Source organism: Vicugna pacos, chromosome 19, assembly GCF_048564905.1.
Source record: "Vicugna pacos chromosome 19, VicPac4, whole genome shotgun sequence".
Taxonomy (NCBI): Eukaryota; Metazoa; Chordata; class Mammalia; order Artiodactyla; family Camelidae; genus Vicugna; species Vicugna pacos.
In genome coordinates, this window is record NC_133005.1 from 42,960,206 (window position 1) to 43,018,590 (window position 58,385).

A 58,385-nucleotide genomic window follows, 5' to 3' on the forward strand; every position below is an offset into this window, starting at 1 on the left:
ACCCCGCGCGCGCCTCAAACTTCGGTTCTGCTGGAGCCCAAATTTGCCTGCCGCTCGACTCCACTCTAATAAGCGCGACAAGGCCCTTGGCAGTTGTTTGCAACGTGGGGGCCACGCTCTCGAGGCTCAGGCCTGCCCGATGGCCCACTCCCGGTGTCTGGGCCCAGTTTGGGAAGGGGAAACCGAACGTCCCGGGAGCACCCCGGGATAGGGCGGAGCGCTCTCGTGCCCCGGGGCAGGGTGGGGGGGTAGGGATCTCCCGCGCCCGGAACGTTGCGAGCAAGGCTTGCGAACGTCGCAGGGGGGCACTCGCGAGAGACGGACAGGAAGAGGGCCAGGGGGGAACGCCAGAACCCGGGACCACAGCACGGAAACGGCCCGGGGCTGAGCAGAAGTCAGATCCGGGGATGGAGGGAGCCGGAGAAGAGGAGTGAGGAGGCCGGGGAGGCAGGCCTTGCTGCCCTCTTGAAGGCCGGCAACCTGCTGTGGCAGTGGAGCTCCAGGCCGCCCAGAAAGGGAAGGGGTCAGGAGGTCGGGCCCCGGCCTTTGCAAGCTCAAACAAGGCCCAAGAAGGGAGCAGCAGGAGTTCTGGGCCCAGGCCTCGCTCGGGTTGTCCAAAGGGGGCCTACACCAGGCCTCTGGTGGAGAAACCGAGTCAGAGTTAGGCCTCAGGCCCGGCCCAGACGCGTGTGAGCCAAGTTAGGGGTAGGGAACAAGGACCCTGGGGGGTCTCAGAGACTAATGTGGTAGGGGGCTTCAGAGCTTCCCAGTCCAGAGCCGGATTGGCGAGTTAGACGCTTGTAGATCCGAGGTTGGATTGGGGAGGGGTCTCTGGGAAGTTGGCTAGCTACACAAGGATTGGGGGGATTTAAGTGCTTAGAGATCGAAGGCAGGTCTTGGGGAGGGGGAGTCAGACAATTGAAAAGCCTGGGTGGTTATTTGGGGAGGGGTCTTTGCGCCTGGACGAAGCTCAGAGCAGCACCTGCTTGGCTTGAGGCCTGAGGCCTTGTCAGGAGAAGCTTCAGTGAAGGGTGGGCCGACTAGGCCAAGCCAAGAGAAAGAAAGTGAATAAACCTGGACTATAAGTGGGCGGGGGTCTCCTGAGCGGGGGTCACAAAGGGTGAGCCATGGCCACCAGGCGTTTAACCGACGCTTTCTTGTTGTTGCGGAATAATTCCATCCAAAACCGGCAGCTGTTAGCCGAGCAAGTGAGTAGTCACACCACCTCCAGCCCTCTGCATTCACGTAGCATTGCTGCGGTGAGTCTCCAGGCGGCCTCTCCGACACACGCACCGTGTGCACTGCGGCTCTGCCTGTCTGTCTGTCTCTGTCTGTCTCTGTTTTAAAAAGATAAGAATAGGAAATGCGAGGTCTCTTGGCCAGGGTCCGAGAGCTTCGGTACCCTGCATGGGGAAAAAGCAGTTTTAGGCCCCCGCTCCACCTCTGCCTTGCACGCTCTCCTCACTTCCGCATCCCTCCTGATTCCCCCCCTTCCCGCCCCCCCAGGCGTCACTGCACGGCCGGCCGCCTCCAATTTACATATGTTTTAGCGCTAAGATTTGGAAGCTTTGGGCCTTTACGAAGCCTTTGTGTTTTGTTTTAAGCTCCCCCCTCCGCCCCCGCATACTGAGCCTCACTTTGGTTCTCTGAGTGCCGGCTTGCCGGATCGAAGACCCAAATTCTTGCAAATGAACGATTCCCTCCCCCAGACGAGGAAGGAGTTGTTTGATTTTTTTTTTTTTTTTTTTTGGTCCTCTTTCTTTTAATGGCCTCGAAGCCCTCTGTGTGGCCGTGTTCCCTGTGAATAATTGCCTCACTGTTTTTCCTGGGGGCTCTTGTTTGTGAGACTGTAAGGTGCTAGCTTCTTCGTTTTCCATTTCCCACACAGGAAATTAAGCTTCTCCCTCCATTCTAACTTAAAAAAAAAACAAAAACAAAAAAAACATGGTGTATATGTGAAAATTAACTCCCTAAGTAGCACCTGTTTTGATTTAATTAACCTGAACGTTTCTTCAGACCAGCAATAGACTCTTACTGGGAAGGCCTGGAAAGATTACTGTTGCCTTTTTGTTTGTTTTTGATGAGGGCTACTCTGAACCTGCTTTCTGCTGTGTAGAATATGCGAATGGGGGTTACATGATTGTAGCTGGGGATGATGATTAGCCCTGTGGTATCTTTAATTGAAAAGTGGAGTTAGGATACTGGTTTGTGTTGGGGAGGCCCCTGGCTGTGGACAGGCTAGGTTGGAATAGAAGCAACATTGGAGAGCGAGGGAATAAAATAAAGTCATGCCGAGACCAGATTCCTGGGGGTTGTGGTTGAGACATACCGTTTTGGGAATCTCACACTCATCTACCTCTTAGGGACTGTCCTCCCTTTTAATTTCTTTTCTTTATGACTTGATCTAAAATGCTTCAGAAAAATTAATGCCATCTGTCTTGATTATTGACAGAGCATCTACAAAGACAGTTTTTCCTTTCTGTAAATCACAAGTGGAAAATGTCTTTGGCTATTTGAAGCTGTGTGAGCAGTTGTAGGAATAAAATCACTGTAAACTTAGGTCAAAAAGCATACAAGACAGAGGGACGGAGTGTGTTTAGGTTTTCATTCACTTAAGAATGTGGAGGTTTTTTACATTTGTAAACTGAGAGAAATTGTGTGATATAGAGGTGCAAGATGGAAATGGGCTGATTCCTGCGCTAATTTTGAAAAGAATGTTCTGAAATAAGCCAAGAAATAGAGAGTAGAAATTGAATGAATAAATTCCTCAATGCAACTTTAGTTTTGTTAAATAAGGTGTAAAAATTGCATGTTCCTTAAATTTTATGCTACCTTGTGGGGGGAAAAAAACCCAGAACTAAAATTCTTACTAATGTTTCTAAGGTATCAGTTTTAATTGATTTTAAACTATAATGTTTGCTTTAAAATTTTTCATTATATAAGGTTCAAAATACACTGAACTATTGGATAACATGAGACTTTTTTTTTTTTGATTGTTTAGTCTGACGGTTTAGAAACCTGATGTTTGAGACAAGCAGCTTTTTGAAAGTGCATCTCTAAGTCAAACCTATTTTTTAAATGGTTTTCTAAGGCAATTTAAAATATATATATATATATAAATTAAGTCAAATAATTTAAAATATATAGCTAAAGTATACAATTTGGAAAAATGCATGTCAGAAAATGTACAGATATATTTAGCTAACTCGGATATTTTCTTGAAAATAGATTTCTAAGTCAAACTGAAAATACATGTCGAAGTCAGAACACTAAAGAAATATTTTCTGTATGTTACACCATTTAAAATGTTACATATGTTAGTTGGCTATTTAAAATCTTTAAAATGTTGACTATTTAAAATCTTTCTTAGATCATTTAAAATATCCTTGTAGTCAGTTCAGACTATCTAAAAAATAGATTGTGCAATTAAATAAAAATGGTTTGCCTAAGTTAGAATTTTGTTTTAAAATCATACATTTATATATTTTAATTGTGTGCATTAAAAAACACATAACATAAATTTCTGAAGTGTTTTGGTTTGATTTTCAGTTATATTTTCAGCTTGCTTACAGTTGATTCTACAGAAACCATTTTACACACACACACACACACAAAATCAAATATGGCAAGATGTTAACCTGACTAAGTAGAGGGTACAATATTTTCAACTTTTCTGGAAGTTGAAAAAATGTTATAAACATTTTGGGGAAAAAGCCATATCTAACAGTTTTTAAAAGCTCTATTAAATAACTGATGTAATGTTTTTCACTGCATATCTACCTCATAAAATTTTTAAAACCTCATTTCTGACTTGTAAATTTCAAAATCATGTAGCAAATCAAACAAAATTTAAACTGTCAAATTTGAATATGGTCTGGATTTTAGGTGATATTAAGAAATTATTAATTAAAGTAATTATAATTAAATACACTTTTTAGTTTTATTAAAGAAGCCTACTGAAATGTTTAGTATTTGAAATGTCAAAATATCACTTATTTCATATACTTAACCTTCTCCCCCATAATGGAAACAAATAAGGCAAAGTGTTACTAATTATTAAGTCTACTGATGAATATGTGGGTAGGTGCTATACCATGTTACATATTCTTCTGTATGTTTGAAAAATTGTAAGTAAAAACTTAAAACATAAATACCTGTCATGTTAAAAACACAAGTAAAACAATTAACAGACACTTTATATGTATTTATCTAAAACTCAGGTAATTAAAAAAGGAAATAATTCTAGAGCTTAACTTAATTAAAAAATCATGAATTACAATTTCTATTTCCCTAGTTAGAAGAAAATGCTGTAGAAGTTGATTTTGGAGTATGCATTTGTTATCTCACAATTATAAATCACATCCAAAATAATGTTTTTTTTGTTTTTGTTTTTGTTTTAGTTTTAAATCTCAATTTTCACATCCTTATTTTAGGTGAAAATTGATTGTAAAATGTGTGTGTGTGCTTTTGTGTGTGTATTACACACCTCAAAACAAATCACACCTAAAGCCATATCATTCAAAAAATTAATCAGGCATTTTTTGCATACTAGTTTGAGAAAAAACTAGAAGTTGGTGGTTGGCAGTGGTGGGGTTATTGTGCATACCTATACTGCATACCAAAACAGGTTTGTGCAGCATTCAGGCAGATATGTCACAGCTAAGCAGGAATTTAAGGAGAATGTACAGTGACAAAACAAACAAAAAGTCCCAAGGGCCAGAGGGGACCTAAAGGTCGTTTGACCCAATATCCCCTGTGAGATAACCCCTCTGCCTGCCTTCCTTGAGCACGTTCTGTGATGGCGATAGGAAATTCCAGCAGCCAGTCCCTCCACCTCTTTTACTACCCAAAACGTCTTTGCCCACATTAACCCCACGTCAGCCTGTATCTTGCATCCTGTGGTCCTACCTCGGGTTCTGGCTCCAGGGTCTCTGACACGGGAAGCCTCTTCCTTCTGCGTGATAGATAAACCTGCAGCTGGCTCGGCTTTCCCGGCGCGGGCAGCAAGGGGGCCTAGGAATGAAGTCTAGTTTTCCTGTGTGCTTTTTGAAGTTCAGCACCCAGAACTGAGAAAAATTCTGCTTAATTGTGTTCTTGGTTGTGTTGATTTTAGTAAAACTAATTGTTAAAAACGGGGCTAGGGGCAGTTGATTCTTTTAGACTATCAGCAAAATAACAGCTGTGGGCATTTCTCATTCATTCTGTTTTGGCCTCAGTTTTGGATGCCCCATCACGGTCATGCCTCAGGGCAGTAGGAAATACAGGCAGGCGTGCTGGACTCTTAAGTCTGGGAATTTAGGGCCAGGTCTCACTGTGAGGCTGTCTGAAAATTAGGCCTTCAGGCAAGCTTTTAATCTCTTCTGACATCTTTTGCCTTACTTGTAAATTGAGGGTTTGAGTTAGGTGATACCTAGTGGCCTTGTGGGTTCCATGATGCTTTCTTAAATTCTGTTTTAATACGTTGTTTCTCCTGACCAAGGAGGCAGCCTTAGCTTTATTCTGAAAAGGAGAAAAACATAGTCAGCAACATCGCCCGGCCTGTCTGTCCCATGTTACCGCAGAAATCCTTAGGAGTAGGTCCAATAACTGTGGAGAAATAACTTTGACATTATATCTGCCAAATGCAGATTTAAAGCAGTTCTTCATTCAGGCAGTTTCAGGCAGCTTAGCTTTGAGAAGCTGAAATGAAATTACAGCGTTAAATAATCATTCCAAAAAAATGTGTAAAGTCTTAAACGAATGAATGAAAAGTAGATGTTAAGTTGCTGTTCTGATCTGATGAGGTGCTGCTGTGTGACTTGTTGTGATTCCCTTTGATCTCCTGGAATAGATCTTATAGAGGGATCTGAGCTGCTTTGTTAGTGTTTACAGTCTAATCTGTTCTCTGCTTTAAAATAATGCACAATCTATAAATGGAAGCTGGAGTTAATTGGTCTTAGATTAGTTTGAAAGTAGCACATTATTTTTAATAAAACATGGTGTTCTTTAGGGGGGAAGAAACAACTGAGGATTAACTACTGTTATAAGAAACCCGAGGTCCTTCTTCAGTCTTGACTATAATATTAGCTAAGATTTATTGAGAGCTTACTACATCCCTGGCGCTGGGCTTTGCCCTTCCTGTGTGCAACCTCATTTCATCCTCACAGAGCTGTATCTAAAAAGGAACTGCTTTCTTTCATGATACAGATCCGGAGACTGAGGTTTCGAGGAGTCAGGAAATTTGCCCAGTGTTGCCCACCTAGCGTGTCGGGGAGCTGGGATGGGACCTCGGGCCCCAGAACCCTGGCTACCTGCTGGCCCCGTAGCGCTGCCTCCTTTCCGGGACTTGCGCTGCAGTCCTGAAGAATGAAGAACCCATGAAACATCTTTTTTCTTACAGTAGGATTGCGCTTTCTTTATTTCACTTTACAACCATACGTAGTCAGTTTTAACTTACATATTGAACATTCTAAGTTTTAGTCCATGCTGAGTCTGTTGGAAAATTAGTTCTCTGTCTTTAGAATCCAAGTATGAAATCATTGTATATTTCTCTTTAGATCTATTTGCTTTTCTGCTTCTAAAGATTCCATTTGAGCAGAGAGGCTTACTTGAGAATAAGGGTACTTTGTTGGATAAAAGTGAAGCAAACTTTTATTTTGGCAGTAATGCAAATAAAGTAAATATCACTATAGCATAGACCTGTATTTCCAACTCATTTTGCTCAACTTTTCCAGACTTCCTGAGTAAACACAGATGGGTTTCCACTTATTTTTCAGTTTTATGTAGAAAGTTCTGTAGACTATAAATTCCACTTGCTACTTGGAGTTTTCAGTATTTGCTTGATTGTATGCCATTGGCAGGTCACAATCCTCGATTGAGACGGTAGTGATGTGCAGTACCGTGTTTGCGTTCAGCTGTAGTTTGGTTTTTCCTGATGGTAACCCTAAATGTTTTAATTCAGGTCTTGACAACATTTTCTGGTAATTTGGTGGCAGGGGGAGTTTTGAAAGCCTTTTGTTTTTAAGTAGCAAAATGGGGGTGGGGAGATGCTCTTCAAAAAGATGACTTTCTGAATTTAGTTCCCGGTGTGTTGTGAGTAGCTTCCTATCACTGGTAACTCCCTAAGTTGTTACTAAAATTAGGGAGACTGAAGGTGGGGTGGAAAGAGGCTTGAACACCTGGGTCTGTGCCCGTCAGCCGTTGACAAGCTCTGGGGCTTCAGGGAAAGGGATCCATATATTCTGAAGTGTGGTCTCCCTATTTGTGGAAAAAAAAAAAAGAGTCATATCTAGCCTATGGTTCTGATTTCCCCTCTTATCAACTAATAATTGCAGAAACCAAAAGATCAGGCTGTGTGCTGAGTTAATAACCCGAGAGGACAGGCTCATGTGTAGCAGAGATCTTAACCATGGTTTGCAGTGACACTTTGTCCAAGGGTGAGATGTCAAGGAGCCTCTGTAGAACAGGCAGATGTGCAGACTGAGACAATGAATTAGGAGTTTTGCTTTGTGTCTTGTTTCATAAATAAAAACACTTCAGTGTGGAAATGTTAAGCTTCTAAAAAAGTAAGGTTTTCTTTTTTTTTTTCTTTTTAAAGTAAAAGGTGATAACTCAGATTTCCATTTGACACCATCTTCTCTATTAATATCTTCCAGTACTACTGTTATGTCTGGGTGTGTATATAAATATAGTTCTCTTGCTCTCAGAGCAATTTGTAGAAGGAACGGAGAGTCTTTTTAGCTTTCTGTAATGTCAGATAATTAAATTTTTACGTGGAGGAATGTTGTGTGATTACACTGTTATTGCTGTCATTATTTAATAATATTTTGGCCCTGATAGACCAGTTGCATTTGCACTATTAATTTTTAAATAAGGAAGTTATTTTTTTACTTTCTAAATTTACTGCTAAGCAGGAAAAAAGCCAACACAATTGATTATTGAAATTCACCACTAATTATTTCAGTGATCAATATTGTTTAAAAAAAAGAAAAAAAACCTACTTGTTCAGATTATCTCTCCTTAGTAAATGTCTGTTCAGAAGATAGAGTTCCACGTTGATCGAAAAAAGAGCCTTTAGCTTTAAATTGAAACTTAATCCTCTTCCTGTCGGTGCTTCTTCCTTCCTACTCTCCCTTAAAAAAAAAACAAAAACAAAACCCTCTCCTTACCTTTGGTTTTGTTTTGTTTTGTTTGTTTACTTTTTTATAATAGCCTTATAAATAATTCTGTGCCTTCTAGACCAGTAATAACACATGCCAAGCAAATGGAAAGAGTTTTTCTTTTCTTTGACCACCTGTGTCTCTCTCCGGGGAAGAGTGGTTTCTCGGCTTGCATATTACCACGGAGAATGCCGGTGTCTGCGGGATTTAATTTGTAGAGACCTTACATATGTGGTCACTCAAATATTATCTGAATACAACCATAGACAGTTTTTGTGGGTTGTTCATTTGCTAATTCTGCCGCATTTGCAGGGCTGATTTGCATGTTCAAATGTGCATTTGACATGGTAAAACTACATTTTAGCTTTGCTCTTATTTTATCTTCCTAAGGAAAATTTAGAATGTTGTATATAGTATTTGATGTTTATGAAACAGATTAGCATTATATTTTAGTGGAACTAAAGCAAGTGTGTTATTTGTTTCTATTGTATTTTAATTTTTACAACTATTTATTGTTTCCTATCTCATTTACCAAAACAATAATCATAGTAAATAAAAATAAAAACCACATATTACTATAGTTTTTTTTTTAAAGGAATAATCAGAAGGGGGAGTTTTTTTAAATGCCTTGGTTAGTGGATCTTTATTTTTAGTCAACTTTAGAGTCGCTTAAAATCCCAGTGTTTTCTCAACTGACCATACCTTATCTTGTCTGTCTGTCCCCACCCTCTTTCTCTTTGCTCTCCCTAACTGCATGGGACTGATGGAAACATCTCTCTTCAGGAGCTGGATGAGGTATTGTGTTTTGAATATTTTTGTATGTTAGCTTATAAAGTTATGCCTGTTTTTCTGAAGTTTTTGGTCCTATGGAAAATGCCAACAGAGTTTACACATGTTTTAGCGTTTGTTTGGATTGTTTATAATTGTCACATTTAACAATTTTAACTTAGGCTTTATTTAACGTGTTTTCACACGAGAGGAACTGATGATTTAGAGGAGGCTTGGGAACGTTGTTTACTACTCTTGGGAAAATGTGTCAACTTTGGAAATAGTAAAGGTTGAACATTTACTTGAACTTAAAGTAAGCCAGATTTTTTTTAGGATTATGCATATAGCTCCCTTGAAGTATGTGAAAAGACATGATGTCTGGTGAAAGCACTAAGGAAGTAGGACTTGGAGCCAGCCGACCTGTGGAGGTGCCACTGGGACGCCCAGGTGACCCTCTGTTAGTGCTGACTGACTGGTGGTACGTGGCCCCCTTCCTAGCAGCTCACCTTGGCGTTTTCATTACTTATTAGCACTTCTCCCAGAAGATGGAGAGAGTACATGTTCACGTCACTTTATTGAGCAGCACTGATACCGGGCTGGCAAAAAAAAGGAGATTGCACTGTGATGGGCAGTTTTGTGTTTCTGTTATCTGTTTCAGCCATGAAGGGTTTGAAAATATTTTTCCTTAGGGTAGACCCTTTTTTAAAAGCCCTTTTTAAAAACTTGGGGGCTGGGAGGATGTCATTTGTTTTTACTCTAATTTAAAAGTAGGAACAGTGAGGTGGGATGAGGGTCACTGTCTTTAAAACCTGTGGGATTCCTAACTAGTTGATAATACAGAGGGGGAACACCTAAACATCCTTCACTGAGAACTGGTTAAGTAACTTCTATAGCATCTCAAATTCTCTGTGCCTGTTAGAAAGAGTGCAGTCTGTCTCTGGGCTGCAGTAGAATGAGTGACACCTTCCAGGAAGGGTCTGGGATGGAAGGGAAACTTTGTCTTGCAAACCCTTTTCTTAGTTTGGTTATGTATGTTTTTAAACCATGGGCATCTATTACTTGTGTCATTAAAAAACAATTCGTGTTCAGAAACAAACCCTTAGCCAGTGGCCGCTGGAGCCAGGTGCCGCGGCGTGCCTGACTAAGACCCCTCGGTCCTGCGCCGGCCGGACCCCTCGTCACGCCCCTGCTGTGTGCGTGGGGCTCAGCGAGCAGGCCTCACTTGGGCATCACCGTCACTCCTTACTGAACAGTTTGGAAGCACATGGCTTGTGGCCCCAGAAAGGAAGTGTCCACGGGAGAGCCAGCAGCAGAGCAGCTTAGGGTGAGGAAGGATTTCGGATGCTTCCCCCACTGGGGGCCTGTCGGGGGTCATCGGTACTGAGGGGCCTGCCATCTGAACCAGCTTCCTATCTTGCCTCCTTCCTCCTCAGGCAGCAAGTTCCAGAAACTGGCTCCCCACGGAAGTTTACAGTGTGGTGTCTCAGCTTGGAGGGGTCTCCAGGTTCTGTTAGCAGAGACCCCGAGGGGAGAGCCCCTCTCTGCCACACACACTCCCATGCTGGGAGAGCTCTCTGAGCCCCGCATCCAACCTCTCCGTCCTGCGTCCATGCGGCCACCTCACCCCCTCGAGCACTTCACTTGTCCCTTCTTGTCCTTTGTCCGGAACCAGTCTATCTTCTATGACGTGAATGGTACATGACATGTGTTATATTTACTTCATTCATTTATGCATTCATTCATTGCATCCTTTTACTGTTGACTTGGCCAGCTGATTACAGCTGCATATTTATTACTGCTAAGTGCCAGGTGCTGAGTTAGAAGCTGGGCCTGTGTTGGGAATGGTGTCCAGAGCCATGCTTTGTCAAGGCTGCAGCAGGGCTTCAACGCAGTGTCTTCTGGGAGTGGTAGACGTGACCTCAGCTCCCAGCGTGGGTCACATGGATGCCTACCCCTTCACAGGTGAGGCCTGAGCAGATTTTGCTGACGGCATCACTGGGGCCTCTCAGAGTAAAACAGCTGGTGGCTTCCTGCAGCATGGCCACGTTAGCTTGTTATTCTCCTTCTCAGACCAGCTCACAAATCCGCACCCTGGGGATACCAGTCTCTATTCTTCTCCAGAAATAAGAAGTAAGGTGTCCCCAAAGAGGAACCCCCGACCACTCACTCTCTGGTGCAGCGTCTGGCCCTCTCCTTTGTTCTCTGCTCCAGTCTACTCCCCACCGAGGACAAAGTCATCTCCCACGTGGTTAGGGTTTTAAATTCATAATAGGAAGTATTAAAAAAATTACAAGCTATAAATGTCAAGCTCCCAAAGCACATAACTTGGGGAGGGCAGGGCGCAACAGCAGGGCCCCGAGGGCCGCAAGCTGGCTTACCTCGCTGAGGGCAGCCTCGAGAAAGCCTCTGGACCTCTCAGTGTCCCTGTTTCTAAAACAGGGAGCAGTCCTCTCTGAAGGTTTGTCGTGGGGCTAACATGATCGTGGTGCGGAAGTGTAGTACCAACGGGACCATTAATTTGTGTTTTAAGGGTGTGTGTAAGAACTGAGAAAAAAAAGAAACCAGTGAAACTAGCAACCTTTATATCTAGGCAGTCTGATTGTCGGGTTTTATATTTCTATCTTTTTACACATTTAAAAAGTGTCTATTTTGAACATTTATTGTTTCATAATCAAAAAGTAAACCCTATTTTTCAGCTATCATGGATTTAAAAAAAAACAGACCTGTAGTGCTGACAGCCCCTGATTCCCTCTTATTGCAACATTCTCATCTACTCCCTGGAAGAGCAGATTTCTTGAGCCTAATTGTCTGTTAGTGAAGTCGACGAGCCTTGTGAGCCCACCGAGTTATGCTGTGGCCCGACTTCATCATCCACCCTCCACAGTGTCTCAGGTGGAAGCCAGAGCTGCCAGGCTGTAATTCTCAATGTCCCTTCTGGACTTTTTTAAATGTTCACAGCCACAGACAATCCAGAATTGTCAGGATTGTTTCTTATTATTAGCAATGCATTATGGCTGAAGTTAGTTTATTTTTTTTAGATGGGGTGTGTGTGTACTCCTGACTTCTCTAATCTGTACAGAGGCTTTGCCATTTCCTTAATCTTATGGTACACTAAATCAGCCTTCTCGTAAATGCAGGGTTTTATAAGAGTAGGAAGGCGTACGTTTGGAACAGCAAGATTTATGAGGCTGTGTTCGTGTGTGTGTGTTCCGTCCATAGAACAGCACTTGTCTGTACTGACTGGTTCTCTTTAAAAGGACAAATGTCAGTGTCTAACGTGGATCAAGGGCAAAAGATAACTTTAGTGAGACGAACGAGAAGCCTTTGTGTGTGCTGCTTTGAGCATCCGTTGGCAGTCTCCCGCATTGATGCATCTGAGCTGGCTGAGCTGGGTGAGGGTAGCATCCCTCTAGTTCTTGGGCGACAAGGGCTACCAATCAGAGAGACAAGAACCCTTACATTCTTAATTCTCATGAGTGCAGTTTTATAAAATAGTTTTTGTCTTACTTGAAAAATATGGAAAGATTTTTTTACTTTAGAGGCACAAGTTCATTTAAGAAAAGCTTTGATGACCAGCATCATATATTCAGAGAGGGGAACTCAGTTGAAATCGAGCAAGAACGAGTAGAGAGAATTAAAAATCTGGCAGTTTTTTCAGGTCTGTATTGCCTTGGGTGGCAACTTCAAAACCGATTTATTTTGGATCTTAAAAATAAAACATGTTGAAATGGGAAGTGAGGTTTCTAAAGTTGAAAGGGTGATTGTTTTGCCCTTTAAATGTATTATTTATGTTTATATTTGTTCCCATTTCAGATAATTGACTTTAATCTTCAGTTATGTTTTTCCTTCCCAAAACATACAGTCTTTAAAAAAAAAAAAGTGCATACTGTGATACGTACCAGAACTCCACACTGATAAAGTAAATGACACCTTTCTTCTGAGTGAGGCCGCGTTTCTTTATCATGTTGAGCTGTTGCTATAGATGATGTCCTAATGAGGACAAATTACGCCCTGTTTAAGAGTTTTCAGTCCTAAAGAATCAGCTGTTCTATCTCATTGGCAAAATGCTAATACAGTGTGCGGGAAAGCTGGGGCCGGCTGGAGGAGCTGGCATCTGTCCCCTTCACGTGGGGACCTCCTAGTTAGCAAGCTTCCTTGGTGTGTTCGCACACTCTTTACATGCTTTTTGTGGGGCGGGACCTGTCTATTGTGTAAAATTAAGTACTGCTTAAAGAGTTGAATCCACCTCAACTGACTTTTTGTATGTTATTCATAATTTCCCATTTGTTTCAGATAAATTGATACTAATTACTATGCAGATAAATTTAGGTAAATACCATCTCTGTATCTTTTTTAGTGTAATGTATGTTGGTAAACCAAAAAAACTACAAAATAAGATCATGAATTTAAAAACTATAAATAAAACAAGTTACTGTTACTACTTTATTGAAGTTGGTGTAATAATAAAATGTAGTAGATTAGAGAATAAGCTGGCAGAGCAGAGACTCTGTGACCCACAGGTCTTGCTTTGTATGAGCAGCTGGAGACTGAAGCTCAGGCTCTGCTCCACTCAGGCAGCAGCTCTGCGTCCAGGGCCTGCTGCACGGCCGGCCTGGAGGTGCTGGGAGCTGGGCATGTGGCTTGTCCCTTCTGGTTCAGGCATCATCCCCTCCTCAGAGCTGCTGCCTCCGGGTGACTTTGGAGCAGGAGTTCCCAGGAACACACAGCCATGCCTGTTCCTGCCGTGCGGGGTGAGGGCTGCGCCTGCAGCTGGTCCTCAGAGGCCGCTGTGTTGCTGGCCTGTGTGTGTGCTCAGCCCCAGCCAGCCCTGGGGTCCTGGGGGCAGTTGGAGGGGAGTGGGTCAGAGGGCTCCGTTTCGTGTGGTGGTTTTAATCTCAGAGCTTGTTGTCCTGATTTGTTTCCGTAGCAAATTGCAGTTATATTTCACAGGCCTGCCAAAGTGATTGGCAGCTAGTGCAGTGGACGGGGCTCCTGGCGCCAGCTGCCCCAGGTTTTAATCTGTCACGTAATAGCTTTGTGACCTTGGGCAAGCTACTTAACTTTTCTGGGTTTCAGTTTCCTCATGTATAGATTGGAATACGAATTCCTAGCTCCCTTAGTTTTTGTGAGGATTAAAATAATAACAAGAAGGTAAAATTCCTGTTAGTGAACTCTTAAAAACAAACAGGGTGGCGCTGGTTGAGAAGGAGCAGGTCACTGATGCAGAGCCCCCGATAGCACAGGTTGGATGACGCACCATTTGTCCAAGCCCTGAAATGACACGGGGCCTGCAGGGTCCACGCGGCGCTGGAGCGCGCTGGCCTGTCACGACTCCCCGCCGCTCTGGGAGCAGTTGCATGGCTGCTGGTCCCACCAGCGTGGTCCTTGTGTAGGATGCGCTGGCTGGGTGCGCAGCGCCCCGAGCCAGTAGGGGCAGCACCGCCCCGGGCGTGATGCCAGTGCGTGTGCAGGACTCCAGGCTGCTTTTAGCAACTGTGCTGTCCTCTCTGCTCAGGATTTCAGGCTTATTACTGGAAGAAATCTTTCAATTTAGGTTTTTCCTTATGTGATAGTTCTCCCCCTTCGTCTGAGGGTTTTTTACAAATTTTGCCTTGTTCCTTGTTTGTTAGGAAAGCAAACAAGTCTTTGCTGAATGCGTGAAAAAAATAAATTTAGGGAAATGCAGGGAGTAGGGAAGAAAAGCAATATAAATTCTTCACCAATTCTGTGGGGTGACTTAGAAAATGTGCAAAGTATTGCCTATAAAGGACTTTTATATGCTGTTTTCCATTATTTTTTGATCATCATTTGGATCTTTTGAAACTGGCATTTATAAATTCTGAGCTCGGGAGGGTACCTCCAGATTCTTTCAACCATTCACTGCCTCCAGGCCAGAGAACAGTTTAATGAAGCCAAACCCATGATTTCCCTCCCCTTCTTAAGAGCTTACTAAGGCAGTGTATTATATAGGTAAAATAAACAAGAACTGTTGATATCAGTTCAGAATAAGTGAGAATGTTGCCTGTGGACATTTAACCAAAAAAAGGAAACGACAGTGTGAATTTAAGATTGTAGTGAGATTTTAATGCTTGCTTTTGCCAAGTGGTGGATAGTTTCCCGACTGTTTTAGGCACTTCTTCGATACATTTTAGCACATGGTTAATGATCCTGTGACTTAGATAACTGGATCAGCCCTATTTACAAAATAAGTTAAATGTGTATAGAGGAAACCTTGAAATTTTTGTATTGGTTGCATTTACCGCCTAGAATTTTTTTTAACTTGTGTCTGTCTGGTCATATTAATCACTGAGGTCCATGCCATTCTATCATAGCACTAGTACTAAGAGGGTTTTCTTTTAAGGATCTTTTGTTGACTCTTTCATTACATTGCCATGGCCAGATCAAGTCACATTCATGTTCACAAGTTTGTCCAAGGAAATTAAGAAGTGGTGCATGAAAATATAGGAAAATAGTTCCCAATCCTAGCAGTGTCAAAAGCAAGTTTATGATACAGGCAAGTGCGCGCACTCCTCCGTTTCTGTGTCTTCTCAGGGAGCGATGTTTAAAAGGGAGTGAGAGTGCGTGTATCTGAATTGACTGAGTAATTTTTTTAATGTCCCTTTATTTTCCTGTAGCTCGCTGATGATCGCATGGCTCTGGTGTCAGGCATTAGCTTAGACCCAGAAGCAGCAATTGGTGTGACAAAGCGCTCACCTCCTAAATGGGTGGACGGCGTGGATGAAGTAAGTTGAATGTTAGTTTCACACTCTTATTTATTGACGTAATTATGACAGTAGCATATTTTAAGACGTCTGCATAAAGACTGATTTGGCTATACCTGGATGCGTGTCCCTGGAAGTGCTTTAGCGTTAGGGTTGTTCAGTACACAGCACAAGAAGCGGGGGAGGGGTGCCTGTGTGTGCGTGCTAGTGGTTTTTGGCTTTAGCAGTAACTATGTGAAATTTAGAAAGCAATCAGAGAACTGTGTGACAAGGAGGAGTGGTGCTGGAATTGCTGGTTGTTTGAATTAAAAGTTGCTCAGGCATGGACGACCCTACATGTTGGCTGAAGACTGAAGTGTGTACTCTGAGTGCAGCTGATTGTCCCAGAGGCAGACAGACCCCTGGCAGACATCAGTGGAGTTCTGTGATTTCATTTGTTTAGATACAGTACGATGTTGGCCGGATTAAACAGAAAATGAAGGAATTAGCCAGCCTTCATGACCAGCATCTAAACAGACCCACCCTGGATGACAGCAGCGAGCAGGAGCATGCCATTGAAATAACCACGCAAGAGATCACTCAGGTGAGGACAGAAGTGGATCCCCTGGCAGGAACCCACATTTCCCCGCCTTCTCACGACCTTGTCGTTGGAAGCCCCAGGGTGGTACAAGTCTGAGTCAGATTGCCAATCAGTCCTGGAGTGTCACTGCCCAGCCTGAAGTTCACAGAGGGATTCCAGGAGGCCCTGAGCTCCCCTACATTTCAGTCTTGGAGGAGTGGGGACGGTTTTTCAACTGTCTGTATTGACTACTGTGAATTGATTTAAAAATTACGTTAGGAACATTACTGAGTTCAGTCATTTGATTTTAAAATATATAACGTCCATTGCATACTAGTGCTCACAATTTTTTCATGTTAAAAAATAGTACTTGTCATTAAAAAGATGGAGCTGTTGCCCTAGACAGAGTAGATTAGAGTCCTAGAGAAGCTCAGCGTCCTAGAAATATTTCTTGTAAAATGTTAAATTTGAATAATTTAAAAATAATACTAGCAAACTAGCACTTACAGTCTTCGTTTGTTAAGCTCTCCCAGGTGGCTGATGAACAGAAGGGGTGTGGGGGGCGGGAGGGCCCTGAGATGTGGGGTGTTTGCATCCTGGCTTTTATCGATGGACTACAGCAGGCTTCTCATTTAACTGCTCTGACTCCAGTGTCCTGGTCTGTAAAACGGGATACTTCTCGGGGCGCTCGCAGGGGTCAGATGAGAATGCGGCCGCGGGGAGTGATACTGGTTCCGTAGCACAGCGACACGTGTGCACAGTGCGCACCTATTCCAGGTTTACTCAGTCTCGGGTCGCGTCGCCGTTGTCAGCGCCGCCCAGCTGGACAGGGCCCTTTGCCGTCCCGCTCAGACTGGCGAGCACAGAGGCAGGGCCGGGTGCGGGACGTCCTCCCCGGCCTGCCGTGAGCCGCGCCCCTTCTCCCAGCTCTTCCACAGGTGCCAGCGTGCAGTGCAGGCTCTGCCCAGCCGGGCCCGCAGGGCCTGCTCGGAGCAGGAGGAGCGGCTCCTTCGCAACGTGGTGGCCTCCCTGGCGCAGGCTCTGCAGGAGCTGTCCACCGGCTTCCGGCTCGCGCAGTCCGGCTACCTCAAACGTGAGTGCGGGAGTTCCAGCGCTCGAACTGCAGAACCATTTTTTGTGTTTTTATCTTTTCCTGCTCCCAGTTGTCCATTTCGTCCTGTACCTTTCGCTGTCAGCTTTTGAGCACGTCCGTGGCTCATAGAACAAGAGAAGCTCCCTTCCACCCCCAGTGTGAAACCCGGCCAGACTGAAGCCGAGGACAGGCTGTCAAAGCAGTTCACATCTGAAAAAACAAAACAAAAACTTCCTCTGTGTCAGGCGTAAGGAATTTGAAAATCCATCTAGCACATTTAAAAAATGTGTCGCTTTCTAGGTTGGGGTTTGGGGGAGCTGGTGATAAATAGGTAAAAAGCTGTAATCACACGAAGGCTTCATATTTGGTGATAAGGGAGGATTCTGAGAGCGCCTGAACTTCGTGCTGGGGGAGTCTGAGCATCCCTACTGGCACTAGTGACTTCTCAGCCGACTTTTCCTCCCTGAAGAGCGCAGAGGCTGCTTTCAGCCACACCCTTGTTCTGGTTTCCCTGTATACGGGGCTTTTCTTTCTTGCCATGGTAATCAGTAAAATCCTCCACATACTTCACAGAAAAGCTAGTTCTCCCTCCTTCTGACAACTGGCATATTTGTATTTTAATTTTATTACTTGTAAAATTTGATTAAGGCCATTTGGAATTCTTACTGGAGGTGCTTCTAGAGAGGTATATTGATTTCTTTTAATGTTTTGTAACAGCAGTTAGATCAGATATTTCTGCTTCACTTAGACTCTCAGATCGTTGTGTCATTTTGCCATTCACTCGGCATCCAGTGAACTGTGCACATTTACCGTGTGACTGTGTCTTGAATGCCCCCACGCATTCGCAGACTGCTGCATGTCTACAGTCCTTCACTCTCCACCCCCACCTCTGTTGGAGATGAGATTGGGCTTCTTTTTAAAGCTGCTAAGAATATCTCCATTTTGACTGTTGAGTTTTACTCTAGATTTCCCCCTTTTAATGGTGGAACAGTAACCAGGATGGTTTACGTATTCGAGTAAAGTGCACTCCTATCCATGATAGGCATGAAGAACCGAGAGGAGAGATCCCAGCACTTTTTTGCCACATCAGTACCACTGATGGATGATGGAGATGATAATACTCTCTATGATCGGGTACGTGGAGGGGCCGCCGGGCCTTGTGCTCCATTCTGTTTCCTTCTCCTCGTGGACCTTTCGCTTCCGTGCAGTGCAGACGGCCCGGCGCTGCGTGACTTGTGCGTCGGTCGAGGGGCTTTTGCAGCAGGTGGAAGAGCGGTCATGGGGCCCATACTGTTTCTTCCTTTCCAGAGGCTACAGGGAGACCTTGTAATCTGCCTTCCAGAACCTTCCGGAAAGCAGTCTGCACACGCCACTCCTGGGAAGAACCCAGAGACATGCAGGCTTCTCCCCAGTGGCTCTCATGTAGCTGCAGATGTGGGGTTCTCTGTGTCCCTGTGTCCCCTGCTTTGGTCCATTCTGCTCGAGAGCCCGCTTGTTTGGGGAATTTGAATCTTTCCTGTTAGGGGAAAATAAGTGCTTTTATGTTGTTTATGTGCTTTATAGAAATATTTTCAGAATTCATTTTCTTTGAATTGTAACTAAAATGGTATGCCGCAGCTTTCTTGAGGGGGAAGGAACTCTTAACATGTACATTTTGTACTTTTTGTCTCGCTAGGGTTTCACTGACGACCAGTTAGTGCTGGTGGAGCAGAACACACTGATGGTGGAGGAGAGGGAGCGGGAGATCCGCCAGATCGTGCAGTCCATTTCCGACCTGAATGAGATATTCCGGGACCTGGGGGCGATGATTGTAGAGCAGGTGTGTGCGCGCACCTGCCTCGGCAGCGCGTTTTCCTGCCAGAATAGCTGGTCCTTCTCCAAAATGTTTAATTCTGCACTTTTGTCAGGGAAAACTGTGATTCTGCTCCTCCAGTGCCAGTGTGTGTGTACAAATGACACGCATGCAGTGTTGTCGCTCCCTGTCAGAGCGCTAATAAGCCTCTATTCAGGTAAGAAGTCACTGGCGTGGAGGTTCTTCTGTCCCTGCTCTGCCCCAGGCGTGTTCGGGGTGGGGGCGCCCTGCCCCGCCTGCCCACGCGCAGCGCTGTCTCTGGCGCTAGATAAGGCTTCCCTTCTGATTTTGGCAGGTTATTGTGTGACGACAACTGGAAACACTAGCTTTCAAGTAGAATTAAATTGTTTGTTCACTGTTACAATCTGATTAGGGTGTTTTATTATCTTGCCGGCAGGGATTTGGGTCCTGATCCCCCTGAAACCAGCCGCAGAACAGAGTGTCGAGGCCGTGGAAGATCTAGTTACAATAATTACCGGCGCGCAGCTCCCAGGGAAGCGCTCTCGCCATCTCTGCTGACACAGCGCGTTTTCACGCAGAGCCCCACTCTTCCACGCAACCCCGTGTTCCATTCTTTCTCTTTGAACCAAGAGATTAAACAAGAACAAAATTCTCCCTGAGGTAGAAGTGTAGTTTCACACGGTGGTTTGGAGCATACTGTCATGGCTGTGACCTGTGGAGACCTGTGTTGACGTTTACAGATGTGACAGTCAACTTCCAGGCCTAACCGCAGCTGGGCCAAGCTTAACCGGCCTCCTCTGCTTACTTGAGTCCGAGTGTTTAAGCAACAGACGGGCGCAGAAGCCAGCCCTTGGCTGCTCAGAGCCTGTTCCCACCGAACTGTGTATTTTTAGAGCCCCAATAAGTCTGAGTATGGCATATCCTATAGTAGCTAAATCCAGAATAGAAACCTCAGTTATCAGTATTTCTTTGTCATGAGCTAGACTCTGTTGTGACTGCCGTGGGTGGCACTTCGCCATCGGTGCCTGATGCTGCTTGGTGGAGGGTCCCAGAGCGTTTGGTGTGCACCTTTACAGCACAGTTAAGTGAAACAGAGCATCCCATGGAGAGCAGTGTCTGCAGTTTGCCTCTCTCGCTTCTGAAGTGTGTTTCTCCCTGTTTGGTTGTTGATTGTCTGTCCCTGTCACTTGTCACTCAGGGTACCGTCCTTGATAGAATTGACTATCACGTTGAGCAGTCCTGCATCAAAACTGAAGACGGTCTGAAACAGCTTCACAAGGTAATGCCATCTCTTTCAGTAGTTGGGAACTTGAGGAACTGTGGTCAGATATCAGGAATTCCCAAGAAACTTCTCTTCCGTCATCGCTGTCTTCAGCTCTGTCTGCCGTCAGCCATCAAGATAGGGCTGTAAAAATGTACGGTATCGGTTTATTCAGAGCCAGCCCCGTGAGTTGTGGCTATTTGACTGCAGTTGACGATTCTAGGTGCACCTCATACTTAGATTTGACACTGCTGAGAACTCCCTTCTGTGACAGTCAATTGTAAAGAAATTAGGGTTTTCTTTTTTCTTTCCTTTAGAAAATATTCTATTCCTCGAGTCTTCTTGTTTTAGGAAATCAATCGCAGGGGCATTTGCTAAAATATGTGTTGATGTGTCTGCTTGTTGCTGCTGACTCAGGCCTTGCTCGTTGTGACGCTTTTCTGATGAGTGGCTGGTGGAGACTCAGTCTGGAGAAGGTGAAAATCTAATTTTTGCTTTTAATTACCACAGTGTATCTGTGCACTACCTTGAGGAAGGAGTGGCTTGTTGGCATGAGGGTATTAGCTCTCTTATTCTCTGCTGATAAGGTGGCTATTTCAGGAATGCTTTCTATAATATTTGTTTAAAAAATAAATGGAAAACATCTTAAAAATCTTGCAATCAGTTGTGAGAAACATACACATGCGGCTGAGTGGCTCTCATATATAATTTGGAGCATGTTTTCTTTAAAAGGAGTGTAACACTTCACAAGTGAAATAAATCCTGTCCATTTCCACGTGTCCTTGAGACCCAGGGGTATTTCTAGCCATGTAGTGGTCACTCTTCCGACTCACTGATGTGCTGGCAGTGAGACTCCAGCATGCGCTGGGAAAGGGAAGGCCGGCCTCATCTATGCAGAGGGCTTTTTAAGCATGAGATTCATTTAGTTGCCAAGCCTTAAAAGAGGGAAAACTAACTTTTAGTTTCTCACTCTGTAATACCCAGGTTTTCATATGCTGTTGAATTATGCATTGGTTTTGAAGTTTCTTAAATAAAAACTAGCAAAACATGTTTTGTAATATAACACAGATGAAGGGAAAAGCTCTCTCCGTGAGAGTGTACAAATCTAGCGGGAACGAAAAATTCTGTTTCAGGTTCTACGTTATACATCATTTTGAGAGGTTTTAAAGTCTGTCGTCTGGCGTTGGCGTCCCTGGTGCCGTGGGCTACTTACTAGAACAGAGCACGCGCCGTCCGATCACTCAGGGCACGTTGCTTGGTGGCGCGGCTGGCCGTCTCCTTGGCAGTTGGCTCATCCAAGGACGCGTGAGCCTAGGGAGTTGCTCGCACCGGCTGGACTCTGCAGACAGTTCACCTGTCTGTCCCAGTGTTTCCTCCCGCTGCTGAGCGCTTCCTGGGGGAGCAGGCTTGCTGAGGAAACAGAAGTACCGGTCAGAAGGTTGGTGGGGAACGGGGAAGTAGGCCAGAGGTTGGCTGCTCTTAGCAGGTGTTCCCACGAAGCTGTCTCCTCCTTGGCCTTCGCTGCCAAGGAGCGGGTCAGTGAAAGGGCAGGACGTGCTCTCCCTGGGCATGGTCACCCGCACGACTCTCCTCCCCACTCTCCTTTCCCGGGGCCACGTCTCTGCCCGACAGGCACGCGTGTCACAGAAGCACAGGGAGAATTCACCCCAGGTGGGCACTCTCTGTATTTCACCCCACGGGCCGAGCTTTCCTATTTCTATCTCAGAGGGTGAATTTTGTCTTGTTTCCAAATTCAGAGGAGGTAGAAAACAAGCTTTTTGGGGGCTGTCAGTTCCATACCTTCTATCTGTGGTCTCTCTAGCCAGTTGCTTGATTTCTTCATGAAGGAGGTGTGTGTTCATCCTAAGAACTGTGTCCAGAAGCAGGAGGCTTCTACTGGGAGGGTGGGTCACGGCAGTCAGCAGCAGCAGAAGTGAGGAGACGCGGTCCGTGTGGACCCCAGGGCAGAACCTTTGGCCTCTCTTGCCAGCCTTTGTGTGATGGCAGGTCCCAAACATGTGCTTTAGTGAATCTGGTAAATAGGGGCTCCGGGATCCTGGAACTCGTATGGATTGCACACACTTGAACTGTGGAGAGGCTGTGATGGTGGGCCTGTGACAGAGGTGTCGGTGTGGAGGTGAGACCGAAGCCTAGCCCTGGAAACGAGCGAGACTTGAGAATTGATTTTGGGGAAAATGACGGCCTTTTTTCCCTCCTCTTTCTGTAGGCAGAGCAGTATCAAAAGAAGAATCGGAAGATGCTTGTGATTTTAATATTATTTGTCATCATCATTGTCCTCATTGTTGTCCTCGTCGGCGTGAAGTCTCGCTGAGCAGCGTGGGGTCGGTGGCGCGGCCCGCGTGGATCCGGGTTTGAGGGCTCGACGTGCGGGCTGCCTGCGGGGATGCAGCCCTGGGACCAGTTGGGGCAGCGGGCGTTTCCACGGACTCTTCGTCATAGTCATGCTCAAGCCAGGGGCGTGGGCTTCTGTTTTCCCTTCACTGTCAAGCGTTTGAGGACCGTGGATACTGCTGCCGAATAGAGATGAGTGCTCTCCTCGGTTGTAATACATAGATATTTTTTTAGAGCAAATGTGAGCTGAGCGTTTGCAGGTACTCCCCGAGCTGCTCAGTGTTACATGTGTATGTGCTATGTGATGTCTGAGCAGCATGCTGAAATAATTTTTGGAAAAATTTTTTTTAAACCACTTGGTTTATAAGAAATTTGGTACCAAAAATTTATGAGTAGAGGCAAAAATGCCTCTTCGTCTCTCTCTGTGTATTTTCCAGTTGAAAACAAACTGAGAAGTCCTTTAAGAATTTATAATCCATTCCCCATTAACTTAATTTAGCTTTTCCATCACTGTTAATGATCAGAGTAACAAAGTGTGAAAGACAAGAAACCATCACTGATGTTAATGAACACATTTAGATGGGCCAGTTAAACAGCTTCATGAGTTTAAATTAATTGTGAATGGCGTACTCCTCATCTCAGACTTGTGCACTGCATTTTCTACTGTAAACCAAAAGGAATTACTAAGCAAAACCACCTACATTTAAAAGTTGATGATTTGAGATAACCTTACTTTGAAAGGAAGCTTGGCAGTGTCACGAAAGTCACCAGAATCAGCCTGCGTGTCCCTGTGCTCGTCCCTAGCCATCTCGCTCAGTCCATTACTGATATACTAACTATGTAATGACCTGTTGAAACCGGACACCATTTAATGAACTGTGAATTTACACAGAGGCCATTCTAAATGGGTCACCCCATTTAGGATTAGTGGATCTCAAATTATTAACCTAACATCACTCCATTTCAAAGTAAAATATTCCACCAGTGGTTTGATTTATCGGCCCTTGTATTGCCACTTAACATGCCCAGAAAGTAGGCATGTTCCTGCAGTTTGTGAAAACCGTGGCTGAGAAAACCCCTTGCTCGTGGAAGCGCACTTTCGATCGCCCAAGTGGGGCTTTGTCGTTTTCTTACCTGTTATCAATATGGTGCTCGAATATATTCCTGGACCTGTAGCAGAACGTGGGAAGTGATGACAACTTAGAAAACCAAAGTTGTTTATGTTTTAATTGGTCTTGAGACACCAGTATCGTTTTAATGGTCTTTGTATAATTTTCAATGGCTTTCCATTGTTTTTACCTCTCTTAAAATGTTTAAAAAAGAGCATGACCTTGTTAAATGTGCTACATTTTATTTGGACCAGTCACATAAAATGTCTTTCTAGAATTGACTTTGAAGTTGTTTCCAGAAATTTTAAACTTAAGTCCAGAGATTCAAGTTACCCCAACAGATCATGGGCTTAAAACCCAAACCCTCGCCCAACCTTCCCTTCCCAAGCAGTTGATGACACCAGGCAGTCGCTGGTTTTCTTATGACTGACGTGGCCATGGGATGGTCTCAAGGTGTCTCTGGCATTTCAGGAAATAGCATGGCATTCCCTAACAAACAATTATTTACTAGGAAAGAAGGTCAAGGAATAAGAATCCAGCACCTCCTTGACCGCCCCTGAAGTGCGGGGCTCTGTCGGTCTTGGGAGTAGCTGTGGGTGTCCTTACCCCAGTGGTTCTGACCTAATGGAGCCAGGCTGCTCTCGAACCAGCTGCTTCTAGGAGTGGGGCTGTCGAGACGAGGGGCTTCCCCCCAGACAGCTTGCGGTGGTGATACTGGGTTATTGTTAACAGCTTTTCAAGTGCTAAGTTTTCCTTGCTCTTGAAGGAAGGTGATCCTTTAAGGAAGGATCGCTGTTTATTTGTATTTATTTTCAATGACTAGGGTGATTAGGGTTGTGTTTTTTACCCAGCTCATTTGGGTGAAGTCCTGAATCTAACTGGAGGTGGTTTTACGGATCCCGTGTGGGACTGGGGCAGCTGCCCTGGGCCGACTGAAACCAGAGCAGTGCCAGCCGGAGCCCTAGCTGTCCACTGCCGTGCCTGTGTCCCCAGGTGGGAAGTGGCGCACAGCCCAGGCGCTGACTTGCCGGGCTCCTCAAAACACTGTATTTTTCTGTTGAGCCTTTACTTGGGGAAAGATCAGCAGCATTGGGGACAGTAGGAGGAAGTTAGTAATTAGTGTCCTTCAAGCTCAGGGTAGTTCTTTCCCTTTGAAGGAGACAGGCTCCTTTTCCTGCCAACAGCCGCTGTCCATTGGAGGGCTGCGCTGTCCAGCCCTGTGGGGCTCTGGCTGTGGTGGTCGCCCAGTCCAGTCTCTCCCCTTGCCTGGGATGCACCCCGGGAAGGACTTCAGGGAAGGCCCCTTCTGAGCATCCTGGGCTTATCCTGGACACCTGCCTTCTTTAACAGGTCCAGGGGCGGCTCCGTTGACCGGGGCCGGAGAGGAGAAACATAGATGTTTACTGTCAGGTCTCCAAAGCTCCTGATCTTTCCCGAGATTGTAACTGAAAGCTACTGTCTCCTGTTTTATTAATTTGGGGGTGGGGGGAGGTGCTGGCTCGCCATGGGCGTGAAGCAGTGTACGTTTCTAATTTAACAGATTTACCGCGCTCTCTGCTAATTGAGAGAGCATTATTTATTTGTTTTGACACAAGTGCTTTCAGTGTTTTATCCTAACTAATGGCTTCTTAAAGGTAATAAAACCCTTCCAAGCTAATTGGTCAGATAAGACTTTTTTTCCTTGTGTGCTTAAATAAAGCAATCAGTGAAGCGCTTCTATCCAAAATGACTTTTTTTGTCCTTTTTTTAAAAACTAATTTACTGTTACTGGAAACTTTTTGTACAATAAAGCAATCATGCAGATTAAAGAACATCCTGCAATCCTAGTATTAATTTTAACAAGGGGGTTCATGTTTTCTTCAAATGCATCTGTGTTTCGGGAGAGCCTGGCCTGTTCTGTGATCATCTGGGCTGATGGCTGTTTGTTTTGTGCCTGCGGCCTTTGCCTCAGTGTCTGAAAGTCCATCTATCTGTCTAATGGATGCTTTTAAAGGGACTGATCTCTGTGCTATCCAGTATGCAGAAAGGCAGGTCATTACTTAAGAAAGCGCATGCTTTATATGCACACCAAGAAGCATTGGAGATCTTTCAATAAAACTTGCATGTGTGCCTTGTTGAGAAGTAATCCTTACACACAGGCTCCTGGAGACTTGAAAGCTTCTAAGACTCTGAGTGCCTCCTATCCTATTGCACTGAAGAGTTCCGGGATAGTGTTTACCAGTTGAACTCAAAAGCCATTTCCCCTCCAGGGTGTCTGTGTCCAGGCTCCTCTAAGGCCGGGATGGTTCTTAGTTGACTGAGCACGTGATGCCTGGTGGGAGATGCCATCAGGGCACACTAGGTGTGTGTCTGCCTTTAGGGAAACACCAGCATCCACACCTAGAAAAGTGGGAGTTGTCTCTGCAGATAGTCCCCTTGACCAGCTAGGCATTTCGTCCTTGGACGTTGCTGCTGCTTGTGGCAGTTCATTCCTTCCGACCCTGCTGAACCACACACAAGGCGAGACCTCCTCCCACCGGGCGCTCCCCTTGTTCTTTGAGTACAGCGGCAGCCCCCCCCCCCCCCCCGCAACGTGCTTATCAGCCGTCGGCTCTACCCGAGAATCAAACCCACTCTTACAGGCTAGACACGGAAGAAGTCCTCCATCCTGACACAGTGCGCGTGGGCCCTGCCGGGAGCATGTGCTGCTTGACTGGTCCCCTCACGGGGCACGTTCCTGACTCAGTTTCCAAGGACCCTCTCTAGAATGGGCGCTACAGGTGTGCGCAGGTACAGTCGACGGGGCGCGTGGAGAGCTGTGCGGTGCGGACCGCCAGGCACGCCTTCCCGGGGCCCTCGCCCACCCTAGCACAGCCGTGTGGATCGGCCCTGCTGCGCTGAGTGACGTCCTCTCAGAACTCTGATCCTAACCCAGAGTTTGAGCACCCTGGGGTCCTTCCTGGTCTGCCTGTCACAGCGGTATAACCGCGGCAGAACGGCTCACCTCGCCTCACATAATTCTTGTCTAACTTTATTGGGTCGTGTTATTCGCCATGCTGGCTTAATTTTGATCATCAGGCTCTCTTGTTCTGGTCAGAATATGGGAACCATGTGGGGAGACGGGCTGCATGTCTCCCCAGAAGGGACGTTCATGGGCTGGGTGCAGGGAGGATGGAGAGTACGTCGGTGCTGGTTGATGGGTGAGTTATGTAAGGTCCCTCCTCTCAGACTTAGAGAGGCGGACTTGGTCCTGGGGATGCCAGCTTCGTTTTGAAGCTCAGCAGCGTGCACACGCAGACACGCACGCCTGGATGACATTCCCCATGTGTTAGCGCTCAGGACTCCTGCAGTTCTCTTTCCAAGTTCCCGCCACCACCCAGATGCCCCCTCGAATCTTGTGGCCTCATGTTTTCGTTTAGTTTTGTTTGAAAGTCAAGGGGAGAACAACCCCCTTCAAAATGCTGCGTATTAGAACTAACAAGGGTGCCGGGTGGGCGTGTGGAGCCTCAGCTGGTCTGAAGTTGCCTCCGATGGGGGACTTGGAGTCGGACGTGGGCATTAGCCGCATTCTGTGTGAGTCTTGTCCCCGACCCCACGCCGCCCTCCGGGTCGGTCTGCCAGTCCACCGCTGGGTCTTACAACACAAAGGCACATTCCACAGCATCAGATGGCAGCGGCTTGTGTACAATTATCTGGTCAATTGAGGCAAAAGAAAATAATCATTTGTCCAATTGTCCAAATTAGCTCCCTGAACGTCCTGAACGTTCCAGATAATTGTATGGGTCTCCATTTCAGCCCCGTAATCTGGCTAAAATGGATCATTTACGTGAGACGCCACGCAACACAATGGGCATTTAAATTGGGCTTCGTTAAAACAGACCACAGAGTTTAGCGATTTCTGTTTGTCAACTGTTATTCTAAAATTGCTTTTAGCTAATTGTCCAAATTCCGCCGTTAGTAATCTCTGTTTCTCTCATCTTGTAGATGTTGTAGTGGAGGCAAAAGGGCTCTGGTTGGCATCATTTGGCCTCTTTTTCTCAGAGGAAGTGCTGAGGGAATTGACTGTGTTTGGTTTTTCTGTTTGTTTTGTTTTAACTTGATGTTCTGACTCAGGACACCATGATGGACCTCCATTTCCATCAGCTCTCAGGGAAATAGCGTCTGCCCTTCTCCCCGCCGAAACTGCCCCCTTTCCAGATGGGGAAACTGAGCGTTGACAGGGCCTTACCAGGGTCACACTGGGGTAACCGAGGGCCGGAACTTGAAGCTTCGACTTTCCCATTTCCAGACCAGCACCTTTTCTGCTTATGCCCTTTTAACTGTCCATTCCTTTTGGTAAAATTAAATGACCTTCTCTGAGAAAGATTTAATGGTCAAGATGTGATTTGGTGAAAAAGCTTCCTCAAGGATTTTTTTCCTTATTGCGAAGATTAAAGCAGGCCGAGGCTGAGAGAGATTTGCCAACAGTAGTATGTCATTATCCCGAGTTCAGGTTTTTGTGTAATTGGTGCGAAGAGATTGCTTCTGATGACTAAGGCTGCCACCCAGCAGACAGCAGTGCTGCTTCTGTGACATGCCTCGGTGTGCGGACGTGCACACTTGCAATTGTTTATATAAAAGGTGTCCATATACAGAAAAACGCTTACCAAGAGGAATCACATCACCTTAACGTTGTAAATAATAAGACGTCATCTTGAGCAGAACTGATGTTTACAATTGCCTGAGAACGTAGCGCTTCGTTTCCACGTGATGCAGTGGCAAGAAATTGATTTTTTTAAATCCAATTAAGCCTCAAGGTTGGTTATCCATTTAAAAGGTTGGCTGAGTTAAACGATGACAGTACCTTCAGTTCGTGCTAATAATTAAATTTGCACAGAACTCCAGCACTTCCCTGGTGCCTCGTGGAGGTGTGCGTTGTGCGGTTTTGCACAATGGTGCCGAGCGGAAGTCCCCACAGAGGTGCAGACACACAGCAGATCACCAACCCTGGCTTGGTAAGTCCCAGAGTTGGCTGCCACCCTGTCATCCCCTCCCGTGGGGTTACCACAGCCCCCTCAGAGAGCGCTGGTCCCCACCCACCCTCTTCTCCATCCACCTCCCCTTTCCCCATACTGTGGCCCCAAGACTATTAGAAAATGGGAAGCAGGTGGGGAGGGTCTAGCTCAAGTGGTAGAGCGCATGTTTAGCATGCATGAGGCCCTGGGTTCAATCCCCAGTACCTCCTCTAAAAAAACTAAATAAATAAACCTAATTACTACCTTCCTCCCCCCCGCCCCCACCAAAAAAAAAGAAATGGAAAGTAGCCTCTCATTTAAATTTAAAAAAGGAACCCTGGGTGTATACACACCTTGGTTTCATGTGCTGCTGAATTTATAACATAACAAATAAATCATGTTTTTAAAATAGTACTTTATAGTGCGTATTTCCTATGGGCTCCAATGTGTTAAGAAAAAGACTTCAAAAGGCCTTTTTATGGTTCTCGTAGGTAATATTTGAGTATTACTGAATTTATGAAGATGTTAGGAGATCCACGGACCTGACTGGAATGCTTTTTGCTCTGTTTGGGTTATAATGTCACTCCAGTTTTGTAAATCACTGAGAAGGGGTAAGTGATCTTGTTTCAAACCTAGCATTTTAACCCACGTTGGTCATACAAGCAAGGGTGCTCTAAGTTTGCACTTTCCACCCCATAACTACAGACCAGCCTGAAATATGGAAACTTCCAGATTCAGTGAGAAAAAAATACTGAATTTCCTTCTCATGGGCCTTTTAAAAAAATGGCAATTTCTGGTTAGTTTTTCCTTCCCTCGCCCTTTCCTCCACACTGTTCAGCTGCCCACATCCTCAGCAACAGACCTGTGATGCTGTTTTACTTTTCAAGAGATCAGCATTTAGATACGACCAATAGATGTGTTGCTTTACACAGGAGTGTTTCTGAAAAAAAAAAAATATGACTCAGAGGTTTGAAGACTGAGTCATTTTCAAGGCACTAGAGAAGCATCCTACTTAAAAGGTTCCTGTAAGTGAAGATTTTCCTGAAGAAACGGTTTCACGATCAGAATAAACACTGACCCCCCTCACCTTGCTTTTCTATACATCTGCTTTGTCCTATGCCCGGCTTGAGTCAAAGAATGTAGAAGCAGGGAGGGCCTGTTGACGGTGTCTCTCTCACTTCCCGTAGCCGCCTCCCCAGCCCCAGGCTCCAGGTCCTCAACATGCCCTTGAAAACTTCTGCGTCTACGAAAATAATTTCGCTGGTGTTGAGAAGTAAATAGAAATTCAGTTCCCGAGACCTGAGGGTTATCACTCTCCAACACAGTGCCCTTCCTGGGAGAATCATTTAGGCTGCTGGCACGGCTAGGGGCCTCCGAGAGCAGCAAAGTCAGCCCCCTCATTTTATGGAGAAGTCCTAAAAGCTGATGTTAGAAGGAACACTTTTTGTTGTTAATAAATGGTTCCACTAGCACATTTTTATTAACACCTTCTCTCATCCTACTGATACTGGAAAGTAAAAACAGTGCTTCAAAATGTACTTTTAAAGCACATGCAAAAGATTATGTGCAATGTGCTCTTTTGTGTTAAGACCCATGGAAAAAAAAATTATATATATATATTTTTTTTTTCCAAAACGAAACAGGAAAAATAAACTAAAAACTAATAAAAATGATTACTCTGGGCGAATGAGTGGAAGGGGGTGGCAGGGACAGGAGAGTTCTTTGAGCATTCCTTTCTACAGTTTCATCTTCTGAACCGTGTAAGTGTTTTATGTATTCAAAACATGAAAATGTGGGAAAAAATATGAAAACAGTTGTAAAACAAAGAATGTTGCCCACCGTCCAGTTCCACCTGCAGTGGACCCTGAAAGGACCTCGGGGTAAAGATGAGGAGTGAGGCGCTCCTCGTGCCGCGAAAACAGGCAGGACAGGCCCTCGAAGAGTTAGACGTTCACAGGAGGGAATTTTATGAACCCACATTCTTCCCATACTAAGCAAAGCACTAAAATCATCAGCTGCAATGTCTGTTCCTCGTGACTGTCAGTAACCTTCTCCCTAGACGTGTGCTGGATGGCAGGTACCCCAAATCCTATCGACACTGACCTTCCCACCACCTCTTCCGAGCAGCTCCTCAGAGCTCCCAGGGAGACTGTCCCCTGGGCGCCCCAGTTCCCAGCAAGCCCCCAAATAAAGTGGAAACTCACAGCTCTCACTTTGTGCATTTTTGTTTCAGTTGACACAGCAAACCCTTGTGTCGAATACAAATAGAAACAAAGGAACCTAGACACACATCAGATAGACAGACCACACACAAATGAAGCACACTTTGAATATATCAGTGGGATACATTCTAAGAACAACAAAAGAAGGAAGGAAGGAAGGGAGGGAGGGAGGGATCTTGAGCTTGATGCGGTAGGTGAATGTCAGGAGCGGAGGCTGTTTGGTGAGAATTGTAGGAAAGAACAACTGAGTCGCCCTAGAAAGCAAATGCTACTTCTGTCCCCTGAAAGGATCGGAAACAGTGGCGCCCGGAGCCGTGAACACGCCTGCTGCGCAGTTCTGGGTTTCTAAACAGGAAGTTCTTACTTTCTAAATAACCATTGCCCCGACCGAAAGGAGACAGGGTTCCTCGGAGAAACGGCTGACTCTGGATGTGGGACAAGGAAGGAACAAAGTGAGCCTGGGGGTCCTCTGACTGTCCCAGACTTGTCCCTCTGACAAGTCTCAAAAACTGCTAGGAGCATGTGAAGAAGATACAGGAGCCGGCACGGTGGCGCACGGCGGCTTCCTGGGCTCACAGTCCTTGCGGCCATGCGGGCCCTGTTTTTGCTTTGCTCTGCTGTCACCACCTTGAAATTCTTGTTTGAAAAAGGCTCTGCATTTTCCTTTTCACCCCGGCCCCCACAAATGATGGCCCTCTTTACTCAAGAACACCAAGTAGTAAGTGTAGAAAGGGCGAGACAGCTAGAAAACCACCATGCTGCAGCCAACACTTGATTCAGGCAGAGATCATGATTGGATTTGAAAGCCATGGGGGAAAGGTGATCAGGAAACAGAACATTCTCATAGTCTCAGAGTGTCACTCCATGCATGATAAAAAGGAAACTGATTTCAATTCTATGTAAGTATAAAGGGGGACTGTTCCTTTCCCATGAAGTGGTCTGGCCGACCCCACTGAAACCAGGTAGCCAACCCTGGCCAGTGGCGGGGGACACCTAGGTTACGTGGCTCCTGATGGAGGCGCAGTGGGAAACACAACATGTATTGTTGCCCAAAACATTTAACCCGAATCTAATCATAAGGAAACAATCAGATGGATCCAGACTGTGGGACCTTCAGCGAGACATGTCGATGTTAGGACAGACAAAGGCAGGGATTGTTCTGGATTAGAGGAGACAGGAGAGACTTGACAACCAAGCAGAATGCCTTATCCTTATTTGGAGTCTGGATTTAAAAAGAAAAGGCCATGAAGGACATTTTGGGGACAAAGAAAGAAATTCAAATGTGGACTGGATACTGGATACTAGCATGGCTTGATAACAACATTTCCATGGCTATAGTCACTGTGGGCTAGAGTTCCTGCTCCTAAGAGATACCCACAGAGGTGTTGAGGGTTAAGGGTATGCAGCTAACTTTAAACGACGCAGAAAAAACTACCCAGGGGCGCACAAACACACGCGCGCGCGAACGTTGGTGAAGAGTATGCAAATGTTCATTGTACTGGTTTTTCAACATTTCCTTAAGTTCATACATTTTTCAAAGAAGTGTGTAGAGAAATGTGATTTTTATGGCAATCAGTCAATTTTCAGTCCTTCGGGGAACATTTTGTGCAGATGTTCTGGCTGACACGTCTGATGCAGTATTTCTAAAAGGTAACTGGGAGGCTCCCTGACGTCCAGTTGTCGTGACAGCGGGCACAGACTTTACTGGACACAGGCAGCCTTCAGGGACCTCACGCACGTGTCACCCCCCTTCTTGGATGGGGGCTCACTGCCAGGCCAGCTGTTCCACGGAGGGAGGTCACTGCGGCCAAGCCTTCCTCGGGGCACCTGAGCAGTGATCTTTCTCAGCCAGGAGTGAGCCCTACCTTTACTTCACATTGGTCCTGACTGAGGTGCGTCCAGTGGCCTCCAGTTACCCACAAGGTCAAGTCCAAACACAATGGCTCAGCATGTATCTCATGCACACTTTACGTGCAGCCGCACAAGCTTCTGATGGTTCCAGGATGGTCCATACCCGTTCGGTCTTTGGGTCTTTGTGTGAACGAGTACCTTGTCAGGGATCAGACTGCCCGGCACACATCGACCTGCCCTCAAGACCCAGCTCAAATGTCTCATCCAAATGCAGTCTTCTCCGAGTGACTGGATTTCTTGGTTTTCCTGCTGTATTTGTTCCCCCACCCCCACCCCTGCACACACACACACACACACACACATCCACCCCATTGTATTCCCAAAGCTGATTTGGCCTCAGGCTCTTCAGAAGTATGGCAGGAAATTAACACATAAGTGTACATTTCATATACCTAGAGCTGTCTACGTGATATGCCTTCAGAAATACGTTCTAGAATGTGAACTGTACCAAAGAAACTTCCTAAAATGTCCTGGCAACTATTCTGATTTCTTCCAGAAGTTTCTAGTGTTTCCCTCAACTCCCAAATTAAGTCTGAAGACCCAGTTGAGTTTGGAATGAGTTTCAAGTCATCAGAAACATGAGTTACTTCTTGGGTTGCATTAAAGAGCTGGTAAGTTGTTTTAAATGTTCATTTTTTAGAGAAAATTAAATCGAGGTGAATTTTTCATTGACAGTGAAATATATACTAAGCTGTGGATTAATACCATCATAAAAAATTATCTCAACAAAGTGGGGCCCGTCTTATTTATGTTGAAGTCTGCAAAGTCTGCCGTGAAAAGTACTTTCCTGGAATATAGTTGTATCTGTCACAGGCTGCATCTTGAGGAAATTGGCAGGCATTTGAAGTGGAATAATTCCTTAGTGTTCTGTTTAGTTTGGATTTCTTCGACTCAGGGGTGGCTTAAAACCAGAATCAGGAATATCTACTTCTAACAGGCATCTAACATTTTTTCTTGCTTTGTGTGTAGAAAGGTTCAATCAATGTTGGTTGAATTGAATTACCCTGTTCACCCTTTCTCGAGACCACTGGAGTCATTCAGTTTGTTCTTAAATATGGAAGAATTCTAAAAGGAAGGAATCTCCAAAATGATGTCTCTACCAACAGTGTCTCTCCCCCTCCAATTCCCAACTCCCTGTACACAAAACTGCCAGATCTGCCTTTTTTTAAACGTGGCTTGGATCTTCTCTCAGTTTGCAGACGTCTGTGGAGTGAATCAAAGACTCTCGCTCCTCCACCACCACCACCCACTCCCTCTCTGGTTTCCGGGGACGCCCCCCTGCTCTGATGCTCTGGGTCTGTGCCTTCCTCCGGGGCTTCTCCCACCCGCTTGCCTCCCCCTGTCCTATTAGCCAGTGGAGATCCTACCTCACCCCCTGGGGCACAGCTTTCGTCCCTCACCCTCCAGGAAGAGTCCCCTGCCCCCCAGAGTGCCCCGTGCCCGTCTGCAGCATATTTGCAAACAGGAAAAAAGAGTGATAGATCTTCATCCATGCTCTCCGTTCCCTTTACAAATGTGTGAAAACATTCAGCTGCTGTAAAGTCTTTTGAGGAAAATAAGATCCAATTAGCGCCGACTTTTGTGTCGGGAGAGCTGAGGGTTTCGAAGGAATTCCTTTCACTCAGTCAAAAACTATTTTTTGAGCGCCTGCTCTGTGCCAGGCCCTGAAGAAAAAGGCAGACAAAAAGACCTGCCTTCTGAGGGCCGCGGCGCTGGTGCAGTGGGATGCTTTGGGCGGCCTGCCCTGTGCCAGGGACCACGGCTCCAAGCTGAGGGCCAGAAGTGGAGGAAGTGGACCAGGAAGATGAGAGCGTGGCTTGTGGGTGGGAGGCCATCAGGGAGTCAGGAGACATGCTGGGAGGTCAGTGGCCCCGGTCTCAGCTGCCACACTAGGGAATTGGCTCTGTTGTTTTTTAAGGTTGCTAATGAAGAGGAAATTCAAAATAGAAGAGGATTGGGCATGGAACTAGCTAGAGGTAGCAGAGAGGGTGCCAACCAAAGGCCCTTGAGCAATCAGGATGTGGACAGGATTGGGTAACAGGTTTTTTGTTTTTAAATGATTCCTGGTAGAGTTTCCTCAACCAGGTCACCAGTCTCTGAACCTCATATCTGAGCTGCAGCGGGAGCCACGCTCGCTCACCGTCCACTAGGCACCACTCTACCTTCACTCAAGGCCCCTCCACCACCCACCACGTGCCCCGCCCACCTCTAGGGGACCCCGCCACTAGCCTTTCCTCCTCAGTGAGAGGTGGCTCAGGTGTCTTGTAAACCACTGGCAGCTTCCTGTAAAGGGGTGGGCTGGACAAAGCACTCCCCCCCTCCCCGCCACTGCGCTGACCAGGTGGTGTGATGCTTGGACTTGTAATTGGCCATCCCAGAAGCAGCAACCTGGGTGGAAACCCGGTTTCTGTGCCCTTCTCACACCCAGGACAGTGCCTGGCTGATAGTGGGGGCCCACAAACACTAAGGGACCCAGTAAGTGAGGAGGAAGGGACTGATGACCCCGCCCAGCATGCCAGAGGGGCCTCCTACTGCTCAGGAGCTGGCCCCAGTCCAAGAATCACCAAGCCCATCCAAACCTGACAGCGGGGCAGGGTGTGTGAGGGGTGGTGAGGGCAGCCCTGGCAGCCAGGGGTTCCCCTGGACCACCAGTGGCTGCTCAGAGACCCCCAGGGGGCCAGCTTCTTCCCAGGGCTGGGCCGGCTCAGGGCTCATCTAGACTGTGGGCTGGTGGACACTGCTGGGTGGATTTCGGGCGGGCCCTGCATCTGCTCAGGACCTTCCGAGGTCAGGGCCACCAGGGTCCGCTGGCCGCCTCCTGGGGTGAGGGGCTAGGGGCTGGGTGCCAGGGCCCCTTCCCGGAAGGGCTGTCTGAGAGCCGTTTCCTCACTTTGAGGGTAGGGCTCACTAGGGGCCTGCCCCCGGTTCAGGGCCTGGTCGGGGTGGGGCCTGCCGCGGTTTGAGGCCTACCGGGGTTTGGGGCCTGCCGTGCTCGGGGGCCTGGTCGGGGCCGGGGCCTGCGCCTGGCCGGGGCTTGAGGCCTGCTGCCGTTTGGGGCCTGCTCCGGGTCCGGGCTTGCAGGTCCGGGCCGCCCGAGGCCGCCCGGCCCTGCCCTGCCCTCCGCCCCGCCGGCCCGGCGCCCCCTCGCGCCCCGGGCGGGCCCTGCACGTCTCGCGAGCGGCCCGGAGCGGCGGGGGAGGCGGGGCCGGCGACCGGGCAGGGCCGGGGCGGTGCCGAGGCCCGGCCGGAGCGGGAGCCCGAGCGGAGCGGGCGCGGCGGCCGGGGCGGGGGGCGCGGGCCGGCGAAGATGGCGAACGTGGGGCTGCAGTTCCAGGCGAGCGCCGGGGACGCGGACCCGCAGAGCCGGCCGCTGCTGCTGCTCGGGCAGCTGCACCACCTGCACCGCGTGCCCTGGAGCCACGTCCGCGGGAAGCTGCAGCCCCGGGTCACCGAGGAGGTGAGCGGGCCGCGCCGGCCGCCATGCGCCTCCCCGCCGGAGAGCGGAGGCCGGGCGGGGGCCAGGCCGGCGAGGAGGCCTCGGAGGCCCCGCCCGGCGCCCCCAGCCCGCCGCCCGCCCGCCGGCCGGGGTGCGCCAGGCCAGGCCGGCCAGCGAGGCCCGGGGCCGCCTGCCTCCCGAGCAGCAGAAGAGCGGGCGCCCGTCCAGCGCGCCGGCCCCGCCCGGAGAGGCCGCTGGCGCCCCGCACCCACCCGGGCCGCAGGCTCGCGGGCAGAGCTGGCAGATGTGACCAGGCGCTGAGGAACTGCCCTCGAGGGGCGGGGGGCCCAGGCGGCCTGCCTTCCAGAACCCTCGTGGCGGGGCCCACCTGCCCCCCGCTTCAGTGGCACCTGGCTGGTGCGGGTTTCAAGCGTTTGTAGCAAAGCAGCCCCCAAACTGGTCGTGTAAATCCCCACTGCTTAGTCCCACGAGGGTGGAAGTGTGCCAGCAGACACGCACGCGCTCGTCTCTAGCGAGACGTGACACATCTTAATTAGGGACCGTGGGTGCCTCGGGGAAGCTGCAACACTGCCCTTCCAGCGACGCCCAAGTCTGCACGCAGCGCCCCTGGTTTGCGGCCGTTTGAAGTCTGGTGTCTGTCTCTTGTCTCTCCCCTTCTGATCCAGCTCTGGCAGGCCGCTCTAAGCACGCTCAACCCCAACCCCACGGACAGCTGTCCCCTCTACCTGAACTATGCCACCGTGGCGGCCCTGCCCTCCAGGGTGAGCCGTCACAACAGCCCCTCGGCCGCGCACTTCATCACCCGACTTGTGCGGACCTGCCTGCCACCCGGAACCCATCGGTGCATTCTGGTGAGTGCTGAGAGAGGCTGGCCCTACACGTGGGCTCCGAGTGTGGAAGGTCATCTGGTCCCAGCCAGGGGCATGTGTCTCCTGTAGCTCAGCCCTTGGGACCACAGAGCACTCAGGTGGACGATGCTGCCACAACTGGACGTTGTCACCCCAGCTTTACAGATAGGGAAACTGAGGTCCCAGAGTCCAGGCCATCCACCCCAGATCAGTTTGGGTGGCAGCTCTGAGGCTCACACCCAGGTTTCCTGAGCCCACGTCTGCTGTGCAGACCCGCACGTCCTGCTTTCCTGTCTCAGGAGTGGACCACATCTGCGCACGTTTTCCTTCTCACATCGTGGGACAGTGGTTCCAGGGAAGGCCCCTGGGATAATGGCTTTGTTGGGGCATCTCCGTCCAAATTGTTTTCACCATGGCCTCCGACCCAGCTGTGGGGCCCTAGCACTGCCTGATCACGGCTCCCATGGGTTGGCCCCTCTTCCCACCCCCTCATCGAGGCTGTGCTCTCTGTGCTGCAGATGGTCTGTGAGCGGTCTGATGCCTTCGCCTCGGCCTGCGCTCTGGCCCGCGCCTTCCCGCTCTTCACCCACCGCTCGGGGGCGACACGGCGCACGGAGAAGAAGACCGTCACTGTGGAGTTTTTCCTGGTGGGACAGGACAACGGGCCAGTGGAGGTGTCCACCTTGCAAGTGGGTGTCCCAGCGCCGCCCCCTTCCCCCGAGACCAGCTCAGGCAGCCGGAAGGGGTGTCAGGAGAGCTCTCTCTCCCACTTGTGGGAAGGACTGGACAGATGGATGCTGGAATTCTGAGAAGGCCCCTCAGGGCCGTCCCAAAGCCAGCACCCGGCTCCCTGCCCCCAGGGTGGTCTGTTCTCAGCATTCAGTTATGTTTGGCTAGTGCTGACCGAGCACCTCCCCGCGCCAGGCACTTCCTGGTTTAACACTAGTCATCCACCCGCGTGCGCATCGCTTTACCCTTTGTGGCACACTTTTACATCTGTTATTTCATTTGATCCTCTGAATAGTCCTTTTGAGGCAAGATGAGGCTGGAAGTGATTCCACCTTAGAAGTCCATGTATGGGCCGAATGCCAGCTTTCCTTCCCCATTGGACTATCCCAGACCTGCCATCGGTGTTCTCTCGCCCTCTCTATCAGCAGCCCCACTCTGGCCACCTCTCCCCTCCCTCACCCTTGACTCTGTCTCGGCTGTGAGCAGCCCCTCATCTTCTGTCCCCCCAACCTGGATCTGCAGCTGCTCCACCCCACCTGGATCCTTTCCCCTAGATGCATACAGTGTACATCATCTCTTTCATCCTGAGACAGCTCTTTCTTCTTTCCTTCATTGCCCAACTCTCAAAACCCGTGGTCTGATTGCTTTGCCTGTCTTAACTCCCTAGTTCCCCTCAGCCCACCAGCATCGATTCCCACCTGCTCTTCCTGACGTTGTTTTCCAAGGGCCACACCGGAGGACACTTGTCATCCCTCCTCAAAGTGTACCCGCCCTACCCAGAGCCACCCCCTCCCCACACATGCCCCCCCCCCGCCTTCTCTGCAGGGCCTTTGTGCCCCCCTCCCCCGCCACTGGTGCATTCCAGCCTCACTCCCTCCTCCTTGAGTGCCAGGACCTGGTCTCATGCGTAATCCCAGAGAAGCCCCCTATGTGATGAAGGACAGTGGTTTGGGGGGTCTCCTTGGGCCCTACATCCCATCTATCCTACTTTGCCCACCTGCACCGCACTGTTTTCCTGGACCACTGCAGCAACCTCCTAACCTCCAGATGCCCCCTCCTGTTCCCACCTCCCACTGCCTTACAAAGGCACACCTGACCAGGTGAGCACCTGTGTCTTCCCATTGCTCGTCGGGTATCAGGCATTGCCCTGACACACTTGTGCACACATGCTGAATTCTTACAACAGCCCTAGGGGATGGGCCCCATTATTACCCCCAAATTGAGGCTCAGAGACAACAAGTGCCTCACCAGGGCCACGCCAGCAAGGGGCAGAGCCAGGTTTTACCTTCTGTGTGTCAGCCCTCTTCCGTTCTGCCTTGGATCATGAGCACGTGAGGTTCTGACATCCCGTGTGGTCTTTCCCTCACCGTGGGAACCTCCTAGACCCTCTCCAGGTCCTGGTGCCCCCCGGGTCCCTGTGGCCTCTCTTTTCTTACTCCTCTGTAGCATTTAACAGGATGATGTGTTACAGTTCTCTGCTGGACTTGAGTCCCTTGGACATCTCTGAATTCAGAGTCTAGCATGAAGCCTAGCATACAGTAGGTGCTCACATAAAAGGGGATGGACTGAATGAATGAATGGATGATCCTGCTTTTGTGATGCAGAAACGGAGGCATAATGAGGTGGGAGCCATCTCCCCAAAGGGGCTGCCCCCCCTCCCCTTGGCTGCTGTGTGGAGGGGCCCTGAGCTCAGGGCTGCTGGCCTCCTTCAAGACGAGTTTTAGGACGTGGAGGCACTTTCCAGACAGCAGCCACGGGTCTCTGTGACTCCCACAGACAGGGACCCTCTTCCTCCTGGAGGAGAGCCCACTGACAGGCAGCGGGGACCACACGACACATCTCATATCTGAGCTGTCAAGTCTCTGCTGCTGAGGCTCAGGGTTAAATTACCTCGGAATGGGCAGAGGCGGGGCTGGCGTTATGGACCCAGAGCCTGCCCTTTCCTGACCCCGCAGTCCTGGAAGAGGCGGTGATAAACTTGTTGCTGTCTGCATCCCCACCAAACCCACACAGCTCTTCTCTCCGACTGTCACCTCTTCCCCGCGCTGGGAAGGGTGACCAGGCTTTGAGGGTGGGCGGCGGGGAGCCCCGTGGGGCAGGAGGCACCGTGGGCAGAATGAGATGGCAAAGCTCGGGGTCAGGGCTGACAAGGGAGTGGACAGAAGTTCTTGACAGAAGCTGCAGTAGGGCACGGGCAGCTGGTTTGGGGACGAGGCGACCTCTGCGTGTACACATGCGCCCGCAGTCAGCAGTGCCTCCTGTGGGGAGTGCGTCAGGCTCCCGCTCCCTCCTGGGCGCTGGGTCTGTGCATACGGCCAGTCTGTGTCCCTCCCTCCACGCCCTGTGGCCAGAGCAGTGGTACATCAGATGACCAGGAAAAAGGGCGGGGGTCTGCTGTGACCCTCACATGGGTCACGTGAGAAACATTCCTCCCCAGTGGGTCCAGGGGCTTTTTCTTGGTTGGGAGGATCCAGAGAAGCTTCTGGAGGATTTGGCTTTTGAGACATGCCTCACAGGATGGCTGGGGTCCTGGCAAGTGGAGAAGGGAGGGTGTGTGGTCTGCCCAGGTCACCATGACAGCAGGACCACAGATGCAGTCACTTGGACCACAGATGTTTCTTTCTCACAGTCCTGGAAGCTGGAAGGCCAGGATCCAAGTGGGCTCTTTGAGGGACCTCTTCCCGCTTTCAGATGGCCACCTCCTCTCTGTGTCCTCTTAGAAGGGCGCTAATCCCATTAAGGGGGCCCCACCCTCCTGACCTCATCTAAACCTGATGACCTCCCAGAGGCCTCCTAATATCATCGCACGGGGGTCAGGGCTTCAGTGTATGGGTTTGGGGTTGGGGGGACTCAGACATTCAGTCCATCACAGAGGGCAGCACCTCTTCCTGAGAGAGGGTGTGGGATTGGCAGAGGCCAGAGGTAGTTCAGGGCCAGGTGGGAGGCCCCTGCCACAGAGAGAAGGACGTAGAGCAAGTGAGGCTTGGAAAGCAGATGGGCCCTGCTTGGTTCGGGGGGAGCCCCCAGTCTGAAGGGCTGCTGTGTGATCCTGGAGCTGCAGTGAACTCTGTGTAGGTTGCTGGGGTGGTCCCAGGCACTGGGTGGTGGGGGTGGCACATGACCTTTGCCTCCCTTCCATCTGCCCTCACTGCCCTGGCAGCAGCCCCACAAACTCGCCCCGGTGACAGGTGCCTCTGACGCCTTTGGGTCCCTGGGGGATAGATAAGGAAGGAAGTCCCCCCACCTGGCCCCAGGGCCCTAGTGACAGCGTTTTGTTTTTCCCAGTGTTTAACAAATGCCACGGAAGGTGTGAGGCTGGCAGCCCGCATCGTGGACACGCCCTGCAACGAGATGAACACAGACGCCTTCCTCGAGGTTCGTGGCCCAGGGGTCCTGCCGGGGGTGGAGCCAGGCTTAGGATGGTGTCGACAGACCCCATGGAGAATCAAGAAACCTGGGACTGCAGGGGTTAGTCCACGATGTCTGTACCTCGCCCGGGGAAGCCAAGAGCTGCTGCGGACAGAGTCGCGCATCCACCTCGAGCCAAGGGGCCAGCAGGCCTCAGCTGGGGGTTGGGGAAGGACAGAGCTGCCTCCTTCTGGCCCCTCGACAGGACTCCAGCCATGAGCTGCAGGAAATCGCAGAGTTTGGAGGCTGAGCCTTTTCTCTTGGGTTTAATCATGCTCAGAGCCGAGAGTAAAAGCCACTGGCTTCCCAGCCCGTCCCTCTCCCACTGCACAGGCATCTGCTCACCCCTGGCCCAGGCCCTGGCCTCACCCTGATTTAAGCCGTCTTCACGTGTTTTTGTGTTGCTGTTTTTTTCCATGAACACATCCAGGAGATTAAGAAAGTTGGAAAAGATCTGGGGATCACCCCAACCATCATCCGGGACGAGGAGCTGAAGACAAGAGGATTTGGAGGTGGGTGGGGGCTGGTCCTTGCAGGTCCTGGCCTCAGGAGTGGCCCGTGGACCTGGGTGGCAGCGTGGTGCTGGGCCACATGGTGTGTCACCCCAGCTTCCCCCAAAAGGAAACCAGCCTGTGTCCGACCCCAAGGCCAGACCCTGGGAAGCGGACCATCTCTAGGGGAGAAAGGAGGCAGTGGTTCAGATTCTGATTCAGATTCTGGAAGCTGCAGGATCCAAGTCCTTCCCCTGCCCGCTCTGCGCCCTCTCCAGCCTCCCTCGTGCTGCTGTCCAACTCAGCAGGACCTTTCTGTTCCTCGAATACACAAGTCCATGTCCACGTCAAGGCCTTGTACCTATGGCTCTTACTATCTGGGATACTTCCCCCTAAGATATTCTCGTGTTGTGACCATCTTACCATCCTCATCTCAGCCACCTCCTCAGAGAGCCTTGCCTGATTGCCAGGCCTGTCCTCCCCAACTTTCCAGGCACCAGGGTGTGGTGACATGTAAGACAGATGCTTTCAGTCTGTCTGGAGAAGGTCTCTGTAGTGGTTATCTGTGGCTGCGAAACAAATTACCCCAGAAAGTAGCAGCCGAAAGCAACACACATCCATTATCTCTGGGTTCTGTGGGTGGGGAATCTGGTGTGGTTCAGCTGGGTCAGGCCCAGGGTCTCTCCCAGGCTGCAATCTACGTGTTCACTGGAGCTGTGGTCATCTGAAGGCTCAACTGGGGCTGGCAACAGGCTCCAAGCCAGGCTTACTCGCCTGCTGCCAGCCAGCCTCCGGTGTCTGCTAGCTGTTCCTGGAGCAGCTGCTTCTCTCAGCTAGGTCCCGGAGCAAGAGAGCAAGAAAGAGCAAGTGAGATAGAGGCAAGGTCTCTTCTTATGACCCAGGCCTGGAAGTGGGCTCTCTATTTGTGCCACATCCAGAGGACCTGTGACACGCGATCCTGCCCACACTGGGAGGATCCACGTGGTCCTGAGTGCCCAGAGGGGGCTCTGGGGGGACCACGTTAGAGGTGCCTGCCACAGACACATAGACCAGTTGCAGGTAGAGGAAGAGGCCATCCTTTGGGGAAAGCTTCACTGAGGAGGCCACATTTGCAGGGGGTCCTGCAGGATGAGTAGGAGTTTGTCAGGCAGCCATTACTGGCTCTTGGTTACTCTGATTGTTCAGTTTGATTATTGGAGGACCTTGAGGAGTGGGCTCCGCCCACAGCAAGCTACGATTTTCTTGAGAAGATGGAGCATGGAAACGGACAGTGAGGCAGTGGTGGGAGCGAGCCAGTACAGGGAGTGCATTCTGAGTGCACAGAGGGGTCAGGGAAGGGAGGCGAGCGTGGGTTGGAGTGGCCTTGAAGCATTTTCAAAAAATCATTTCATTCTGCAGTGCTGTTCACTTCTTTCTGGGAATGATACAATATTTTTTTCTCAGTGGGTTTTCTTGCCTAATAATATTTTGCATAGAATTCATTTGCAGTCCCAGAGCATTGAAACTAATTTGCATTCCCCAATCCCACACTGGCCAGGGGACAGGAGAGGGTGGGGAGCTCAGGCTTGGACCGCACAGCTTTCCAGGAGGAAGCCGGCAGGCCAGCGGCAATTCTGGGGGGAGGCAGTGTTTCTGGGGGGCTGCGGGGAGTGCTCTTCTCAGTCCCGCCTGAGCCTAACTGATGTGTCCCGGTGCTTACCCTAGGAATTTACGGAGTCGGCAAAGCTGCCGTCCACCCTCCAGCTCTGGCCGTCCTCAGCCACACCCCGGATGGAGCCACCCAGACCATTGCGTGGGTGGGCAAGGGCATCGTCTACGACACCGGGGGTCTCAGCATGAAGGGGAAGGTGAGCTGCAGGGCTGGCGCTCGGTGGGTCCAGGCGGGGAGGCCCCTTCTCAGAGGCGTTGGAGGAAGGAGTGAGGTTCCTGGGGCTCAGTGTTGGCGTGCCTCTGGGCTCCGGGTCCAGGAAGAGAGGCCAGGGGGCCCAGTCCCCTGTAAGAGGGAAACAATTCTATGCTTGCACTCCAAACAGGAGACAGGAAACAAAATCGAGACAGGATGCAGTGAAAAACACAAAAATGTTTAAAGGGTTAGAAAACAGAACCCAGGGAGGCAGGGTTCAAGGAATCAGGGGTTCTGTCTGAAGAAGGGAAGGGCGTGGGGTGACGCCCACCATCCCTGCGACCGTCCGAGGAGGTTCCCCCAAGAGGATGCTGGGTAGTGGTCCACACTGGACCCCTCAGAAAGCAGGTGCCCTGGTTAAAGCAACAGGAGTGGGGACCTGGAAGCAAAGCTCCCGGGAGCGTTGCTGGAGGCTGAAATCCCAGAAGGCTCTCCTGCGAGTGACCTGTTCAGTCCAGTGTCTCAGGAAGACGGCTCACGAGGAGCACCAGTCATGGCCGCGTCTGTGCGCCTGAGGGCCCAGCGTGGCTGGGGCCTGCTTTGCACCGGCAGCCGCCACGGCACCAGGAGGAGGAGGATGAGTGTTTTCATCTGCTCGTCCCGCACGCTGGTGTCGAGCAACTTCTGTGTGCCAGGCCGGGCCAGGCCCAAGGGAACACTGGGAAGAAGCAGACTGGGAAGTATCTGCCCCAGGAGCCCTGGAAGAAGACAATCAACCATCCCAGAGAGAGCGCTTTAGAAGGGAGAAGACAAGCCAAGCTCATGCGGAGCAGACAGTGAAGACCGGCAGCCCGCGTGGCTCACAGACTTGTCCTGTTGGCCCAAATGGTGTTTTAAAATCTGGATTAATTACCAACATTTAAAACAGGAAGAATTCTCACAAAACTAGATCTCTGGCCTTTCGTAAATGCAGAGGATCTAGCAACACTGGTCCTGCGTTCCCACCTGGAGCTGGGTGGCGGCTGTCCCCCATGGATGTAGCTGACATCCTCCAGTTAGCCACAGGCCCCACCACTCCCTGTCGCCTCTCTGGCATTGAATCCCAACGTCAGTTGCTGTTTAGGGTAGGCATTATGCAGCTCCTTTCTGCACTTCTGGCCTGTCTACTTTATTTGGTACATAGAGTGGATGATCTTTTTTTTAAACATCTCTCCTCCTCTAAACAACAAAATTATTTTCAAGACTAATCAGGAAATGAAACAAATAGTCATTACAGTTTAGAAAAACAAACACCAATAGTGAATTCTCTTTTGTTGAATTCCAAACGTATCATACCAGTAAAAAAAATAAATAAATATTATAGTAGATATAAATTGACAGTTTTAAATAGCACTGATGTAATTTTTAGCAGAAAGAAACTGGCTGCTGTTGGTCTATTGCGGCCATGGCTGTCAGCATCCCAGCTCTGCTGCTGGGCGTAGCTTCTGTGGACCCGTCAGTGACTTCATCACAGCCGGGCTTCTTCACATCCTTATGTTCACCAAACAGAGATACCAGATTTGTCAGCCTGTGTTTCACCATAATTGATCCAAAAACACGATTAATTTTAATTTTGAAGAGGTTCAATCACATGAAGCAACCAGTACAAATACTCAGGGAAAGCCTCTGATGTGAGGATCCTCTGGCTGAGATCCGCTGAAACTCCCGTTTCCCAAGAAGCTCCCAAACCTGTGATCGCGTCCACGTCTCCTGTTCTTTGAGATCAATTCCAGCAGCTTTCAGGTGTCTGTGGAGCGAACGAGTCTTCAACAGGACAACTCGAGCCGTTCGCAGGGACTGTGGCGAGAAGAAACTCGGTGCCCCGGCTGCCCTCAGAGCCAGCGCGACTCAGAGCGAGGCCATGGTGGAGCCCCAGGCGGTTCTCAGCATCCACCGAGGAGTCGTGTTTCCGAAAGGAGAAGGAGTTAAAATAGGGTTCGAAGCTTTTGTTTATATTAGAACTTGCTTCAGCCACAGCAGGTTTGTTTGCGAGGCGTACCCTACCACTGAGGACAACAGACAAACTTAATTCTAGTTGGTTTGTTACTGTTTTCAAATTCTCCGCAGACAGTGTGCCCCGTCTAGCTGTGCCAGGTCCCAGTCACCCCGGGGCGGGGGCTCTGGCCCGGAGGCGGCTGAGTCTGCCTGGTAGAGTCTTGGTCTCGTTTCTCCCGGGATGGATTGGATGCTTGTTCCAGGCAGTGGCTGGTTGGAGGGCTGGAGCAAGAATCAGGGCTTCCCGGGAGTCAGTCACTTTGCTGGTGACGCCACCTCCCAGTTTTGCAGGAACAATCACAGCTCTGTTTCCAAAGATTTCTGAGGCAAATCAGGATCCGGTCTCAGGTGTGTTTGTCTCAGGACCTCCTCCACTCTGAAGTGTTGATCTCCAAGAGATTTTGTTTATAAGGCTGATGTCTGTGGATATTTACCCACTAGAAATTAAAACTGGGACATTTTAAAGATATTTATTAATTTGCTAAAAAGTAACAGTATGAACCCACTGCATGCTAATGTAAATAATACAATTTCATGAAAATAATTGTAGTTTCCAAATTTAAAAATATTAGTGAGAAGAATGACATTGTTTTACATTTTTGCAGATCTCTTTGGTGTCTGCCTTAATAGAAGACAGCTGTGGTCACGTAGCTGCTTCCCCATTTAGTCTGCTGTGTTGTGTGGTTTTAGCTGAACTATAAAAAGAAAATCTGGCCCCAGTCCTTCCGTAGTTGGAGAAGGGAGAAGCCTTTCGGTACCCTCTTCAGATAGCTAAGGACGTTCTTTGCTATCACACCAAAACCTGACAGGCGGTGGTCTCCGAAGGCTTAGTTATAACGGGGAATCTGAAACCATATCAGTGAACTCTGGTTCTCTGCTGCATTAAAATCTCCTGGTCTGTCTTGAACTTTGAAGACATGATTTTATATCACACGTGGGTCATTTGGAAAATACTGTTCCTCGAGTTATGCAGAACCTCCAAATTGTGACACATTTCGTTGTGTAAGTTTTTTTGAAAAATCACACTTGTCAGTATCACCATCCATCTCACGTAAAAGGTCGTTGAGTACTGGGAAGCTGCGATGGAGGCAGATAAAAGGTTTCCAAAACTCTGATTTTGGTTTGAAAGCTCAGATTTTACCATCAACACCAGAAACGCCAACTATTCTCCTGGAGGCGAGAGAAGCTCACGTTCATTTTTTGGAAAACGCCTGCAGATCCCTAAGTCTGGACTCCCATCACCTGTCAGTCGTCCCTCCAAGTAAAAATGCTGTTTGTGAGAACAGAGGCCCCAGCCAGGTGTCCGGGGAGCAGCAGAACCTTTCTGGCCCCTTCCGTCCCATCACACAGTGTGGGGAAAGGCTGGGATTTTTGAGAAGTTTATAGTTTTATTGCTTCAGCAAGGAGATGCAAGTGAAACTGGCAACAGCCTTATTCCCTGGAGGGCTGGAAATGAATCCGGCAACCGAAAGTTCACGTGGGCCCCGGCCGGGCCGCAGCTCCAGCCACCACGGCCCCTACCCCGCTGGCACACACGTCGGCCCAGTGAAAAAGGCGTTACCGTGGAAATCGTTTCTTGTATAAAAACAGGAATGACAGACAGGGGTCCGCAAAGCTGACACAGTCAGTCGAGCTGCAGTTGGGCATCTGTTCTGCCTGTGACAGGGGTCCCGCGGTTTCAGTGACCATCTTGAGCCACTTCCCGTCTGGCCTTTTTGCAAGGGGTTTCATTCTAGACCTGAGGCCCCGTTTTTCCATTTAAACAATCCTGCGGTTTCTCGCAGATTAGGTCAAAATAGACGGCTTATTTTCAACAGTGCTAGCTGGGTCATTTTCACTCAACTTAATTGTAAAAGCATCTTGGTTTATATCTAAAAATACTTTCCATTAAAACTTGAAGCGCGTGTAATCCAACGAGGGTTCAAAAAAATCACTTGGTACATTTCAACCCCACATCTTTACATCTGATGACCTGTTGTTAATTTAAAATATGATCCTGTCAGAGTTGGCAGCCTACAAAATGTAAAAACACACGGCTGCTCTCAGCTAGTTTATAGACACTCACGTTTGCCTCTGCTGCGGGAGGGCAACTCTGTCTCCAGTGGCCCTCTCATTAGACTCGTCACCCAGGAGACACGAACGGGGGGCAGGTGGCAGGTGTCCTCACAGCGGTGGTGGGATTAGTGATGTGACAGGGACCAGGGATGTTTGGGAAGAGTTCACATTAATCTGGACAGATTGTTCAAGACAGTGACGTCAAAGAGCTGCAGACAAACCCCCAGGGTGACTTGGTCACAGCCTAGGTGGCTGTGTCTGTGCAGGGGCCAGGCCACGGCGAATCTGGCAGCTCTGGGTGTCTCCCCCTCCCCTCCCGCCTTGCACAGTTCTGTTTGGTAACCCCCAAAGCCCTGCTCAAGCCAGAGGGGCCCCAGCACCTCTGGCCGTGGCTCCCTGTTGCCTCTGGAGGACCCCCACGTGATCAGCGCAGCTTCCTGGGCTCTGTGGGAGCTCAGGCAACCCGGCAGCAGGTCCTGCACCTCTGGGACCCTGATGTGAATGCAGGGGGCACTGTTGCTGGCAGGTCAGCATCGCTTACCTCCCTCTCTCTCACCCCTCTGTGCTGCCCGCAGACCACCATGCCGGGGATGAAGAGGGACTGCGGGGGCGCTGCAGCCGCCCTGGGGGCCTTCAGAGCCGCCGTCAGGCAGGTGAGCGGGCCCCTGCTCCACAGGCTGGCAGGGGGCTGGGGCGCTCCCTGGACCTGAACCCCCAGGCTCGCCCCATCCTTCCTGGGTCTCCACAGCCTGGCACCTTCCTCCCCCGTCCACACTCCCACACCAGGCCCCTCGGGCTCCCAGAGCCTTCTGCTGGCTAAGTTCATGACAGGCGTTTGCACTGAGGGGATCAGTCAAGGGCACCTGGGCATCGTTTGTACCATTTTTGTAAAGTTTTTTGTAAAAATTATTTCAAAATGAAATGTTTTAACGTTTTTAAAAGATGAGGATGCACGGTCCAAAGGCAGGGTGGTGCCAGGTTCCAGGTGGCGATGACCCTGCAAACTACTCACCTGAAACCCTTCTGCCCGGGCCTGTGCGTCGTCCCCACAGCCCCATACCCTGCAGCGTGAGCCTCAGGGCCGCCTGCCCAGGGCCCCCAACACGCCTCCAAGCTGCTGTGCCCTGTGGGGTCCCCACAGCAGCCCCGGCACCCCAAGAGCCTCTTAGAAGCACAGAGTCTGGCTCTGCCCAAACCTGCGGAGTCTGCGCTTGGGGGTGGGGCCAGCGCCTGGCTGCAGCCGGGGCACGTGGTCGGGGCCGGACAGGTCTGGCAAGCCTGCAGGTCTCTCCTCTCACCTGCTGTCTGGCAGTTCTGTTTGGTAGCCCCCAAACCCTGCTCAAGCCAGAGGGACCCCAGCATGACCGGCAGAGCCTCCTGGGCTCTGTGGGCGCTCGGGCGCTTCCTTGCTGTTGCAAACTCCTCTCCTTCAGGGCCAGGCCCTGGGAAGACTTCAGGGCCCCTCCTTCACTGGTGAACTTCGCCTCTCTGGCCGCAGTGGCTCAGAGCCCTTTGGTGTTGTCAGGCCCGCGTTTACCTTTGCTGGGGGCTCAGCACCTCTGGTCGAAGAATCAACTGTTCCAAGGGCCAAGAGAGATGTGGGCTCTGACAGAGCTGTCTGACAGCGCCCTCGGGGCAGCCGGGAGGGCCATGCACACTCCGGATCAGGAGGAGGTGCGTCGTGGTTAAGAGCTGGTGTCTGGGAGCAGCGGGAGGGCAGGGACAAGGGTGTGAGGGCTCCTCTCCCCTGCCACCACGCCCCAGCCCGGGCGCAGCCTGCTTGGGGTTTTCCGGGCATGTTCAGAGCCCGCGCCGGAAAGAAACTAACTGGGCCTGTTCAGGGCGCATGTCAGTGTACACATGGCATGTTTTGGCATCAGAAAGCTGTAGCTTCTCACGTGGGTTTATGAGGCTGAGCGCTTCCCTGCCCTGTGCATACAGACATGTGCAGCTTCATTCCTCAAGGTGATACAGATCAGGGGTTTGTGCGGTGAGGGTCGCTAACTGCTGGCCACACATTGTGAGCGAGGCCCCGCTGAGTGGCAGAGTCGGGACTTGAACCTGGCAGTGCAGCCAGACTTCTGAGCTCGACCCTGCTTCGTGTGGGCTCTGGTCAGGGGGCCTGGGCTCCCAGGTAGGGCGAGCTGCCGCCTGGAGTCTCCTGCCAAGTCCGTGGGGAGTGGCGGGAGGCTGTGCCCTCTGCTCCCTGGGTCCCCATCTGGCTGGCTGTCCCGGGGTCAGAAAGCTGCAGCCCGTCCTTCCTCCCCCAGCACCACCGGCCTGTAACCGCAGACTCTGTCCTCGTCCTGCTAGGGCTTCAAAGACAACCTCCACGCCGTGTTCTGCTTGGCCGAGAACTCTGTGGGGCCCAACGCCACGAGGCCCGACGACATCCACCTGCTGTACTCTGGAAAGTAAGGCTGGCCCTTGCGGCGTCCCTGTCCGTGGGCTCGTGCCCCTCCTCCCCGGGGCTCAGCCACGCCTTTGGGTGGGCGGACTTCACCCTGCTCACCCCCCGCCAGAGCCACGTGCTGTTGGGAGGACCCCCGTGACAGGAGTCCCTGGGCCACAGGCCGCTTCCTCCCAGGGTGCCCGTGAGGCTGGGCCGTGTCCCTGGGTGAGGTCGGGCTCAGGGTCTTGGGGTCTCGGGGTCTCGGGACCTACTTTGCCTGAAGGGGACAGGCCTTTCCAACCTTTAGGCTCAGTGTTCTTTGGGTGTTGGAATCTGTGCCCCCAGATTCCCTACTTGGGGGCCCTCCCTGCATCCCCTCCTTGAGCTCAGCCCTCGGACTGCTCCTCCCCAGCTGCAACAGAAAACACTCGAAGGTCACAGCAGGCGGCAGCTGGAGGAGCAGGTGGCCCAGGATTCAGAATAGGAGAGTCCCCTCGCCCCCACCTTACAAACAGGTGCCAGTCCCCAGGGTGGCCCCAAGAGGTGTTTACCGGGGCCAGACACTGCGTGCCAAGTGCTGGCAGTTCAAGCTGCCACACAGCCCAACCCTGTTCTCCCATCATCCAGACAATGAGGGGCCCGGACCCTCTCTGCTCCTGATCCTGGTGCTGCATTGCCATAGTGGGCGGAAGGGGAGGTGAGACTCTAAGTGGGGTCTCTGCTCCCCCCAGGACTGTGGAAATCAACAACACGGATGCTGAGGGCAGGCTGGTGCTGGCGGACGGCGTGTCCTACGCCTGCAAGGACCTGGGCGCCGACATCATCTTGGATATCGCCACACTGACCGGAGCTCAGGTGGGTGGGCCCCTCAGCTGCAGCCCCTGTGCAACTGGAGCCCGTCAGCTCTGAACAGAGAGGGCTTGGCTGTCCGTTCATCTTTGTAACAAGGCTGGAGCTTGTCCTTGGGGCTCCTTAATGGGGCAGGTGAGGGGCCCATGGACCCAGCTAGGAATGTGGACAGGCCGGGGACCTCCCCCGCCATGTGGTCCTGCTCACGCTCCTCTCTGTCTATGTCTGTCTCTCTCTCTCCCTCTCTGTCTGTCTCTCTCCCTGTCTGTCTCTGTCTCTCTATTTCTTCCTATCTGTCTCTCTGTCTCTCTCTCTGTCTATCTCTGTCTCTCTATCTCTCCTTGTCTGTCTCTGTCTATCTCTCTGTTTCTGTCTCTCTATCTCTGTCTGTCTCTCTATCTGTCCTTGTCTGTCTCTGTCTCTCTATCTCTGTCTGTCTCTGTCTCTCTGTCTGTCTCTGTCTCTGCATCACCTCTGGCTTCTCCACTTCTCTCTGCCCATCTCCTGTCTCGGGCATTCCTCTCTCCTCCCTACCCCCGACTCTGTCCATCTCTCCCCATGTCCCATCCATCCCCTCCTTCCCCAGGGCATTGCCACGGGCAAGTACCATGCCGCAGTGCTCACCAACAGTGCTGAGTGGGAGGCAGCCTGCGTGAAGGCCGGGAAGAAGTGCGGGGACCTGGTGCACCCGCTGGTCTACTGCCCGGAGCTGCACTTCAGCGAGTTCACCTCGGCCGTGGCCGACATGAAGAACTCAGTGGCGGTAGGTGGAGCGGGACAGGCAGAGCCCTGCCTGCAGGGAGCCAGAGCGACCCCAGGAAACAGCAGCAGGGCAGACAAAGGTCCCCCACGAGGCCCCAGATCTGTGCTCTGGGTGGGGGGAAGCGCCGAGCAGGGACGTCCCTCTCCCTGGTCTCCCTGCCGGCATGTCCGCCATGGCAGGTGCCAGGTCTTCCTCCTGACTCTGGGGTCTGCCTCGGTTGCCCCCAGCAGCTCTTTGCTGGCTGCCCCTTTGCCCCAGGGTAAAGACAGACCCCTTAGCCCACTTGCAAGGCCCCCGGGGTCCTTCTCTGCTGCTCCCCGCACTGGGCCCTCCACCCCAGGCCCCTTCTTGCAGACACCAGGGGAGGTGGTCACTGAGGATGGTGGGGTGGGTGTCTAAATGGGCCCATGTGGAAGGCGCCCTGGGGGGAGGGAAGGCGCCCCTCCCCCACGCCCACATCACAGGGAGCAGAGGGTCCCATCGGCCTTCTCCCCTCAGGACCGGGACAACAGCCCCAGCTCCTGTGCCGGCCTTTTCATCGCCTCACACATCGGCTTTGACTGGCCTGGGGTCTGGGTCCACCTGGACATCGCCGCACCCGTGCACGCCGTGAGTCCGGGCCCCCTGGGTGTCCTCCGCCCTGTTGGAACTTCCTCAGCTGGCCAGCCCCTCTTCCCAACCCGTCCCCTCCCCGCTAGTCTGGCCGCTCCCACCCTCCCGCGCCTTCACAGCCCCCTCTGGTTCCAGAGCCACAGGCTGAGCTCATCGGAAATATTCTGTTTTGAGGGTCACACTGCCCATGGCCCAGCCTCCGGCCAGCTGTGGTCCCCCCTGACCTCTGGTCTCCTCATCCCTGGGAACAGTGTGGCTGCTGTGTGCAGTCCTTCCCCAGCCAGCCTGTCCTGGGCAGGAGGCCCAGGAGACGGGAGGGGAGGAGAATGCTCAGGGCCCCGAGTGTAGCAGGACCGCGGAAGAGGGCCCTGGGGCATGTGGGGGGCGGACTCCTGGCCCTGGTCCCAGAGCCCCTCCCCCAGCCATGCGGGTTCCCCAAGCGGGTCTGGCTTGGCTGCAGAGGTTTCTACCTCCTTTGCCTACAGGGTGAGCGGGCCACAGGCTTCGGCGTGGCCCTCCTGCTGGCACTCTTCGGTCGGGCCTCCGAGGACCCTCTGCTGAACCTGGTGTCCCCACTCGGCTGTGAGGTGGACGCCGAGGAGGGGGACACGGAGAGGGACTCCAAGAGGCGCAGGCTTGTGTGACACCAGCCGCCCGCCCGGTGACACTGGGCTCTTTACCTCACTTTGCACTGATTAATTGTAAGCAATTGGAAGAGTATACCTTAAGATGAGCTTCGGTTTGTTTTGTTTTTAGTTGTCGTGGTGATGGAAACAGCTCCTTCTTAAGTCTTAGAAGACAGCTCAGGGTTTGGTGGGGCCCTGGGGAGGGTGAGCAGGCAGCACTGGGCTTCCTTCTGTTTGATTCCCGCCAGCTTCTGCAGACCGTGCTCCCCGACTCCCGGGGCCCCCGCATGACCTCAGGGCCCCAGGATGCATGGGCAGCCCTGACGCTCTTGGCCAAGTGGCCCTTGGGCCTCCCACCCCTGCTTGGTGCCCACGGTGGGTGCCCACAGCCCCATCTGCAGCCCCAGGCCCAGCACATGGCACCCATGCTACAGGGAGCCCAGGCCTGTGCTCCAGCCAGGGCTGCCACTGCCTCCAGGCAGCCCACCTCTTTGAAAGGATGGAGGTGACTTGCTTCGGGGACCCATTTTTATGGAGCAAGAGGAATCTGTATTCTGGCCCCTTAGGATTCACTGGAGCTTGAATTAAACACAGCTAAACCACATCGCATCTTTGCCTCCGTCTCACTCTCTTTCCAGCCTGTTACAGAAAGGAGCCCCAATGCCTGCCCGTGGGTCTGAGGCTCTGAGCTGCCGCGCCTTCTCCCAGACCAGCACCCAGCTTTAAGGTGCAGCTTACCAACCTGGTCTTTGCAGATGAGAGCCCTGGGGCCCTTGGGGCCAGGCCTGCGTAGCCTAGGCCATCCTGGTTCCGAGGCTGCAGAGCGCAGCCTCCAAGGTGAGGCACCTCCAGGGCTTTCCCACGATCCTGCGGTCTGCAGGGAAGGCTGTCCTGACCCCCGAGCACATCACAAGGCATGTGTTGTGCTGGATCAAGTATGTTTCCTTGGCACTTATGGCCCCTGGGTATGATCCTAGGTGCTTAAAGGCAGGGACTGGCCAGGTTTCAGGGAGACCCCCTAACCTGGGGCCAGGTGAGACAGGCTTCCCCCAGTTTGAGTGAGAATGCAGGTGGGGCCTCTGTCCCCTCCTGTGCTCTGTCCCAGTGGGCTCTCTGGGCCCAGAGGAAGAGACTGGGAACTCAGGCCCCACCTGGCATGAAGGCGACTCCCCACCCCACCTCCACTGGGGACAGGAGGGCAAGAACATGGCTGCAGGACACACATCGCCAGGCTGTGCCCTGGCTCCTGACCCCTCATCCCTGCCCAAAGGTCCCCTGACTCCAAGTCCCTTCCCCAGCCCTGGAAATCAAGGTGACTCTTTCTGGGCTTGATCCCAAGCAAATATTTATTAGCTGCCTGCTGTGTGCACAGCCCTGGCTGCGCCCGGAAAAGGCAAGCAGTGGCTCTGAGGCCCCGGCCCTGCCTGGGAAAACTGTGGCCCGACTTGTTAAGTTATGGTAATAGTGGTCACAAGGCGGTCAGTGGGCCGCGCAGCGAGCTGAGGAGGGGTGCAGTGGGGCCGGAGGGCCAGGAGCCTTCATGGGTCATTAGCTTGCTTAATGGCCTGGTGACAGGCAGCTCGCTCCAGCTTCGCTCTGAGAAGCCCTGGAGGCGCCAGAGGTCACCGAGGTGGTCCAGCCCCTTCTCCAGGCAGCTGGCACTGTCCGCTCCCCCCACCAGAGGGCTGCAGGGTGCCGGGTCAAGAAACAGAGGACGGACTGAGTCTCCCTTGTGCGGGCACAAAGGCAGCCTCAGGCCCAGGCACCCAGCTGGGGAGCAGCTGCAGGCTCAGGGCCTGGCATCATGGGGACCTAGGGGTGGGGCAGAGGCCTTGCTTCTCCAAGGCCAAAGGGCTCTAGGACATGATGGCTGCTTCCCCTGGCCCTACTGAAGCCCTGGCAACAGGGTCAGCGGGCGGCCAGCGGGGGGCAGGTGGGCACTGGTGGGGCCACTTGATCATGGTCTCGAGTGAATGGTATAGGAAGATGTCTGTGCAGAGCCTGAGCACATGGTCCACGTCGGGAAATTGGTCCCGATGCTGATGATGGAGCAGGTGATGCCGAGGAAGTGCTTGCAGATGAGCTTGACAGTGACCATCACCACCAACATGGAGAACCCAACAATACTGAGGGAGGTGGGTGGGCATCAGCACCCCTGTCCCCAGAAAGGAGGCTGCGGGCCCCCAACCCAGCCAGCTGGGATGGGGGAGCGCATACTGGCCACTCACAGCCCCCAGGACCTCCTGTCGGTGGGTCTGAGGCCAGAGGGCAGGGGATAGGCACCCTGAGAGCAGACACCCGTCACCCTGTGGACAGGAACGAGGGGTAGGACAGTAGAAATGTCCCTTTCCGCCCGCGGCTTGAGTGACAGACAGTAACCACCGTCTTGGTGTATACCTGAGGTCAAGGGAGCAGGGGCTCGTGCCCCACCCCCGTCCTGGGGCAGTTCTGAGGAGCAGGGGTGAGAAGGGGCCGGAGGTTCTCAAGAGCCCAGGGTGGGAGGCAGGCTCCTGTCATACCCCGCCAGGAAGCGCAGGCGCTAGGGGCTGACTTTGTTGTTAAAGACGACCAGCTCCAGGTCCTGAGTGCAGACCGGCTCTGGTCACAGCCTGGCCGCCACTTCTGGACGAGCCTCCACTCGGCTGCCAGGCTGGCCGCGGGGCCCTCCGCCGGCCTCAGCTGCTGCAGCCGGCCGTGGTGTTGCGGAAGGCCAGCTGGCCCATGGCCCGTGGCTGTTGGAGTGGGCTGTGCAGGAGAGGGGTGTGGTCAGCCGCACCCCAGGAGAGGCAGCATCAGACCTGGAGGCGCGTCTGCAGGCTCAGGAAGACCCGGTGTCACCCAGGGAGACCACGTCAAGGGACTCGCCTCAGACAGGCCTGTGGTAGATGTTCAGGGGCTGCCTGTCGTCCCCTGGCTCCCAGGGGCGGAGGAGGCCCCGGACGGGCAGCAGCCCTGGTTGCTGAGATCTCGGGCTCGGCGCCCACCTTGGAATGTCGGACGGAGCTGTCGCTTTCAGCCCTACCCTGAGCGGGGGCGGGACCTCGCCATCGACTCCCTGGGCCCAGCTCCCTGCAGATTTGGCCTCCAGTGGGCAGGTCAGTCTCCAGCAGGAGGGGCAACCTGCAGGCCAGCCCATGCAGCAAGTGTCCCCACTGGTCCCCACGACCACTGGCTGAGCCCACCTCCCCTGGGACAGGTTGGGGGGGCAGTCAAGCAGACACAGGTTAAGCGACCCGTCCAACTCCACCTCCTGTTATGACCCAGGTCACAAGAACCTGCCTGACGCACCACCCCCAAGCCCCGCCCCGTGCCAAATGCCCAGGCATGTTTCTGGCTGTGTCATTCCACCTTTCTGTGCCATGAAAAATGGGGAGAAATCGGCTCCTTTCAAGAAGCAACTCAGAATGAAATCATTTCTATTTGGGGAATGCAGATGGGCTATTCAATCATCTCAGAAAATCCCACCCACCTCATTGCTGCAGATTAATTATTCCAAGTGCTTCTCGGATGGGGGCTGGGGATCCCCCCAGGAAACCCCTAACGCTCCCGGGTGGGCAGTGCAGCCTCCACTCAGGTGCTGCATGGCCCTGGGCCCCAAATGCACCCCCTCCTCCTGCCTTGCTCAGGGGCCTCCACCTGAAGGCCCCCTCCTCAGACGGCCCCCAGCAGCACCTCCCACTGGCCCGGTGTTTGTGGTCTGCCTGGAAGGGTCAGCCTTGTTCCCTGGTGCACACTGATGTGCCCCAGAAAAGCTCACGGAGCACATCTGTGACCCCAGTAGCCCCCTCCCCGAAACGACATTTGTTGAGTTTGAATTTGCTGCGTGAGCCTCTGCCCAGAACCTCTGTTCAGACTGTTCCCTGGTGAATTGATGTTCAGCAGTTTTGTTTATTTGTTTGTTCTTTAACAAAAGGTTGTTTTGGTTTGAGATTCGGCAAAAACACACGCCGCCTTCTGCTTCCTCCCAATTCAGGATTCAGTAAATTAGTTGTTTTCCAGTCAGCTTTGAGTCCTTGCCTCAAATGAGCCTCCAAGAAGATAATGCATTTAAAAGCCCTCGGAAAAGTACCAGACCCCAGGAACACGTGAGATCAGCAGGCGAGCAGCTCGCTCAGCCCCGCACCCGAGCTGGGCAGCCTGGGGAGTGCTGGCCTGGGCCGGGGTCCCTGCTCAGGACCCAGAGTCAGTGCTTGGCAGGGGAGGGGGCTGACTCGTGCCCCCCTACTGCCAGCTGGGTCCCCAAAACCCAGGCCTGCCCCCCCCCGGTAGTGTCCTCTAGGAGCGGTGAGACATGAATGTGAGGGCTGGGGTCCAGGAAGCCAGGGCCCCCACAAGGAGCGGGACGGGTCCAGCTGACTTCCAACCTGTGGGCTATTTTCACTTCAGTCCCCTCTGTGGTTCTGAGAGCTTTGGAGATGAGTCCAGGGACCATTCTGCACGTGGGAGAACAAAGTCAAAACCAGAAATCCCAAACTGAAGAGCTCAGAGGCCTGGTTTACACTGCCCATGAGCACAACTCTGACACAAGGTGGCCTCGACCTGAAGCTGTGGGCTCCTACTGGCTGTGCGAGCAACTCTGGGGGACTCAGACCCTCCCCGCTCCCCTGAGTCAACTTAGAAAGCTTCCCTAACTCCCTTTTTCTCTAGTGCCCGACTCTCCCTTGCTTCTAACGGGGTGGGTGAATTTCTGTGACATCCGTGAGCGTGCTTGGCCTGGTGCAGTGATGGCCAGAAGCCAGCTTCCTCGTCCAATACTATTTATTAAGTGCCACCTGTATGCACTCCCTGAGAAGCTCACTCCTCTGATGGGAGTGTCTTCTCAGCCTGCCACACTCAGGACCCAGCTTCTAGCTGAGTAACCAGAGCCACCCCATGCGTGGGCTGGAGGTGAGCGGTGCCCCCACACCTGGGGGGGCTGGGCTGACTGAGGCACCTCAGACTTTCCCCAGGGGGATGTTATGACTGATGACTAGAATTGCTCACATTTTGTAAGAAATCTGCCTCATGCAAGGCAAATTATCTTATTTCCATCCAGGGGTGCAGAAGCTCTTGTGTGCGTGCATGTGCGCATCTGGGGCAGGGAGTCATCCAGCACCAGGCGCACCGCTGCCCAGCAGGGAGGGGACACCTACACGGGCTTGCTTCTGGCGTGGCTGAGCATTTGGACCAGCTGGTCCCAGGTCTCCAAGTCTGTGTAACACATTGTGTGTCTGCTGGATGCCTCCACATTCCTGAGGGCAGAGGGGAAGAAGACCCAGGGACACTGAGACACAAACAAGCCGCCCGAGTAGGGGAGCTCTCCTCTTGGCCCAGCTGCCAGGACTCAGTGATAAAACGCTAAGAGGGGCTGAATGGCC

At 51.0% G+C, this 58,385-nt stretch overlaps 2 protein-coding genes across 5 annotated transcripts; both read left to right on the forward strand.

The window, feature by feature from the left end:
- The first annotated feature begins 332 nt into the window (after positions 1-332).
- Positions 333-33,518, forward strand: STX16 (syntaxin 16). Of its 4 annotated transcripts, none has more exons than XM_072944473.1 (8): positions 333-1,259; positions 15,542-15,649; positions 16,071-16,211; positions 17,115-17,280; positions 18,323-18,414; positions 18,956-19,099; positions 20,292-20,372; positions 33,418-33,518. In XM_072944473.1, exons 1-8 carry the CDS (start codon positions 1,128-1,130, stop codon positions 33,478-33,480), a joined length of 927 nt encoding a protein of 308 aa, XP_072800574.1. In that variant the 5' UTR covers positions 333-1,127; the 3' UTR covers positions 33,481-33,518. The 4 variants fall into 4 exon arrangements, with proteins under 4 accessions (XP_072800574.1, XP_006214059.1, XP_006214061.1 ...); XM_006213997.4 differs by lacking the exon at positions 33,418-33,518 and adding an exon at positions 22,582-25,628 and having other exon boundaries at positions 334-1,259; XM_006213999.4 differs by lacking the exon at positions 33,418-33,518 and adding an exon at positions 22,582-25,628 and having other exon boundaries at positions 336-1,208.
- Positions 33,519-35,929: 2,411 nt separating this feature from the next.
- NPEPL1 (aminopeptidase like 1) lies at positions 35,930-53,637 on the forward strand. Its single transcript, XM_072944475.1, has 12 exons — positions 35,930-36,378; positions 37,044-37,229; positions 37,745-37,915; positions 41,241-41,330; positions 41,794-41,875; positions 43,559-43,701; positions 48,362-48,439; positions 50,100-50,200; positions 50,910-51,033; positions 51,614-51,790; positions 52,289-52,399; positions 52,888-53,637. The coding sequence occupies exons 1-12, from the start codon at positions 36,229-36,231 to the stop codon at positions 53,044-53,046; spliced, it is 1,572 nt and encodes a 523-aa protein (XP_072800576.1). The 5' UTR covers positions 35,930-36,228; the 3' UTR covers positions 53,047-53,637.
- Positions 53,638-58,385: the final 4,748 nt, after the last annotated feature.

Excerpts from the sequence above, each read along its gene's own strand:
- STX16 (XM_006213997.4), top strand. The coding sequence starts at position 1,128 with ATGGCCACCAGGCGTTTAACCGACGCTTTCTTGTTGTTGCGGAATAAT. Across the intron at positions 17,281-18,322 it reads GCAGTCCGGCTACCTCAAAC|GCATGAAGAACCGAGAGGAG; the intron begins GTGAGTGCGGGA and ends TATCCATGATAG. Across the intron at positions 20,373-22,581 it reads GTCTGAAACAGCTTCACAAG|GCAGAGCAGTATCAAAAGAA; the intron begins GTAATGCCATCT and ends CTCTTTCTGTAG.
- NPEPL1 (XM_072944475.1), top strand. The coding sequence starts at position 36,229 with ATGGCGAACGTGGGGCTGCAGTTCCAGGCGAGCGCCGGGGACGCGGAC. Across the intron at positions 37,230-37,744 it reads GAACCCATCGGTGCATTCTG|ATGGTCTGTGAGCGGTCTGA; the intron begins GTGAGTGCTGAG and ends TCTGTGCTGCAG. Across the intron at positions 48,440-50,099 it reads TCAGAGCCGCCGTCAGGCAG|GGCTTCAAAGACAACCTCCA; the intron begins GTGAGCGGGCCC and ends TCGTCCTGCTAG.